General features: G+C 42.8%; 1 protein-coding gene and 1 pseudogene across 1 annotated transcript; one reads left to right on the top strand and one right to left on the bottom strand.

The window, feature by feature from the left end:
- Window positions 1–39677: 39677 nt before the first annotated feature.
- LOC122014410 (ABC transporter G family member 5-like) lies at window positions 39678–42125 on the top strand. Its single transcript, XM_042570638.1, has one exon. It carries the CDS (start codon window positions 39735–39737, stop codon window positions 41973–41975), a length of 2241 nt encoding a protein of 746 aa, XP_042426572.1. The 5' UTR covers window positions 39678–39734; the 3' UTR covers window positions 41976–42125.
- Window positions 42126–59647: 17522 nt separating this feature from the next.
- LOC122013623 lies at window positions 59648–68460 on the bottom strand (annotated as a pseudogene).
- Window positions 68461–72089: the final 3629 nt, after the last annotated feature.

Below are 72089 nucleotides of genomic sequence, written 5' to 3'. Positions count from 1 at the left end.
GTATTCTCGACTTTTGAAAAAGTGATGAATGCCATTCACTCCCCCTCTAGCGTCTTTACAATCTAACACGACCAATCAGCTGTTTCTTATTAGCTGGAGACATTGACATGTCGAGAGTTAAATGTGGATGCTAGTTATGGTAACTAGTTCATTGAAGTGACTTTATGTAAGACTTCATATAGTTCTCTACATATATGGATATGTTTGTGAAGTTCTTATAATGCAGTTTGAGTGCAAGTTTCCTTCAACTTGAGATATATAAGTCATTTTGGTCATGAAGACTTATACTTTGATATTTTAAGCAAACATCTCTTGGAGCCGTGGGCTCGAGATGATTGAGTATAAGTTGAAGTGTTCGAAGGTGTTTGATAGCCCACAGAGAATTCACCGTTCCTTGTAAGGAGAGATTACCTTATGACCACTCATTAGGATTATTACTCAAAGTCTTTTGCCAAAGCATCATATGTTAAGAGTATAGGACTCTTGTACACGTGTATGAGTAATTTGAATCCGCAGAATGAAGAAGTATTACTTGGGCTAGGTGTGACGTAGTCAGCCTAGTGGGGGTAGACACAGACCATGCCCTAAACCAAGTGGCTATAAGACGAGTGAAAAGAATCAGGCAGGACTCACTGTAGCAGCTGAAGGGTTCAGAATTAATTCTAAGATCAATTGTGATTTTTTTATTAATTGGGGATTATAACATACTATTAGGTGTCACTCATGATTGTTCCATAATTAAGTAGTTAATTATGGACGACTAAGATAAATTGGGAACCTATTGGGTCGCACACACTATGAGTCTCTAAAAGACGTAAAACAAGTTAGAGGATAAGATTCTCAGATTAAGGGATAAATGTTTGGTTAGACCATACATAAGACAAATATGAAAATATTTATCGAAACGGAAACACAAATGGACCATGTCTCTTATGAAAGAGTTGGACCCTATTTGATTTAGTCATGAACCAAAATGGTTTAGCCATGAACCAACTTGATTTAGTTGTGAACCAAATCAAGGGTTAATAGACTAATTTTTGGTTAAGATATAATGGATTGGATTTGGGCTTTCTAATTCAACTCATTGAAGAGGACTATATATTGATATGGTTAAGAGAGAATTAACACATAATTCATCATTTGGCTTGATTAGATTTTGGAAACCTAAACTCAATACCTCTCTCTCCCTCTCCCTCTCGCTTACCATCGACCACAACAAGAGGGTCTCCTCTTGTTGCCGTGAGCCACCCAAAGGAAGAAGATCTTCCTTTTGCTTCTTCTTCTTCTTTTTGTTCCTTCTCCTTCGCTTGTGGTTAGTATCTTCTGAAGGCGAAGTCTATTCTCATGGAGTTGTCTTAAAGAGCTCAGCGTGGATACGAATAGAGGCGAGGTTTGATAACGTCGCAAAAGACTGATGCTCTTCTCGTTATAGTCATTCGTAAGATATATATAGAATAATTGTTATTCAATTTCATTTTATTTTATGATCTTATCTGCGTGATTGTATCTTGCATGCTTGTGGTGTGTGATATAATAAATTAGTTTATTTATTGTTAAATCTTCTGCTGTGCATGTTTACGAAATATATTTTTAGCATACACCACATCAGACATATCCCAACAGAAGTGACATCCTAAGTGGATGATCATTTTTAAAATGTCTAGATAGATGTGCATGATGCCTTTGTTTAGGGCAAAACTAATATCTACATCTCACAAGGATCAAAAGTTGACTTGTATGTATTTTGAGATATATTAAATACAAGTGAGATATTAGGAGAATGAACAAAATTCTAAGTGTTGATTTAGTGCATCTTTTTGAGTTTAAGTTTTATTTTAACAACAGATTATGAGAAGTCCAATCATTGGGAAAGCTATTATACAAATCATGTGCATTTAGCCCAAGGAACATGCTTGAAAATTATGTCTTGAAAAGTATTTCAAAATTATTTTGGAAAATCTTGTTGAAGTCTATCTTTTAATAGGAATCATCATTGATTAATTGGATACAAAGTATAGTGAAACATTGAAATTTTTTAATAGTTTTTAATTTTATGTCAATCTTTAAAAATGAGGGTTATTTTCATAGAAAACTGATTTTCCATAATAGCATATGATGTAAATAATATTTACATAAAATTTCATTGTTTTTCGATAATCTTAGAATTGTTTAGGGATTTCTAAAGTTTGGTCTTAAATTCATTTCAGAAAATCAAAAACTCAATCGATTAGTCAATCGATTGGGACTACTCAATTGATACAATGATCGATTGAAGTGGGTTTTCCGTGAGCACACAAGCTCATGGAATCCATCAAGTGATCGATTAAACCCTCAGAATCAATTAGATGATCGATTAAGGTGGCTTCAATCAATTGGAACTCAATTTCGATCGATTGAAAAGGCTGATTATGGTTGAAATGGTCCAATTTCAATTCATTAAGCCTCGTTTAATTGTGTTAACTATCTCTAACCATAAGAAATGTATTTATAAGTGTTAAAGGGTAGATTTCTTGATGATAACAAGAAAGAAATGATTAAAGAAAACTAACTTGGAGTTTAGAAAGAGGTTTAGTTTTAAAGTTGAATTTTGAATATCAAAACTTTAAATTTTGGGTTTCTTAAAGGTTTATGAATTCTAAGTCATTATTGGTGCAATGATAGAAGTTTGGGACATCTATTGAGAGAGAGTTTCTCCTTAAAAGACATGATTTAAATCTCTTTTTTAGATAAGGAAATAATGGAAGGTTGAGAACCTTCATTGTTATAAGTGCTCAAGGATAAGCATTGGAAACAATGGAAGATTGAAAATCTTCATTGTAGATGTATGAGTGCTCTAGGGTGAGCATGCAATATATGATCAAGGGTGTACATAAGATACAATGAAATGTATGAGACTTTCATTACATTCCTTTAACAAAATTGACTATTAAGGGAAAGAATTTTTGATGTGTGTTAAAGGGGGAGAATATGTGAGTTTAAGTTAGAAATCTATACTCATGCTTCGAGCATGCGATGAAGTTGAAGTTGGGCTAATATGGGCTATCCTAAGTTAAACATATTGTCAAACATCAAAAAGGGAGAGATTGTTGGTGCAATCATCCCCGGGTTAAAATTGACCAATTTGACTAAGCTCGAGAGAAGTCAAGCTTGAGTTTTGATGTTTAGACACTATGTTATGGACAATATATTTGGATAATATGCTGTTGGATAATATGTGAGAAAGCTCAAATAGGTCAAGGAGGATTGGTACTTGACTTAATTGATAAAGTCCTAACCGGAGGTAGGTATATGGAAAGTTCTGATTACTGAAGCTAGACAGATGAAAAGTCCAGGTGAGTAAAGCTAGGAAAATGGAAAGTCCTAATGAGTGAAACTAGGTAGATGAAAAGTCTTGGTGAGTGAAACTAGACAGTGAGGAAAGCTTGGTGAGTGAAGCCAAGTGCGAAAAATCCTAGTGAGTGAAGTCAGGTATTGAAAAATCCATGTGGGTCAAACGTTGATCAAACACTTGGTGTTTAGAAGTTCAAGTGGGTCATAGAGGACCTGACACTTGGCACGAGAAGAGAAGTCCAAGTGGGTCATAGATGACCGGACACTTGGCACGAGAAGAGAAGTCCAAGTGAGTTATGAAGGATCAGACACTTAGCATGAGGAGAGAAGTACAAGTGTATCATGGAGGACTGACACTTGGCATGAGAAGAAAAATCCAAGTGAGTCGAAGGATTGACCTGATACTTGGTAGAGATGTCCCAATAGGTCATGGTTGATTGGAGGTTGGGCAAGGGAACCCTAGACTCAATTGAGTGAGTTAGAGTTAGAGCAATCGATTGGGTAATTGATTGACTTAGTAATGGATCGATTGGGAATGCTATTGCGAAAGAGGGGCGGTGAATTGATCGAGTAATCGATTCATCCGGAGCCCAATCGATCAAGTGATCGATTGGGAGATTATCTAGAATAAATAGAAGGGTTCCCAATCAATCAAGTGATAGATTGGGTTGCACCAATCGATCAGTTGATTGATTGGGAGGAGAAAATTATGACAAACAGGAGCTTCTTGATCGATTGGATGATTGATCAAGAGGAGTTTTTCACGAAGCACAGTAGCTTCCTTGTGAGAGCACAGAGGTGATCCGGATCAATTGGGTGATCGATCCAGAAGCGCGTAATCGATCAGGTGATCGATTGGGAGAAAGAAAAAAAGAGCCATTGTGAGGCTTGGATGGTTTGATGCACTCAAATCTGACGTGACAATTGATTGGGAACCATAGATTGCAAGGTATAAAGGCGTTTGTGAAGATTCTGTAAGTACCTCGTCTTGGTTTTGATGTGGTCAACCAAGTTAAGTTAGATTCTACATGTTTGATACCTTGCATCTGAGTGTGCATGGACTTAGGAATATAAGAAGTCAAGTGGAAGACACGACGAACGAGAAGGATGACATGGGAATCAAGTTGACAAGCTCGGTGCATCTGAGGGATGAGAAGCTGTGAAAGAGTACGCTGGTGGAGTGAAAAGGATGCATGCAGCATTTTCGAGGGACGAGAAGCCGGAGTGGAAGACTGGTCAAGGAGAAGGCTAGAGTTGGGTTTGGGTGAGCTTAATTTTGGATGGCTGGAGGATCACCCGTTTAATCGGAGAAGAAGTCAGACTATCTAGTCGCTCAGGCGGTGATAAAGTTTTATCATTGCACTGTTACGAAGCTGTTGCAAGCAGATAAAGCGCATAGCTGGGGGCGCCCGGAGCGGGTCAAGGCGCCCGGAGTCGCCACGTTAGAAAATGGCTATTTACGACCAGTGGGCTGTAAATATTGCCCTGGTCCTCTTCATTCCAAAAACACTTGAATTGTACTTGAATACTTTCCTATTTTTTATTGTTCATGAGCTGTCAATGTCTTGTACAAGATTTCTCTGCCTCTAACTTGTGTCAAAGAAGGAGTTGACTTAAAGAGCTTTATTTGCCTTAGATTAACAACCTCCCTGGTTGCAAACCATGTAACCTTTTTGTCTCATATTTCTTTCAGTTATTGTATTTATTTTTTATTGTCGTAGTTAACATCAAAAGAAAGAGAAAGGTAGATTCATCGTAATTACAGGGCTATTCACCTCCCTCTATTTGGCTGCCAAGGGACCAACAATTGGCATCAGAGCAAGGGAGCTTTAGAAGGACTAACTACCGATCAAATCAAAGAAGAAGATGGTCGGAGCTAGCATTCACCCGCCTAAGTTCGAGGGGGACTTCGCTCACTAGAAGAGAAAAATGGTGGTATTTTTAAAAACTGACTTTGATATATTGCTAACAATAAAGTATGATTTTCTAGCACCTCGCGATAACAACGATGATGCAAAAGAAGAAGATCAATGGACTAAGAGGGAACAAGTAGAATTTGTGGCCAACAGAAAAGTAAAGTTTCACTTGCTAAGTGTTCTGCCACTTCAAGAGGTCAATTGCATCGGAAGTCACACATCAGCCAAAGAACTCTGGGAGAAATTCTTATAGTTCCATGAAGGCACATCCAAAGTGAAGCTTACATGGCGGGACATCCTTCAGAGTCAATTAACAAACCTTCGTTTGGAAAAAGGTGTGACAGTGGCTCAACTACACGCGAAGATCAAGGAGCTAATCATTGGACTGATCAATCTCGACGAAGCGATAACCGATCAGGACTCGGTCTGCTATGCACTCAATGCCTTTCCCAAAACTCCAGAGTGGACCTTGATCAAAGACGCGTATTATATATCAAAAGATCTAGAGATAACTACGCTAGAAGATTGTTTTTCAATATTAGAATTACATGAATCTAGATATGCAGACACAAGAAAAGAGTAAAGTCAAAACTTGGCACCAAGAGCCAACAATAAGTACGAACTTGAATTAGACTCAGATCTTGATGCAGACCACACTACAAGAAAATTGGGATTCTATAACACTAAAACGACAATGCTTTTTATAAAAAGCGTTGTCTATTTTTTTTAACAACGCTTTTAGTGAAAAGCGTTGTCTATTTCATTATTTCCTTATTAATAGACATCGCTTTTCTAAAAATCATTGTCTATTAGTGATTTTTACGGGTCAAAGACAACGCTTTGTAAAAAGCGTTGTCTATTAGACTGATTTTTAGTGTCTACGACAACATTTTATAAAAAGTGTTGTCTATGTTTAAAATCTCATCTAAATCTTGATTAATACAAACCGTTGGATCTAAATCTTGATTAGTAGAAAACCCGAACCCTTCTCCCAACTTCTATCTTTCGATCGTTTTTGATCCCGAACCCTTCTCCCAACTCCTCATCTCACGCGGCCTTCTCCATCCAACTCCTCTCCGGCAAACCCCTCTTCGCAAACCACTCCTCCGAACTCCTCTCCGTTAAGACCACACCTTCGTCAAGCGGCAGATCTCGGTGCTGAGGCGATCGACCACGACAAATCGACCTATCTCTTCGCCTCCTTCGCCCCTGTAGCAAATCCCATTATCTTCTGGTATGCTACTGTAACCCCAATGATTCCTTGTCCTAGTACCTTTTAAGTTGTTCCTCCAAGCCTTGAAACTCCTTGTGAGAGTGATTTCATCTGGTATGCTACTGTAACCCCAATGACGCTGAGGCGGTGTGCTTTCGGTGGCTTCCTTGTGAGAATTTGAGACCTTTTGTGAAATTTTGAGATCTTTCTCAAGCTCCCTTCTTTGGTCTTGTTTCTTTTTCCTTGTTGTTGTCCTTTGTCTTGCCATTCCATTCGAGTCCCAAATCAGCATTCAGTAGCCTCCAAGAAGTCAAAATACCAATTGTAATTTCACCCAAAAAACAAAATCATTCTCTTTCATTAAATCCAACTTCTAATCCATGCTAATCATATAATAATTGCATCCAAGAAGTCAAACTTCATTCTCTAGCTGTTTAGATTTTCATCACAAGTGAAAAACTTAATTTTCCCTTATGTTTACAAAATATTAACCATCTACTTCTGTTGGGAGATATAAATATCTCCACTGCATTAGCAAACTTATGCCTAGAAAACATAATTCATAAATATTTGCTGTTGTTTGTTGTTTTCTTTTGTTGTTGATATTCTAAAATATTTGTAATTAATATCTGTTGTTATTTTTATTTTTGTTTTTTGTTATCTACCTTTCCTTTGTTATCTATTGTTTTAAAACTTGTGTTTGTGTTAATATTTTGTATATTATTTACAACTATTTTGAAGGTGTTAGCTCATTGTTGGTTATTTAGTTGTTACAAGAATAGACAAAGAATGAATGTCAAAGGATAGACTATCACGTGAATATGAGTTTGGAGTAGAGTCTTTCTTGCAATTTGCAATGACAAATGCTAATGATCGTAACACAATACCTTGCCCATGTGTAAAATGTGGTAATTTAAAGAAGAGAAATGCACAAACTATCAGAGCACATATGTATTGTAATGGTATAGATTTAACATATCATACATGGATATGGCACGGTGAAAGAGCTACGATAGGGAACTCAAAGAATGATAGTGATCAAGTAGGGCTAGATGAACAAAAATATGTTGTTGAGGACCCAATAGATATGGTACATGCTGCATTTGATAGTTATGCCGAGAATCCAACCCAATTCAATAAGCTACTTGAAGATGCCGAGAAACCTTTATATCCTGGATGCACTAAATTTACAATGTTATCTGTAGTTGTGAAATTATTCAACTTGAAGGCCAAATATAGTTGGAGTGATAAAAGTTTCACTGACTTACTTAGTTTGTTAGGAGAAATCCTTCCAGATGACAATGAATTGCCTTTATCTTTTTATGATGCAAAGAAAAGCTTATGTGCATTAGGGATGGATTATGTGAAAATTCATGCTTGCCCTAATGATTGTATCTTATATCGGAAGGAGTATGAGGATTTTATCAATTTCCCTACTTGCGGGATGTCAAGGTGGAAGTTGGGCCAAACAAATACGATAAAGGAAGGAGTTCCTGCAAAGGTTCTATGGTACTTCCCCCCTATTCCAAGATTTCAAAGAATGTTTCGAAATAAGGAGATATCCAAGGAGTTGACTTGGCATGCTGATAAAAGACTTCGTGATGGATACTTACGTCATCCAGCTGATGTACCATCTTGGAAAATAGTTGATTACAAGTGGCCAGATTTTGCTACTGAGGTAAGAAATCTTAGATTGACCATATCAGTTGACGGGATGAATCCCCATGGTTCGATGAGTTCTGCATATAGTTGTTGGCCAATTTTAATGATCACTTATAATCTTCCTCCATGGTTGTGTATGAAGAGAAAATTTATGATGCTCACATTGTTGATATCTGGTCCCAAACAACCGGGAAATGATATTGATGTTTACTTAGCACCTCTAATTGATGACTTAAAATGCTTATGGGATATAGGCGTTGAAACATATGATGCATATCGACAAGAAAATTTCTCGCTTAGAGCTGTCTTACTATGGACTATTAATGACTTCCCTACATATGAGAACATGTCAGGATGTATTGTAAAAGGATATCATGCATGCCTTATTTGTGGTGAAGAAACCTATTCACAAAGGTTGAAGCATAATAGGAAAATGTCATATACAGGCCATAGAAGGTTTCTACCTACAACTCATCCTTATCGAAGGCAAAGGAAGGCATTTAATGGAAACCAAGAGTTTACCCCTACACCAAAACCATTGAGTGGCGATGAAGTTTTTGAAAGAGTTGAAAGTATTAATTGTCATTGGGGAAAAATCAGTGGGAATATTCAATCGAAGAAGGATGATGTAAAATCATGCTGGAAAAAGAAATCAATATTCTTTGAACTTCAGTATTGGAAACATCTACACATTCGACATGTTCTTAATGTGATGCATATTGAAAAGAACGTCTGTGAAAGTCTCATCGGTATGTTACTTGATATTCCAGGAAAAACAAAGGATGGAGTAGCATCGAGATTAGACCTTTTGGAAATGAATGTGAGGATAGATTTGGCACCAAGGATGGGGGAGAAGAGAACGTTTTTGCCAGCAGCCTGCTATACACTTAGTAAGGATGAGAAAAGAAAGATTTTGAAATCTTTGTTTGGAATACAACTTCCGACATGTTACTCATCCAATTTTAAAAATCTTGTGTCGATGAAAGATTTGAAACTTATTGGCCTTAAGTCACATGACTACCACACTTTAATACAACAATTGCTTCCAGTGGCCATCCATGGTGTCTTTCCCAAACATGTCAGACACACTATCACTCGCTTGTGTTTCTTCTTCAATGGGTTATGCAATAAAGTGATAGATGTCTCAAAGTTGGATGATATGCAAAGAGAGATTGTGACGATATTATGTTTACTTGAAAAGTATTTTCCTTCATCATTTTTTGATATAATGATTCATCTAACTGTTCATCTTGTACGAGAGGTGAAATTATGTGGACCAGTTTGGTATAGGTATATGTACCTGATCCGGCGGTAAGAATGGGGGACCCACTTCCTGAAGGGTCCCAGCCTGAGGACATATGGAGGGCTGACTAAGCGGGTAATAGCCACGCCCAGCAGTTGAGCAGGTCTGAGCGGAGCCAGAGATAACCCAGCCATGAGCTTGGGTTTCCGACGCCAAGGCGGGAAGACTGAATGGCCGAGCGGGTGTCTGCCCGGCTGGGACCGAAGGGCCGAGCGGGGGTGGTCCGCTCGGCCAGGATAAGGGCGAGGATACAAAGATTAGCCGAGCGGCCTATTCGTTCGGCTCGGGATAGGGGATGTCAGTAAAGGCATGTCTGATGATTATACCGTACACAAGATTGCACGATGGAGGATCTCGCCGTCACATCATGGAGAGGTTGATACAGTAGCGGTATGGCCTTATGGATGTCCTTCTGACAAACCCATACCTGGGCATGGTCGAAAGCAGGTGATTGCTTTGATTGGCGCGCCCAGGCTCCTTCGAGAGGTCTATATAAGGCCTCTATTTCTTCACCGGAGGTACGCTGTTTTGGAATCTCGGAAGCCACCTCTTTGTTATTCCTCGCCTGACTTGAGCGTCGGAGGGCCGTCGCCGGGACACCCCTCCCAGCTCAGTTTTGTTGCAGGTTCGCCGGAGCACTCGAGGATCCAGCAGGGAGCGCCACGTCCCCAGCGTCCTTTGACTTCTGATTCGGACAGGATCAGCGAGGTTTAGCTCGATAAATTAATATGCCCGATAAGTTGAGAAATGATATTACTTATAGTGTGTGTTGTTGATTATAAAAGGAATCTGTATCCTAGTTATCTAGGTTGAGAATGTCCCCAAGAGGAGCTCATAAGGATTGTCATGTTAAACCCTGCACGTGGACTTAGTCCGACATGACAATGAAGTTGAGTGGTACTACTCTTGGAGCTAGATATTAATTAAGTGAGTTGTCAATAACTTACTTAATTAGTGGATATTTGTTATCTTAAACACAGGGAGACTAACACACTCATGATAAGAAGGAGCCCATAATGTAATTTGGGATTGGTGCGGTAGTGCGATAATAACTCTCTAGTGGAATGGGTTATTATCGATGAACTTGAGTTGTGTGTTCGGGGCGAACACGGGATACTCAAGCTCATCGGAAAGCCAAAACCAATTTCTCCTCTAGGTCCCTGTCGTAGCCTCATTAAAGCCTCAAGTCCATCCAAATATAAGTCCATCTTGGTGTCTAAGAAGGGGGCCGGTCCAATGCTTGGTGACCAAGCAAAGGCCGGCAACATCCTCTACTATGGGGGTCGGCCCTATTGTTTGGTGACCAAACAAGTAGGGGCCGACCACATTAATTAAACAAGGAGGGCTGTTTTGAATTTTTAAAATCTTCTCTTTGTAGAAAACTATAAGTTTTAAAAGAGAGTTTTTAATTTTAAAAACTTTTCTTATTTGAATTAGACCACATGTTTTAAAAGAAAGTTTAAAAGATTTTAAAACTTTCCTTTTTTAACCATCCTCATGGTTTAGAAAAAAAAAGGAAGAGGAGTTTTAAAATTTAAATTTTCTATCACCATGTTAAAAAAGGAAATTTTATAAGAGAAGTTTTATAAGAAGATTTCTTCTTGTAAACTTTTTTAAAAAATATATATTTCCTTATCCTTGATGAGGTGGCTGGCCACCTTGCTTGGAGCCCAAGCAAGGGGCCGGCCAATCATAATAAAAATAAATCATCATCCAAATTAATTTGGTGATTGATTCAATCAAGAGGAAAGAAAAGGAAAATAAAAAGGAAAAAGGAAAAACTAGAGGAAGATTTTAATTTTTGTAAAAATTCTTCCCTTATTTACCTTGGGCAAGTATTATAAAAGAATGGGTGAGGAGGCTTCATGAGACACAACTCTTAATCTCTTGCTTGGAAGATCTCTTGGTGGCCGACCCTCTCTCTTCTCCCTTTTCCTTTGCTCTCTTCTCCTTGATGGTGGTGGTGGTCGGATTTTAGAGGAAGAGGAAGAAAGCTTTTGGGTGGTGTTCATCTTGGAGGATCGTCGCCCACACGACGTCCAAGGCGAGGCGAGGAATACGGCAGAAGATCTCGAGGTCATTAGCATACAAAGAGAAGGTATAATTAGCAATTGTTTTTCGCATCATGCTAGTTATTTCTTTTTGTAAGAATTCCAAACACAAGAGGCATTAGATCTAGTTTTTCAAATTAGTTTTTCGAGTTTGTGTTTTCTTCTTTTTCGAATTTGTGATTCGATTGTTCTTTTTGGTTAACCTAGAGTTATTTAAGGAAATTAAATATTAGCTTTCCTTAAAAGGCTTTGTCTAGACGGTGGTGGTTGCTCCCATATCCAAGAAGGTCATGTGCCTCGCCATGCAATCCTGGAAGCCAATTTTGGAAATTAATATTTAATGGAATTAATAACATAGGTGAATTTGAATAAATAGTGTTAAGTTCCGCTTGCGATTCAAATCTAAACCATTAAGAACAGATAAGTTAAATTTGGAATCAATGATGTTAAGTTCTGTCTGCAATTCCTAATTTAACTTCTAAAGAACACAATAGATTATTTAAGGAAAGGTTCGACACTTGTACAAAAAATTTTGTACAGTGGAACCGGTACATTTTCCTAGGACTAACCAACACTGACGTGGCCTCGAAGGTTATCCGCAGTGATGGGGCACCTATTTGGCACCAAAGTGGTTTGGGTGCCCAGGCGTTTGGGCGCCTGGACTTGGTCAAGGCGCCCAGGCGTTTGGGCGCCTGGACCAAGTCCAGGCGCCCAAGCGTTTGGGCGCTTGAACCAAGTCCAGACGCTCGGATGACTCAGCTTTGTGCTAACTCGCCCGGCTTCTTCTCTGGTTGGGTGATCCTCTAGCCATCCAGAGTTAAAGTCACCTGAAACTCCGACCTTCCCCTCAAGCAGTCTTCCACTTTGACTTCTCGTCTCTCAGAAGCACCGCGTGTGTCATTCTCGCTCTACAGGTGTACTTTTCCGTAGCTTCTCATCTCTCGGATGCACCAAGTTCATCGACTCGATTCTCATGCCTTCATTCTCGTCTTCTGCTCAACTTCTTACGTTTCTAAGTTTCTGCACGCTCAGACACAAGACATTAAATACGCAGAATCTTATTTAACTTGGTTGACCACATCAAAACCAACACGGGGTAACTTACAATCTCCTCTATTTTGATGTGAATCAACCCAAATTAAGCTAGGGTTAAACCAAAATATCAAACTAAATGAACATTCAATTTAGTACATTTAATTTAAACTTTAAAACAATTGATCTAAAAAAATTATATCTCCCCCTAGACTTAATCTTATTTCTCCCCCTTTGATCACATTAAAAATAGGGTTAATCACTGAAAAAAAATCTAAAACAATTCTAAGGGTTACTAAAATAGTTATCAATTTTTAGAAGATTTGTGAAAATTATTTTTCAAAAATATGAATTTTTAGAATTTAAAAACTAGTTTTTATTAAAATAATTTTTAAATTGTTTTTTATTTTTAAAAAATTATGAAATTTTTTATCACTATTAAAAATAATAATCTAGAATAGTGTTAAAATTTTCATGAATAAATAAAATTAATATAATCAATAATAATTTATTTTATATAGATAGATATATTTTTTTAAAAAAATATTTAAAATATATTTTGAGCTAAAAAAATTGGAACTTTTTTTTGAATATTTAAAATAGAAATTTTATCTATAAAAAAATAAATTTTTTAGAATTTTTAATATTAAAAATTATTATTTTGACAAACAATTAGTAGAAAATTCATTATCGGTCAAAAAAAAAAAATTACCTATAGTAGATTTTACTATGTTATCCCTGTAAAAATTTTGAACAAGAAATTCTATCAGAAACTTTACACCAAAAATATTTTTCTAAGTAAAACAATTCTTGTCTAACAAATTAATTAAATTTAAAGAAAAATTTAAACTAGACATGATTTTGGAATGATTCCTACCTACTGGATTAACAAAATATTTTTTAAGAATGTAATTTTATGATACTTTTATAATTTGACTCTTATGATATTTGAAATACCAATTTAGTTCCTGAAAATTTCTAAATTTATTGATCCGGCGGATAGAACAGGGGGCCCCCGTTTTGAGAGGTCGATACCACGTGGAAGTCAAAAGACCAGGTGGACCGGGCAGCTGACCAGATAAGGATGGGCCGGCCGGATAGGAGTCGGGATTCCGGCGCTCAATTGAACAGTAATGAGGGGCCGAGCGGAAGTCATGCTTGGCCGAAGATATAAGGTAACATAGTGCTAACAGTCCCTACATAGCACCCTACCGAAAATCTCCTCAGCATATTGATACAAACGGCAGGCCGGACGTGATGGGAGTGTCGTCCGGCCGGCGCGTAAGATGAGGGCCGTTCGGACGGCACTCCCCGTCCAGCCGGCCGGACGAACGCCCCGGCCTGTGGTAGGTAGAGAAAGACAAGAACATCTTATGACAACTGTCAAGTACTAGGGTTAGGTCATACTCCAAGTCTGACAGCGAGGTGTTCTCTTGTCCCATCGAAGACGTGCTTGGACTGTAGCAGTATGACGTCAGGTAAGCTTTCTGACAGACACATACCGAGGTATGGGCTGCGGACACGTATGCGCCTCGGTGGACGTGCAGAAGCTCTTTCACCGCTCTATATAAAGAGCCTCTTACTTCGCCAGAGGTACGCGTTCTATAAGCTTTGGAGCCACTTTTTCCACCACTCGCTTACCTGACTTGAGCGTCGGAGGGTCGCCGCCGGGAACCCCTTCCCGGCCCGACTTCGCGTGTTCACGGAGCTTGAGACTAGCGGAGATCGACGCAACCCGAGAGCGCCACGTGCCCGCTGGTTCAGAGGAGATCATTGCCGTCGAGTGGGAACGCTCCTGCATCCGATCGGAAACAATGGACGAGGCGGACGACAACACATGGTGACGCTTTCGAACGAGGAACTCGACGCTCTGGATAAGGGCCGCCAAGCTCGTGGAGCAAAACCAGAAAGCCACAGCCGAGCGGCCGAAGCAACATGGCCGAGCGGAAGCACCACCGACCACCGCTGCATTTCATCGAGCCCTATTCCGCACTCCCGAAGAGATAGGGGATCTTCTTCGAATGAAATGCCAAGACGAGATGATAGAAAGGGGAAAGCCCCCCGAGCGGACGCATCACCCGAGAGGATTAATCGCCAATTTTCAGAGGCTATTCTGCGAGATCCTCTGCCGAAGCACTACGTGCCTCCGACGATCGGCGAGTATAATGGGACAACCGACCCAGATGATCATCTGGGTAAGTTCGATAACACAGCTACTCTCCATCAATACACAGATGGAGTAAAGTGCCGAGTTTTTCTTACCACTCTCTCGGGATCGACTCAACGGTGGTTTCGGAGGTTGCCGGACGGATCCATCACAAGCTTCAAGGACTTCCGAACAGCCTTCCTCCACCATTTTGCGAGCAGCCGACGCTACCAGAAAACGAGCGTGAGCCTGTTCGCCATCAAGCAAGAAGCCCGTGAATCGCTCCGAGCTTACGTCCAGCGGTTCAACAAAGTGGCGATGGATATTCCAATGGCCACTTCGGAAACCATGATGAATGCCTTCACACAAGGCCTAGTGGATGGGGATTTTTTTCCGATCACTCATCCGAAAGCCGCCCCGAGATTACGATCACATGCTACACCGGGCTAACGAATACATCAACGTGGAAGAAGCGCAGGCGGCCAGGAAAAATGAAACTCCAACCGAGCGGGCTCCTCCTGCCGAGCGGAAACAGCACGCCGCTCATCAGCCGCCTAGAGGACCAAGGGCCGAGGCAATCTGATCCCCCCACGCCAGGTCCCATGTGCAAGAGGTAGCTGCCTGCCGGCCCAAGCCAAAGAAGAGATGGACCCCGATGTTCTGCTCCTTCCACCGGACGGATACGCACAACACAAGGGATTGTCGAAGTCTTCCCTTCGTGGCTCATCCTGTGCCCCAGAATGCCGGACGACGGTCTCCCTCAGTCGATAGGCGACAAAGAACTCATGAAGCCGATCGGACGCGAGCTGATAGGCCACAGCAACAGATTCCCGATCGGCATCGTCCTCCAAGGCAGGGGAATCGCCAAGCGTCCAGAGAACGGTCTCGACCGTTCGCTCGGGAAGAGGAAAATAGAAGCAATACTTCCCGAGGCGAGATCAACGTTATTGCTGGCGGGCCAACCGGAGGAGACTCCAACCGAGCTAGAAAGGCGAGCGTCCGACAGCTACAGATTCATGCAATCTGTAGCCGAAACGAAGTGAGGGACCAAATTAATTTCGCCCGGGACTTGGAAGGAGTTGAAGTACCACGATGATGCTCGCTCATCAAAGCGAATAGCCAATTACACTATTCACCGTATTTATTGTTGATACAGTCAGTCAACATCATATTCAAGAAGGCGTTCGATCAATCGCAAATTGATCGAGCGAGCTACTCATGACAAATCCGCTCTATGGTTTTACTTGGAACGTTCACGGTCACGACAGATCCTACTGGCTACCTCACGAGAAGAGCCAGAGGACAAGGACAACAAACTTCGTGGTAGTCGACTCTCCTCGTCCTACAATGTCATTTTAGACGCCACCCAATGACTCCGAGCGGTCGCCTCAACCTTCTATCAAGATTAAGTTCCCGTGGAGGACAAAGTGGGAGAAGTACGGGAGATCATTAGCAGCTCAGCGATGCTACATCGAGATGGTCCGAGAAGAGGCCAATTCCGCTTGGAAGGCGCCGGATTGAGGTAACGCCATCACCGAAAATCCACCCTCTTTAATTTATGAAGAAAAGAGGAAGTGCAGATTCACCCAACCCGATCGGAGGCCACGACTTTTATTGCATCCGATCCGGAGGAGAAGCGAAGAGGAGCTGATCCAATGCCTCAAGAAATCATGATGTCTTCATCCGTGGTCGACGATGAGCTGCCTCGAATTTCGCCTAGCATAGCGCAGCATGAGCTACATGTCCGGACGCACGGCCAGTGAAGCAAAGAAAAGGGACTTCAGCGCAAATTCCATCATCCGAGCGGAGGTGGAAAACCTGGAGGTCGGCCATATACGCGAGGTGCAGCTCCGCTGGTTGGCTAACGAGTATTAGTCTCCAAGCCGTGCAACAAGTGGAGAGTGTATAGATTTTCGGATCTCAACAAGGCTTGCCCGAAAGATTTTATCCTCCGCCTTGATAGATCACCGGACTCTACGCTACTAATTAATCAGATGCTGTGACGCCTCACTGTATATCACCAAGTGCCGCCGCGTGAAGATCAAGAAAAGTCGCCGTGACGGCCGGCCGACGGCACTTATTGCTATAATGTGATGCCGTTCGGATAAATGCGGGGGCCACATATCAGCGCTTGATGAATAAAGTATTCAGAGCGCATCGAGCGGAATCTAGAAGTTTATGTGACGACATTCATTAAGTCCGTCCGAGCGGCCGATCTCTTCAAGGACATGGAAGAAACCTTCCAACGCTACGCAAATATGGAGTAAAGCTTAATCCCCAAAAGTGCCTGCGGAGTAAAAGGAGGGCATTTGGGTACATAGTGATCGAGCGGGCATCAAGCAAATCCCAGCAAGGTGAAAGCTACAAGATATGCCACCTCCAAGAAATACAAGGGAAGTGCAGCGTTTGACCGGTCAGATAACCGCTCTATCCAGATTCATCTCCAAAACCGTCGACCGGAGCCTTCCTTTTTTCAAGATCTTACGCAAGGCTACAAAATTTCACTGGGACGAAGAATGCGACCGGGCGTTCGAAGATTTAAAGGCATATCTGAATTCGCTCCCGGTATTAGCCAAGCCGACTATTGGTGAGCCACTTTGTATTTATCTATCCTCGACCGAGCAGGCAATCGGCTCGGCATTGGTGAGGGCGAGCGGAGAGGAGCCTGTGTATTTCCTTAGTCACATTTTAAAAGATACTGAATCTCGCTACACTGAGCTCGAAAAGCTAGCCTTCGCTCTGGTCCTCGCCGCTCGGCGCCTCCGTCCATATTTCCTGGCGCATACCATCATTGTCAAAACCAATAGTCCGCTCGGACGTGTTCTACTAAATCCAGAGGCATCTGGACGGCTCATCAAATGGATGACGGAGCTAAGTGAATTCGACATCCAATACCAGCCCCGCTCGGCGATCAAAGCGCAATCCTTGGCCGATTTTGTGACTGAGGTGCAAAGGCCGGAGCCGGAAGCTATGTGGAGAATATATGTGGATGGGTCGTCCACTCGTCTCGGAAGCGGGATTGGAATATTGCTGCTCTCCCCACAAGAAGAAAAGATGCACCTATCCGTCCGGCTGGATTATAAAGCTACCAACAATGAGACGGAGTATGAGGCCCTCATAGCCGGCTTGCAGGCAACACGGCATGTAGGAGCCGGTCGGGTAACGCTTCATTCAGATTCGCAGTTGGCCACTCAGCAGCTCGCTGGTACCTTCGAAATCAATAGTGTTCGGCTCAAGATCTACGCTGAAGCCTTCGAGAAGCTCAAAGACGATTTTAGAGAAGTTATTGTTCAGAAGATACCCAGAGCAGAAAATCAAGCGGCCGATGAGTTAGCCAAGCTCGCGAGCTCAATAACGCCGATCGCCATTCAGCAGCCAATTGAAAAAGTACTGTTGGTGGCCCACGTCGACCGGATGGATGGACTCGCGTTTCCAAGCGACTGGAGGACGCCCATCATAGAGTTCCTCCGCTAGGGAGCCACACCATCCAATGAGTATGAAGCCCAGCTGCTAAGGAGGAGAGCCGGTCGATTCACACTCATCGGCGATCATCTTTACAAGAAGGCTTTCTCTCGCCCGCTGTTGAAATGCGTGAGCTCGGAAGACTCGGCTTACATCCTCCAAGAGGTACATCAAGGATCGTGCGGAGGACATCCGAGCGGACGATCACTAGCTAAGAATATCCGTGCTAGCCGGATACTTTTGGCCGACCTTACAAGCAGACGCCGCTCGGACAGTGTCTACGTGCCTTTCGTGCCAGAAGTACCATAACTTCTCCCACCGACCGGCCGAGGAAATGAAGGCATCAACCGTTTCATGCCCGTTCGATCAATGGGGAATGGATATTGTTGGTCCATTTTCGATGGCGACCGGGCAGAGGAAATTTTTGCTAGTAGCGGTCGATTATTTTTCCAAGTGGGTGGAGGCCGAGCTGCTGGCAAAGATCACCGAACAGATGGTCAAAAAATTCATCTGGCAACACATCATCTGTCGGTTCGGCATCCCGCGCCGATTGGTTTCCAACAATGGGCGGCAATTCACAGGGAAGGTGCTAGAGGATTGGTGCAAAAGCTACGGCATCGAGCAACACTTCACGTCCGTGGCTTATCCCCAAAGCAACGGTCAAGCCGAAGTAGCCAATCGGGAAATTCTTCGTATTCTGCGCGCTCGGCTCGACCATTTGGGAGGAAGTTGGCCGGATGAAGTGCCGGGCGTCTAATGGGTCATCCGAACGACTCCGAAGGAAGGGATGGGCGTCACACCGTTCCATTTGGTGTATGGCGGCGAGGCGGTCATTCCGGTTGAAGTCGGCGTTGAGTCTGTCCAAATCCAGAGCTATGATGATGGCAATGCCGAACGGAGGAACATGGAGCTGGATTTGGTCGACGAGGTGCGAGCCAAGGCGTCCGTTCGGCTGATGGCGTACCGGCAGCGGATGAAGCAAAATTACAACGATTGATGTAACCTGCTGATCATTCCTGGAAGAAAGTCAAGTCGACGCTCGGCACCTTAGGCACCCACTTCATGGGTCTCCAAGCTCATTAGCATATCGGGGATGAAGGCGGCCGTGAAGTGCGAATCATCTCCAGCCTTATCGAGCGGGGTGAAAGGTGCACGAATGTAAATCATTTTTGTATATGTTAGTCGCCCATGTCCTTGTAATGCAGGAAGCAAAATTAATGCAAAGGATGGCCAATGGATTCGCCGATCGGCAGCGTCAAAATTAACTTGGAAAACCGTCGAGCTCCGACGTTAAATATCGAGAGACGAGCCGGCGTCTATAAACGTCCGAGCGGAAGACCGTCGAGCTCCGACGTTAAATATCGAGAGACGAGCCGGCGTCTATAAACGTCCGAGCGGAAGACCGTCGAGCTCCGACGTTAAATATCGAGAGACGAGCCGGCGTCTATAAACGTCCGAGCGAAGACCGCCGAGCTCGGCGTTAAATATCGAGACGAGCGGCGTCTATAAACGTCGAGCGGAAGACCGCCGAGCCCGACGTTAAATATCGAGACGAGCCGGCGTCTATAAACGCGTCCGAGCGGAAGACCGCCGAGCTCCGACGTTAAATAGAGACGAGCCGGCGTCTATAAACGTCCGGCGGAAGACCGTCGAGCTCAGGCGTTAAATATCGAGAGACGAGCGGCGTCTAAACGTCCAAGCGGAAGACCGCCGAGCTCCGGCGTTAAATATCGAGAGCGAGCGGCGTCTATAAACGCCGGCGGAAGACCGCCGAGCCCGACGCGTTAAATATCGAGAGACGACGTCTATAAGCGTCCGAAGCGGAAGACCGCGAGCTCCAGCGTTAAATATCGAGACGAGCCGACGTTATAAGCGTCCGGCGGAAGACCGCGAGCTCGGCGTTAAATATCGAAGACGAGCCGCTATAAACGTCCGAGCGGAAGACCGTCGAGCCGACGTTAAATATCGAGAGACGCGTCTATAAACGTCCGGGCGGAAGACCGTCGAGCTCCGGCGTTAAATATCGAGAGCGAGCCGGCGCCTATAAACGAAGGAAGACCGTCGAGTCGGCGCAATATCGAGAGACGAGCCGGCGTCTATAAACGTCCTAGCGGATAACCATCCACATGATACAATCAACGATAGCCTGGTCGTTAAGATCAACATACGGCTGAACGGCTCGCTTATAAAAAATATACGGAAATCCCCTTTGGGGTAAGGCACAAAGCAAAAGTTGGTCAGTAGAAGTTAGAGATATTAGCATGTAAACGCCGAGCGGCTTCGTTAGAACGCCGAGTGGCTGCTTAGTCGCATGATAAAAGACATTAAAGACGATCAAATTGAGCCTGACAGAAGCATGGTGCCGAGCGGAGTGGATATAAAGAACACTAGATATGACGAGGGAAAAATTTCTTGCCAAAACAAAAGTTGAAGGAACAGAAAAGATTATCTATTATGCACTGGGTGAACCAAAAAGGTTACTACAAAAATAAGTTGGGCTGAACGGCCGGAATACAAAAAAAAAAAAAAAAGGTTCATAAAAAGAAAAAACGCTTATCACGTGTCAAAGTCAAAAAGAGTGTCAGGGATAGCGCCCATCACGGTCGCGAGGTCCTCGGGGGGGATGGCCAGCTCGGCGGCCAGGTGGCCCTTGGTCTTCAGGTAATCCATCGCCGCCTTGATCGCTTCTTTGAAAGTGAGGGATATCTTGTGGGTAAACTTCTCTCTGAAATCTTCCGAGCGGAGATACGCCTTCCTCACTTCGTCAGAACGAGCCGACTCCCCCTCTTGATATTCTTTGAGCGCGGCGTGGGCAGCGTCGCTGGCGGCTTGGAGATCCTTCAAGTCTCCATCAAACCTTTGGAGATCGGCCGAGCGGCTCTCCTTCTCGGTGGTCAGCAGAGCATCCAGGTCCTTGATGCGTTGCTCCAGCCCCTGATCTCCACCTTCATTCGGTCCATATCATCGATGGCCTGGCGCTTCCGGGTGGTCGCCGTCTTGATCTCCTTATCTTGTTGTTTGATCATCGCTTCAAGCCGAACAACCTTGCTCGCCAGATCGGAAGCCCGTTTCCGTTCGGCTTCCAGTAATTTTTTGGCCTTCTCCAGAGCGGCCGTCGACTGTCGGCTGTCTCCCGCGGCCTTGAGTTTTTTCAACTCATCCTCCAGCTCGGCCAACTGATTGCTAACGGCAATCTGCTCCACCCAGTTCTACGAGCAAAAGTGAACAGGTTAAAAACTTAATTCAAATACACGAACAAAGAAAAAGAGCATACCCGTGGCTTTGTTGAAGGTTCTTGTCACGCCGAGCCGCCGGTCATCGCTTTATTCGGCGCGAGCCCTCCCAAGCTTTTGCATGAGGGCCCGTCAGGTGATCCTGCTCGGGGACCACCGGATCGATCAGCCCATATATTCCTCCTGAGGGAGGCGCAGGACGGTTTTAATTAAATTTGAGCCGCTGGCTCGCTCTGACTGTCGGCCTTCAGCACGCCCACCGATGGACGAGGAAGGCTCGCCCAAACGTCTGATACGGAGAGTTCTTGAAGGCGGGCGGCACATCAGAGCCTGCCCTCGGAGAGCCATGTGGGGTCGGGGTGCTCTCTAGGGAAACCGTCCCGGACAACACCAGAGCATCCGCACCCCGCTCGGGCGGTGGCTCATCAAGTGGAGTTGAGGCAGATGCAGATTCCGGTCGTCGGCGCTTCCGAGTGAGTAGCGGAACATCATCGGCCGAACGGCCCTCCACCTCGGCTTGGGTAGAAGGTTCTGTGCCGCCCGCTGCCTCCTCGTGAGAGGTAGCAGCTGCTAAGGCTTCAGGGGCATCCTGTGTCCCCTCGCCTAATTCGTTGGTCGGAGCAGCTGGATCAAGGCCCCGCTCGGCGACCTCCTTGTTCGTCACCGCCTCAATCTGAGCGGCTTTCAATTTGAGCTTCTCGGTCGCCTTAGCACGCCACATGACTTCAGCTGCGGAAGCAAGAAATAAATCAGTTAGAACAAAATAAAGGGGAAGATAAGGGAACTTACTCATGCTGCAGGGCAGATCGGCGGGGGTAGAAGACAAGCCGAATATGTGCATGACTCCCGGGAGGAGTAGCTTGTCAATATGATAGCGCTGACCAACTAGTCATTCGGCTGCATGAAGGTAGGCCGCGTCGCCTCTAAATTTGCCGAGCTCCGGTTGCGCCGGCATCGCCGTCTGCCACTTGGTACGAAAAGTTGGCCGCTCGGGAAAACGTATATAGAAAAAGTGCTCCTTCCAATGTTTGTTGGAGCTCGGCATGTTATCGAAGAGGACGAAACCTATCCTAGACTGGAAAACAAAGGTGCCCCACTCGGCTTGCTTGGGATAAAAAAAGTAGTGAAAAATCTTAGGGTCGAGGGGGATGTCGTTCAGTTTAAAGAGAACTATCACCCCGCTCAGCAGCCTAATGGAGTTGGGAACTATCTGGCCGAGCGGGATGCGGAAGTAATTGCAGACTTGCAAAATAAACTTGTGGGGTGGGAAGCGTAGCCCGGCCAAAAATTGGTCTCGGAAAAAAAGAACTGTGCCGGGCGGCGGTTCATGAGGCCGATCGGTCGGTGTGGCTAATACTAGTTGGTGGTCGGAAGGAAGGTCGTAAGTCAGAGCGAGACGCAATGCGTCTTCCTCATCAAAACGGCTCTCCATGGTCGTATACCATAGACCCGGAGCGCCGCCGGTCGACTGCGAGGTGCTAGTCATGGTCGAAAGACAAGAATGCGGGACCAAAAGGAAAGGTTCAAGCAAGGAATGGAGGAAAACCGACTGAAGGAAACGATTAACAGAAGGAAGAAAACGTTGGGAGCGAGAAAGAGGGTCTTACAAGCAAAGGAGATGATCGACGGGGGCCTGGGGGTTGCCAGAGAGTTGGGGGGCAAGGTTGCCGGAGAAGAAAATGAGCAGAGGGGTGCCGGAGGAGGATGAAGTAACAAGGCGGCGGAAACGAACTCGCGGGCTTTATAACGCCGCCCGGGAGCAACCTCCGCCGTCCGATCCAGGTCGTCGATATCAAGGTCGTCATCTAGCCGTTCATTTCAAACGGCGGTTGTCCCATCGGAAGTGACGCCACCGCCATACGCTGACAAACGCATGATCGCCACGTGTCAGCAGGATACTGGCCGCATTTAATGAACTCCCCTTACCGTGCGCAGCGCACGTGATGGGTAGTAGGGGAGAGCATCAGACATGGATTCCAAGAGAACACAAGGCATGGACAAGATACCGCCGAACGGATGAGCATCCTTACGCCTGGCCGAGCGGCCTAATGCAATGATCATTGCTCTGTCAGATCGGCAGTCCAGTCAATCGGACTTCGCCTCCTTCGACTAGACTCGAGGGGAAGGCAAGTGATCCGGTGGTAAGAACCTGGGACCCCATAACGAGGGGTCAACGCCACGTGGAGGTCAAAGGGCCAGGTGGTCCGTCGAAGAAGGGTGAGCCGACCGGACTCATGAGAAAAGGGCAGACCGATCGGTCTGCCAGTAAACATCTGATAGTAAAAAGGCACCTTGACAGGGATCGGGGTTCCGACGCTCAATGGAACAGTAAATAATGACCGAGCGGAAGGGCGCGCCGCCCGGCCGGCGCAGGGAATTAGGGCCGTCCGGACGGCGCTCTTCGTTTAGCCGGTCGGACGCGCTCTTCGTTTAGCCGGCCGGACGGACGTCCTGGCCGGTGGTGAGTAAATAGGGACAGGAACATCTGTTGACAGCCGTCAAGTCCTAGAGCTAGGCCATACTCCTAGTCTGACGACCAGGTGTTCTCTTGTCCCATCGAAGACATGCTTGGACTGTAGCAGTATGGTGTCAGGTAAGCTCTCTGACAGGTGCATACCGAGGTATGGGATGCGGACACGTATGCGCCTCGGTGGACGTGCATTAGTTCTTTCACCGCTCTATATAAAGAGCCTCTTACTTCGCCAGAGGTACGCGTTCTACAAGCTTTGGAGCCACTTTTTCCACCACTCGCTTACCTGACTTGAGAGTCGGAGGGTCGCCGCCGGGAACCCCTTCCCGACCCGACTTCTGTGCAGGTTCGCCGGAGCTTCGTGAGACTAGCCGGAGATCTGCATCAGCAACCCGGAGAGCGCCACGTGCCCAGCGTCCGTTGGTTCAGCATTCGGACAGGATCAACTTGCTTTCCTTGACTAGCCAAGATAAAAGAGTCGGATTTGAATCCAATTATCCACCCAATTACCATTATTATTCTCCACCCAATTACATTTGAACATTGGAATTTGAAATTTGGTGTAATCAACTACCCATATTTCTTCTATAACTCCATAAAAAACCATATCTGACACAATATGTTTTTTATCCTTTACACTAGCAATTTGCATTATCTTTGTGACTAAGCTGACTCCGGAGTTTTGTACAACTTGTATACCATCACGCTCTTTTGTAGCATAAGTAACCCCATCAATCAAATAACTAGAGTACTTTAAGATTTGCTTGTTAGGTCCACGCGTTATCCATTTCAATCTTTCTGATATTGATGAGTGGAAGGGTCTACACGTGCAACCTATATTTTTTATGTGATAAATTGTTAATTATGCGTAAATATGATAATAAATGTATGTCAATACGTAATACTAAAGGAACTTACACGATCATGTAACCAAGTAGCAAACGTTCGGTTATGCTCATCTTGTAACCACTTCTTGGACTTAGCCCTTTGACGAAATCTTGCATTCAAATATGCCATGTGTTCCCTAATAAAATTATTAGGAATAAATAAACCAATAGAATGTAAGCTAACCAAATGAAAGTATTAATAAGTTGGAGAAATTACTCAATATAGAAATCAATTTCCGCACCATTTGCCAATACGTAACGATGTGCTTGCTGCAACTCATCGTGACTAGTGGAGTGCACCACAACACCCGATAATGGCTTAGTAAGTTCTATTTGTCGATGACTTGATGGGATCCCAATTGTGTGCACACTACAAAGTTAATCTAAGCAAAATTCAATAGCCTCTTCAGCAATATAATATTCAGCTATACACCCTTCAGGCCGATTGCGATTTCGCACATAACCTTTCAAAATCTTCATGTATTTTTCAAATGGGTACTGATCCTGTCCGAATCAGAAGTCAAAGGACGCTGGGGACGTGGCGCTCCCTGTTGGATCCTCGAGTGCTCCGGCAAACCTGCAACAAAACCGAGCCGGGAGGGGTGTCCCGGCGACGGCCCTCCGACGCTCAAGTCAGGCGAGGAATAACAAAGAGGTGGCTTCCGAGATTCCAAAACAGCGTACCTCCGGTGAAGAAATGGAGGCCTTATATAGACCTCTCGAAGGAGCCTGGGCGCGCCAATCAAAGCAATCACCTGCTTTCGACCATGCCCAGGTATGGGTTTGTCAGAAGGACATCCATAAGGCCATACCGCTACTGTATCAACCTCTCCATGATGTGACGGCGAGATCCTCCATCGTGCAATCTTGTGTACGACATAATCATCAGACATGCCTTTACTGATATCCCCTATCTCGAGCCGAACGAATAGGCCGCTCGGCTAATCTTTGTATCCTCGCCCTTATCCTGGCCGAGCGGACCACCCCCGCTCGGCCCTTCGGTCCCAAATGCAGACACCCGCTTCGGCCATTCGGTCTTCCCATTGGCGTAAACCCAAGCTCATGGTCGTTATCTCAGCCCGCTCGGACCGCTCAAGCGCTTTGGTGCATTACCCGCTTAGTCACCTCCATCTGTCCTCAGCTGGGACCCTTCGAAGTGGGTCCCCATTCTTCACGGATCACGTGCCTTCCTTCAAGTCTAGTCGAAGGAGGCGGTGAGTCCGATCGATCGACTATGTGTCCGAGCGGCGCCTTGACGCTGTCGCTTATAATATCCCTTGCGCTGCTCGGCCCTATGCCAAATTCAGCCGCTCGGCTCTTCGTTTTGGATGTCTTGTCGCTCAACGTGGATGTTTGCTTGTCTAAATCTTCTCGAAAATCACGCATATCCTTTTCATTAAGTCGAAGCATGCGCGGTATGGGCGCATTAATTGCGCCTGGTGACAGAGCGCCACGTGGCTCTTCTTGCGTGGCGGTGATGATCCGTACGATGGGACGCCGATTACTTTGAAATGGACGGTTAGATGATGACCTCGTCTCTCGTGACCTGCATCCGACGGACGAGGCTGACCAGCCTCGTTCGCATAAAGCCTTCGTCTTCGCCTTTATACTGCATTCTCTGTTTCATTGCGCGTCCTCCGTCGAAGGTGTCCGCGTCATCATTCCACTGTCCTAGTCTTTGCCTCTTTGATTTCCGGCTTGGGTGTCCTTCTCTGTAGCTTTTCCTTCGTAGCTTCTCCCTTCTTTGCGAACTCGTCTCGCTCGTCTTTGAACTAGCTTCACGTTCACAGGCTCCTTCCTTATATCCTCTCGTTACCATGTCTCCAACAACCTCCATATTTGTTATATTCATTGAAACTACTCTTGTTCGTTATAACATATGTATCTTAAGTATTTGACCCGACTAATTTTGCAGATGATAGATGAATGAAATAGTATAGACAGAGAGTAAGAACCCATATTATTCATAAGGGCATTTTAATTTATAAAAAAATATTTAATCAATTGATCGATTAATAAATGAGCGGGGTGATCGTCCTCTTTAGGCTGCACAGATCCCACTCGACCCCAAATATTCCACTACTTCTTCTACCCCAAACAATCCGAGTTGGGTACTTTTATTTTCCAAAGTAGAATAGGCTTCAAATTTTTGAGAATATGCCGACCTCCAACAAGCACTGGAAGGAGTTCTTCTTCTATATACGACTTCGAGCGGCCAGCATTCAGAACCAAATGGCGGACCGCCGTTCCGACTGGCTCGCAAATTCAGAAGCAATCCCTACCTTCATGCGGCAAACTGGTTGTCCGGTCAGATAAAATCGACCATTTGCTTCTCAAGGGGTGTTGTACATTTTGGATTATCTCCCATTCGGGCATCTCCCCTACCGCATGGATAAAGACTCTTTACTCCCTTCGCTTTTTATCTAACGATTTTAATTTTTCCACCGCTGAAGTCATGTGGCGCCCAAGGCTACCGATCATCTGAAATTGAAGGGTGGAAATTGAGGCGGCTACCAAAAAGAACTCGCCGAGAGGGTCTCATCCCACCGCCTGATGCAGGGGGAGGGGGCGCGTCCGCCTCAAACAGAGGTTGCCCGTCCGCTTCAACGGAGGTTGAGGCGGATCCTGTTTCCTCTGCTCCAGCCGAGTCTCCAGTCCGGGGATTCACCTCTGGAAGTTCGGCGGAAACGTCGAAGAGGCTCCAGCCTTCCGCCAACCCAAGAGGGTGAACCACAGGCGTCGATCGAGATCGCTTCTCCAGATCGCACGCCGTCGCAGATCAGGACCCCCGTGGCCTCGCCCACCGCACAGCCCTCTGGCTCTCCTCCACGGACTCGTCGTCGCTTACGACGGTTGGGCGAAACTTCAACCATAGGGGAGTCCTCGGGCCAGGCGAGTGCGGCTGAAGAAGTACCGGCCGGCCACCCGACCATCAAGACTACCCTTCGATTCCCATCGGAGGAATATTTATTGTCTGCCGATCGGCCATCGAGCCCCGTTCACGAAATAACCTTGACGGGTCCGCTCGCCAAACTTTTCGAGGACGCCCAGATTCGGGTGGCCCTCATGACGCCCAAGCAGCTCGGCGATAATCATATGCAGCAAGCCACTCAGGTAGGTTCGTTTTTCTTCCTGTGCCATGCTACTGTTCAGTTCCTGATTTTGTTATTTCTCTTACAGCATTGGGCGGAGCAAATCGCCACTAGCCATCGGCTGGCCGAGCTGGAGGACCTCATGGAAAAACTCCAAGTCTCGGGGGGTCCATCGGCCGAGCGGGAGAGACAAGCCCGTGAGGCCGAACAGAAGAAGGCCGCCGACCTGGCTACAGAGGTGGCTCGACTTGAAGGCTTGGTGAAGAAGCGCGACGAAGACGTGAAGCGTGCCAGTAGCCGGAAGAAGCGGGTGATCGCTGACATGGACAAGATGAAAGTCGAAGTCCGAGCCCTAGATCAGCAATCTAAGGAGCTGGCAGCCCAACTGACTGCCGAACGGCATGGGCGTTCCGCTGAACGCACTAAAGCGGAGGTGGACCAGAAAGTTCTCCAAGACTCGCTAATTGCCTCCCGGGCAGCGCTCAGAAAATATAAGGAGGGAGAGCCGAGTCGCCTAGCAGCAGCGCGCCAGGAATACCTCCGCTCGGAGAGGTTCGGCGCAAAATTTGGTGGCAACATCTCCTCAACTTTCGCCGAGGCGGTCAAGGTCACCCTGGCGTACCTGAAGAAGGGAAGGCACCTTCCTGCTGACCTGAGCATTCCCTCTTCCGATCTGGCGGCTATGATTGACGATATCCCGGACGCCTTTTTTAATTTTGAGGACCTGGAGTGAGGCGAGTTCTTCCAAGTACTTTCTGTATTTCATCCGCTCTGCGGATGTAAAATTTTTGTACGCGTCGTTCGACATACTTTCCTTTAATGTAATTGTCTTTGCTTGCGTCTTCCTGATCATTATCCATCATATTCTTTTGTTTGCTTAACGTTTATGCTTAGAGTTAGTCATGCTCCAAGTGTTCTCCGTCACACGGCCGATCAGCTTAACTCATTAAACAAAGTCCGAGCGAGCCTAAATGTTTTAATACTTTGTGATTTCCGTGGTTTCTTATTCTCTGATACTCGTTCGCCCGCCCGGGGTATTTATAGTCGCCGGACCGATTCTCGATTTTTAACGACGGAGCTCGTCGGTCTTCTGCTCGGGGATTTATAGACGCCGGCTCGTCTCTCGATCTTTAACGTCGGAGCTCGACGGTCTTCCGCTCGGATATTTATAGCCGGTCGGCGCGGCTCTCGATCTTTAACGACGGAGCTCGTCGGCTCGGATATTTATAGCCGGTCGGCGCGCTCGATCTTTAACGGCGGAGCTCGTCGGTAGCGGATATTTATAGCCGGTCGCGACTCTCGATCTTTAACGGAGCTCGTCGGCGCGGATATTTATAGTCGGTCGGCGCGGCTCTCTTTAACGACGGAGCTCGTCGGCGGATATTTATAGCGGTCGGCGCGGCTCTCGATCTTTAACGGCGGAGCCGGTCGCGGATATTTATAGCCGGTCGGCGGCTCTCGATCTTTAACGACGGAGCTCGTCGGCTCGGATATTTATAGCCGGTCGGCGGTTCTCGATCTTTAACGACGAGCTCGTCGGTAGCGGATATTTATAGCCGGTCGGCGGCTCGATCTTTAACGACGGAACTCGTTGGCGCGGATATTTATAGACGCCGGCTCGTCTCTTGATCTTTAACGACGGAGCTCGTCGGCGCGGATATTTATAGCCGGTCGGCGCGGCTCTCGATCTTTAACGACGGAGCTCGTCGGCGCGGATATTTATAGCCGGTCGGCGCGGCTCTTGATCTTTAACGACGGAGCTCGTCGGCGCGGATATTTATAGCCGGTCGGCGCGGCTCTCGATCTTTAACGACGGAGCTCGTCGGTCTTTCGCTCGGATATTTATAGCCGGTCGGCGCGGCTCTCGATCTTTAACGACGGAGATCGTCGGTCTTCCGCTCGAACATTTATAGACGCCGGACCGTCTCCCGGTTTCCCGACCGGAGGGTTTATAGACGCCGGACCGTCTCCCGGTTTCCCGGTCGGAGGGTTTATAGACGCCGGACCGTCTCCTTTAACTAAGCTTGCATATATAAACCTCCCGGCTGAGCGGCTCGGGGGCCTTCGGATTACCAGCCGTTCAGCTATGAACATAGAATGCCTTGGGAATAATTTGTTTCCTGCGACAAAAGGAGTACAGCTATTTTGAATTTACACAAAGTAGAGCAACAGCGCACCTCTCACCCAGCTCTATATGGCTGAAGGTGATTTGCACTCCAGGGCCGGTCCAGCATCCGACCTTCCGCATCCTTGAGATAATAAGCACCCGAACGGAGCTTCTCGACCACTTCAAAGGGTCCTGCCCAGGGAGCTTCCAACTTGCCGACATCTCCGACCGGCTTAACTTTCTTCCAAACTAGGTCACCTACTTGAAAGGCTCTGGGGATCACGCGCCGGTTGTAGTTCTGTTTCATACGTTGCCGGTACGCCATCAGCCGTATGGACGCTTTAGTTCTTTCCTCTTCGACCAAGTCTAGCTCCATGCTCCTCCGTTCGGCGTTATCTTCATCATAGTTTTGCACCCGAACGGACTCCACCCCAACTTCAATCGGGATGACTGCTTCGCCTCCATATACCAAGTGAAATGGAGTGACGCCCGTTCCCTCTTTTGGTGTCGTGCGGAGAGCCCATAGGACGCCCGGTAGCTCGTCTACCCAGCTGCCTTCTTCATGGTCGAGCCGAGTCCGTAAAATTCTGAGAATCTCTCTGTTGGTTACCTCGGCTTGACCGTTACTCTGGGGGTATGCCACCGATGTGAACCCTTCGCACCATTCCCTGAGTTCTTGCCAACGAATTTCTCCTGTTGTCGAGACGAGTCGTCTTGGGATGCCAAAGCGGCAGATGATATTTTGTCATATGAACTTTTTAACCATCTGCTCGGATATCTTTGCAAGTGGCTCGGCTTCTACCCATTTGAAGAAGTAGTCGACCGCCACAAGTAGGAACTTCCGCTGACCTGTCGCCATTGGGAAGGGTCCCACGATGTCCATCCCCCATTGGTCGAACGGGCAGGCCACAGTTGATGCTTTCATCTCATCTGCCGGTCGGTGGGACATGCTGTGATACTTCTGACAGGATAGACAATTTGCCACGGTCCGGGCAGCATCCTTTTGAAGTGTTGGCCAAAAATACCCGGCTAGCAAAATCTTCCTGGTTAATGACCGTCCACCTGGATGTCCACCGCACGAACCTTGGTGCACTTCTCGAAGGATGTACTCGGCATCTTCCCAGCTGACGCATTTTAGGAGCGGACGGGAGAAGGCCTTCTTGTAGAGTTGATCTCCTACGAGGGTGAATCGACTAGCCCTTCTTTTCAGTAAATGAGCTTCTTCCCGGTCGGATGTGTTGGTGCAACCTTAGGTCAAGGTTGACCTGGTTGACCCGACTCGAGTTGACTTGACTCGAGTTGTATTTTGATGTTTGACTTGGGAAGATTGTCGGTGCAACCTTAGGTCAAGGTTGACCTAGTTGTGTTGCATGTTGATGTTTGACACTCGTGAGAGAGTTCTATTCTTGATATGGGACAAGAATAGATGTTTGGGAGATTATTGGTGCAACCGTAGGTCAAGGTTGACCTGGTTGACCTGATTCGGGAAAAAGTCCAAGTATGGAGACTTGGCAACGGAAAAGTCCAAGCAGGGAGCTTGGCACTGGAAAAGTCCAAGTATGGAGACTTGGCGCGGAAAAGTCCAAGCAGGAGAATGGAAAAGTCGTATGGATGTTGACAAGAATAGGAACTTGGGAGCGTGGGTCCAATGGTCAAGATGGACCTGGTTGAACCGACAGAGTTGAGCTGACGGAAAAGTCCAAGTATGGAGACTTGGCACGGAAAAGTCCAAGCGAGGAGCTTGGCACGGAAAAGTCCAAGTATGGAGACTTGGCACGGAAAAGTCCAAGTATGAAGACTTGGCACGGAGAAGTCCCGTGAGTGAAGCAGGCGGTGGAAAGTCCTAAGCTGGATGTTAGGCGGTTGGAAAGTCTGGTGAGTGAAGCCGAGGGGAAAGTCCTAACTGGGATGTTAGGCGGTTGGGAAGTCTGGTGAGTGAAGCTGCAAGGAAAGTCTGGTGAGTGAAGCCAGACAGAAGTGGTGAGTGAAGCCGGGCAGATTGGAAATCCTGTGAGTGAAGCCGGTGAAAATCTAGTGAGTGAAGCTAGGTGAATGAGAAAGTCCTAAGCGGGATGTTAGGCAGTAGGAAACTGAGTGAGGCGGTTGGAAAGTCTCGTGAGTGAAGCCGCAGGAAAATCCAGATGGATCAAGGGTGATCGGACATCCGGTGTTGAGAAGTCCAAGTGAGTGAAGCTTGGCATATGGAGTCGGAGAGGGCTCGGTGGCTCGTTCGAACTAGGTTAGAGAGGGCACTCTAAACCGAGGAGTTGGATCGGTGCGGTGGCCAGACCGATCAGATCTTCCCTCGATCGGTCCGGTGACCGATCGGGAGTGCTGGCTCATCGATTGCAATCTGATCGATCCGGAGACCGATCGAGGCAACGCAACCTTGCGAGAAGAAAACCGGATCGGTCTGCGACCGATCCACTGTATTCATCGGCCGACCGATCGAGAAGATATGGCGAGGACGAAGGCCGATCGGTCTATGGACCGATCAGGTTCCCTCGGTCCACAGACCGATCGGGGCTTGATCGCGACACCTGATCGATCCGGGACCGATCGGTGACAAAGTAAGCTTCACGCTTAGGGCCGATCGGTCGCAGATCGATGTTCTAGCTGCGATGCAGCGGCTAGTTTCTTCACTGCTTCTTCTTCGCAGTATAAAGGGGCTTCTACAGGGCTTCTTCTTCTTCTTTCGGGAAGTACTCTACGCTGAAGCTTTTCTTCTTTCTGCTGAGCTTTGTTGAGCTCGTTGGGTGCTAAAGCTTTGCGTGAGCTTCTTCCCGTTGCTGGTGTTCTAGCTGCTGGATCCGAGAAGCTGCTGCTTCATCAAGGTTCCAGTCGACAACAAGAGGCAAGCAAGTGTATTACAATTTCTATTGTTCTTGTTTGTTTTCTCCATTGTTGTACTCCTTTGTTTGCTGTTGCAAAAGAGTGTGGCGAGGTTTCTCCACCCATAAGGAGTTTATATTAGCCGGTTCTCCGGGGACTCATCCACCGACGGATTGACCGGACTCGTCCACCTTACGGACACGCCGAGGAGTAGGAGCCCTAATCTCCGAACCTCGTTACATCCATCGAGTTTGAGGTTTGATTTCTTTCTTTGTCGCTTCTATTGTTTTATTTCCGCTGCGCTAACTCGACATTGTAGAAAGAATCGAACGAATTGGGGTCGGCTATTCACACCCCCCTCTCTAGCCGTACGAAAGATCCTAACAGGATGGGGTAGCTCCCGAGCGCAAAAATTCCACAATAGTTGTCCTCCAGTCGCTCGGGTAGGTGATGCCCTCCATCCGATCGACATGTGCTACTAAAGATACTTGCTCGATCGGTTTCTGAGAGCCGACCGGGGATAGCGCGCTTGCCAGCTTGGCCAATTCATCCGCGACTTGATTCTCCGCCCGGGGGATCTTCTGAATAATCACCTCCCTAAAGTTGAGCTTAAGTTTTTCAATAGCCTCCACGTAGAGCTTGAGCCTTGTACTATTTATCTCGAAAATCCCTGAGATTTGCTGAGCAGCCAACTGGGAATCTGAATAGAGGATGACCCGGATGGCTCCAACGTGCCGAGCGGCCTGCAATCCAGCAACAAGGGCTTCATATTCTGCTTCATTGTTGGTCGCTCGGTAATCTAGCCGGACGGAGAGCTGCATCCGCTCTCCTTGTGGGGACAGCAAAACTATGCCAATTCCGCTCCCGTGTCTAGTGGATGATCCATCCACAAACACTTTCCACACAGCTTCGGGTTCCGGGTCCTGCACCTCTGTCACGAAATCGGCTAGGGCTTGTGCTTTGATAGCCGAACGGGATTGATATTGGATATCAAATTCGCTTAACTCGGTTGTCCATTTGATGAGCCGTCCGGAAGCTTCTGGATTTAAAAGCACTCGTCCCAACGGGCTATTGGTCTTGACGATAATCGTGTGCGCCAGAAAATAAGGACGAAGCCTCCGAGCGGCAAGGATCAAAGCAAAGGCCAACTTCTCGAGTCCGGTGTAGCGGGTTTCAGCATCTTTCAAGATATGACTAAGGAAATATACAGGTTGCTCCTCACCTCCCGACCGGACTAACGCCGATCCCACAGCATGCTCGGTTGAGGATAAATAAATGTGCAACGGTTCGCTGACAGCTGGCTTGGCCAGCACAGGTAGGGAATTTAAGTACGTCTTCAGTTCTTCAAAGGCCCGATCGCAGTCTTCATTCCATTGGAACTTTGTAGCTTTGCGGAGGATTTTGAAGAACTGAAGGCTCCGGTCGACAGTCTTGGAGATGAATCGTGATAGCGCTGTAATCCGACCGGTCAGCCTCTGTACTTCCCTCATGTTTCTGGGCGGTGGCATGTCCTGAAGAGCCTTCACCTTGCTAGGATTAGCTTCAATACCCCGCTCGGTCACAATATAGCCCAAGAAACGTCCTCCTTTGGCGCCGAATAGACACTTATGAGGATTTAGCTTGACCCCATATTTTCTGAGTGTACGGAAGGTTTCTTCCATATCTTTGCATAAAGTGGCTGCTCGGAAGGATTTGATGAGGATGTCATCCACATAGACCTCCAGGTTGTGTCCGATTTGCTCGCGGAAGACCCTATTCATCAATCTTTGATATGTTGCTCCGGCATTCTTCAGCCCGAACGGCATCACTGTATAGCAATACGTCCCGTCCGGTGTAACGAAGCTAACTTTTTCCTGATCCTCCGGGGCGAGCGGCACTTGATGATAGCCTTGGTAGGCGTCCAGCATACATATAAGCTCGCATCCGACTGTAGAATCTACGAGCTGGTCGATTCGGGGCAGAGGGTAGAAATCCTTCGGGCAAGCTTTGTTCAGATCTCTGAAGTCGATGCACACCCTCGATTTGTTGCCCGGCTTGGAGACGAGCACCACATTGGCTAACCAACTTGGGAATTGAACCTCCCGTATGTGGCCGGCCTCTAAGAGCCTTTCTACTTCAGCTCGAATGATAATATTCTGCTCGGCGCTGAAATCTCTTCTCCTTTGTTTTACTGGCCGAGCGTCCGGCCGGACGTGAAGCTTATGTTGGGTTATGCTGGGGGAGACACCAGGCAGCTCATGCGTCGACCAGGCGAAGACGTCATGATTCATCCAGAGGCATTTGACCACTTCTTCTTTCTGTTCGTCCTCCAGGTCGGCGGCAATAAAGGTTGTAGCCTCCGATCGGCTTGGATGGATCTGAACCTCCTCCTTTTCATCATAAATTAAAGCAGGAGGTTTCTCGGTTATGGCGTGTACCTCGATTCGTGGAGCCTTCCGCGCGGCGCTAGATTCGGCTCGGACCATTTCCACATAGCATTTCTGAGCGGCTAACTGATCTCCTCGTACTTCACCGATTTTGTCCTCGACCGGGAATTTGATCTTCTGATAGAACGCGGACACAACGGCTCGGAATTCACTTAACGCCGGTCGCCCCAGTATCACATTGTAAGATGAGGGGGAGTCGACCACCACAAAGTTTGTGGTCCTCGTTCTCCGGAGCGGTTCTTCCCCTAAAGAGATAGCCAATCTTACCTGTCCGACCGGCAGAACCTCATTGCCCGTAAACCCGTAGAGGGGGGTTGTCATGGGCAGCAGCTCGGCTTGATCGATTTGTAGTTGATCAAAGGCTTTTCTGAAGATGATGTTGACCGAGCTGCCAGTGTCAATGAAGATACGGTGGATGGTGTAGTTGGCTATCACCGCTTTGATGATAAGGGCATCATCATGCGGCACTTCAACTCCCTCAAGATCCTTGGGCCCGAAACTGATCTCGGGTCCGCTCGCCTTTTCTCGGCTGCAACCCACCTCATGGATTCTGAGCTGCCGGGCGCTGGCATTCCTCGCCCTGTGTGAATCTCCTCCGGTCGGCCCACCCGCAATAATATTGATTTCTCCCCGGGAGGTGTTATTTTTGTTCTCCTCTTCCCGATCGGACTGCCTAGGTCGCTCATTGGACTTTCGAGAGCGATTTTCATGCCTTGGAGGGAAACGCTGCTCGGGAGATCGTCTATATGCTCGTCGACCGAAATCTTGATGCCGCTGCCGGCGATCGGGTGAAGGCGATCGACGGGGGCCACCCCGTCTTACGGGATGGGTAATTGAAGGCAGGCCCCGACAGTCGCGGGTGTTGTGGGAGTCAGTGTTATGGAAAGAGCAAAACATTGGGGTCCATACCCTCTTTTTCTTCATTTTTGGCCGCTCGGCCGCTACCTCTTGGACCACCGGGGACTTCGCATGATGTGCCCGGGATGCCTCAACTCTCGGTCCTCTTGGTGGCTGATGGGCAGCGGGCTGCCGGACGTTCGGTCTGAGTTCCCTTCCGTCGGGCAGCCTCCGCCTCTTCCACATTTATATACTCATTCGCCCGGTGTAGCATGTGGTCGTAGTCTCTGGGCGGTTTGCGAATGAGCGCGCGGAAGAAGTCCCCTTCCACGAGGCCTTGCGTGAATGCGTTCACCATTGTCTCCGATGTGGCTGTGGGGATGTCCATCGCTACCTGATTAAATCGCTGTATATACGCCCGGAGGGATTCTCTTGGTTCCTGTTTGATGGTAAACAGGCTGACGCTTGTCCTTTGATAACGTCGGCTGCTCGCAAAGTGATGAAGAAACGCCGTTCGGAACTCCTGGAAACTAGTGATAGAGCCGTCCGGCAGTATCCGAAACCACCTATGTGCGGATTCCGACAGAGTGGTGAGAAATACCCGGCACTTTACGCCATCGGAGTACTGATGCAAGGTGGCGATGCTGTCGAACTTCCCCAAATGATCGTCGGGGTCGGTCGTCCCATTGTAAGCTCCGATCGGCGGTGGTGTATAGTATTTTGGTAATGGATCCCGATGTATGGCTTCAGAGAATTGTCGGTGAACCTGCTCGGGTGGTACGTCCGCTCGGGGAGCTTTGCCCTTCCTATGATCCCGAATGGGAGGCTCATCGGATGAAGATCCTTGCTCCCCGTGGGCGGGCGCGATTTCTGGGGGAGTACGGAAGAGAGCCCGAGGGAACCCTCCTGTTGAAACATACTCCGGGCGGTCTGCCTGCGCCGCCCGGCCTGCTGAAGCCGAGGTTGTTTGCTGTTGCGCTCGCTCAACTTGTGCTTTCTCCTTTTGCTGCACCACTATCTTGGCTGCCCTCGCCTCGACTATAACGTCCAACTCTTCTTGTGAGAGTGCCACGGTATGTAGTCTTCCAGCCTCGTTCATTGCTTCTGCTCGGATGCAGGTGCGTTCCCACAGACGGCGCCAAATTGATCCTGTCCGAATAAGAAGTCAAAGGACGCTGGGGACGTGGCGCTCCCTGCTGGATCCTCGAGTGCTCCGGCGAACCTGCAACAAAACCGAGCCGGGAGGGGTGTACCGGCGACGGCCCTCCGACGCTCAAGTCAGGCGAGGAATAACAAAGAGGTGGCTTCCGAGATTCCAAAACAGCGTACCTCCGGTGAAGAAATGGAGGCCTTATATAGACCTCTCGAAGGAGCCTGGGCGCGCCAATCAAAGCAATCACCTGCTTTCGACCATGCCCAGGTATGAGTTTGTCAGAAGGACATCCATAAGGCCATACCGCTACTGTATCAACCTCTCCATGATGTGACGGCGAGATCCTCCATCGTGCAATCTTGTGTACGGCATAATCATCAGACATGCCTTTACTGACATCCCCTATCCCGAGCTGAACGAATAGGCCGCTCGGCTAATCTTTGTATCCTCGCCCTTATCCTGGTCGAGCGGACCACCCCCGCTCGGCCCTTCGGTCCCAGCCGGGCAGACACCCGCTCGGCCATTCAGTCTTCCCGCCTTGGCGTCGGAAACCCAAGCTCATGGCTGGGTTATCTCTGGCTCCGCTCGGACCTGCTCAACTGCTCGGCGTGGCCATTACCCGCTTAGTCAGCCCTCCATCTGTCCTCAGGCTGGGACCCTTCAGGAAGTGGGTCCCCATTCTTACCGCCGGATCACTCGCCCTTTAATAAGTCAAAGAAATAAATATTAAATATATGTGTTTGTTATTATATTAGGATTAAGAGCACACACTTCCATAATAACTAAGGTCTAGTTCTTTTATAAAGTCAGTACAAAAATAACTTACCTAAAATGGTCCTACTCAATACACTTAGAGTGTACCAGTGTAATTTATTAATCAAGATAAACTAATACTTAATTACATTACGACTATTCCGATGGTTTGTTCCTTTTCATCTTAGTCGTGAGCAACTGTTTATAATTTATAAAGAACCGACAACATGATCTTCTGAGTGTGACACCACACACCATATTATCTACTTATATAAATTAATTGAACAATTACATTTAATAAATAAATGTAGATATTGACCAATGTGATTTTTTTATTTCAAAAATAAATATTTACAAAAGCTAGGCTTTTAATATACACTCCAACAGTCAGTAGCACTCCGGAAGCCTGAACTTGGTCCAGGGGCCCGGGCGGTGATAAAGTTTTATTATCGCACCGTTACGAAGCCATTGTGAGCAGATAAGGCTCACAGTTGGAGGCACCCAGAGCGGGTCCAAGTGCTCGGAGTCGCTATGTTAACAAAGAGCTATTTTTTTTACCAATGGGTTATAAATAGAGTTCTGGTCCTCTTCATTCTAACAACACTTGCTTGCACTCAAATACTTTCCTGTTCTTTATTGTTCACGAGCTATCAACGTCTTATACAAGGTTTTTCCGCCTCCGACTTGTGTCGAAGAAGAAGTCGACTTAAAGAGCTTCATTTGCCTTGGATTAGCAATCTTCCTAGTTGCAAACCAAGTAACCTTTTTACCTTGTATTTCTTTCCGTTATTGTATTTATTTTTTATTGTCGTAGTTAACGTAGAAAGAAAGAGAAAATTAAGATAGATTTGTCTTAATTGTAGGGCTATTTACCCCCCTTTAGTCGGTCGCCAAAGGACCAGCAGATTCAAACGACAACTCTTCTTCTCTACACTCTCAGCCGATTCTTGGAAGATTGAAGGTGAAGTGCTACTGCATTTCCAAGTCTACAAGAGATAATTCTAAACAACAAGAAAATACAAAAAGAAATATTCAAGTAACGTTGTGTATTCATTGTATCTGCTTTCATTTCTTGTTGTATTTGTGTGTTCTTGTGAGAACAGATGTACGAGACTTCTCCGCCTCTGGATTATTTTTTAGAAGGAGTAATTTCATAGTGGAGGAGACTATGAAGATGACGATGTATCACCTCCTCATGAGGATCCTGATGAGATTGAAAAGGATTCGAATGAGGGTTGTGATAAGCCTCAATATCCTATCATTCTTGAGGAGGATGTAAATGCTCATGAGGGGGGTCATATACAGAGCCGATGTCAACCTATCTTAGATCATTACCCTTACTGAGCTTAGAGAAATAAGGGTTGTGTTAGATACTACTACACTAGTATTAATCTTAGTGGAAGTAATGATAACCTATCTATCATCTTAGCATTGTTTAATGGATTTATATTACTATTATTATGTTTATATGCACTTAATTTGAACTATTTTATTGTCTTGAATATATGACTTATTTATGTGTTAATAACATGTTTAATTTAAATGATTTATTTATTTATTATAAAATTGGTAAGCTGTGTATATAATATGATTGAATAATATTGGTTAGATTTCATCGTTTGAATGATGCATGAAAATTATCCTGAGAATTCATATCTTCAAATTGTCATTTTAATAATTTAATAATATTAAAAAAAAAAAAATCACTTCTAGAGCAACGCAAACACTATAAAAACAGAGTTTTGTTCAGAGATTTGAGCAGAGCAATTCACTTCTTCTCTGTAACAGATCGCTGATATTCCAGCGGCCTCTTCCGTTATAAACCCACCATGTCCCGTTTTTTCGATAAAATATCTCCCCTCGACCGCCGCTCCTCCCCCTTGGAAGACGCCGACGACGCCTCCCGGCCTGGCGCCCTCCAACATCACAGCCCCCGTGCCGCCTCCTACTCAGCCTCAGACGCCTCCGTCTCCCTCGGCCACCTCTTCAGGCCCGTGGGCCACGCCCATAATGGCCACCACGTCGTCGTCCAGCTCGGGAAAGTCGCTAGCGACGGGAAGGGTACTGCTGAGGAAGGAGGCGATCGGGCCATCTCCGGCCCGCTTCCTTTTGTCCTCGCCTTCTCCAATCTCACGTACAGCGTCCGCCGGTCGCGGAAGGGGTGCTCTCTGTTCTGGCGCAGCGACGCCGGCGAGGAACAGGGGAGAAAGGTGCTGCTGAATGCCATCTCCGGGGAGGCCCGGGAAGGCGAGATCTTAGCGGTTCTGGGGGCAAGCGGGTCAGGGAAATCCACCCTGATCGACGCGCTCGCGAACCGGATCGTGCGCGAGAGCCTCGAGGGCTGCATCACCCTCAACGGCGAGAAGCTCGAGGGGCGGCTTCTCAAGGTGATCTCCGCCTACGTGATGCAAGACGACCTCCTCTACCCGATGCTCACCGTGGAGGAGACGCTCATGTTCTCCGCCGAGTTCCGCCTCCCGCGCTACCTCTCGGCCGCCAAGAAGATGAGCAGAGTGCAAGCTCTGATCGACCAGCTGGGCCTCCGCGCCGCCGCGGGAACTATCATCGGCGACGAGATCCACCGCGGCGTATCCGGCGGAGAGCGGCGCAGGGTATCGATCGGCATCGACATCATCCACGACCCGATCTTGCTGTTCCTCGACGAGCCGACCTCCGGCCTCGACTCCACCAGCGCGTACATGGTGGTGAAGGTGTTGCAAAGGATCGCCCACAGCGGGAGCGTTGTGATCACGTCGGTTCACCAGCCGAGCTACCGCATCCTCTGCCTCCTCGATCGGCTCCTCATCATCTCCCGGGGCAGCACAGTCTACGCCGGCCCGCCCACCGACCTCCACCCCTTCTTCTCCGACTTCGGCCAGCCCATCCCTGACAATGAGAGCCCCACCGAATTCGTCCTCGACCTCATCCGCGAGCTCGAGGCCACGCCGGAGGGCGCAAAGTCTCTCGTCGAGTTCAACCACGCACGCCAAGCAGTACCCGTCGTCTCCGCCGGCGGCGGAGAAAAAACGTTTTTTTCGTTGGAGGATGCCATCGGCGCCAGCATCTCGCGCGGGAAGCTGGTCTCCGGCGCGGAGGGAACCGCGACGACGGCGGCGGCGGTGCCTAAGCACGCGAACCCGTTCTGGATGGAGACGCTGGTGCTGACGAAGAGGTCCTTGGCGAACACGCGGCGGATGCCGGAGCTGTTCGTGATGCGACTCGGCTTGGTGCTCGTCACCGGGTTCATCTTCGCCACCATCTTCTGGCGCCTCGACGACACGCCCAAGGGCGTCCAAGAGCGTCTCGGCTTCTTCGCCATCGCCATGTCCACCATGTTCTACACCTGCGCCGACGCGCTCCCTATTTTCATCCAAGAGCGCAACATCTTCATGCGGGAGACGGCCTACAACGCCTACCGCCGCTCCTCCTACGTGCTCTCCCACTCCCTCGTCGGCTTCCCACCGCTGGTTCTCCTCTCGATAGCCTTCGCCCTGACAACATTCTTCGCAGTGGGGCTCGCCGGAGGGTTGCAGGGGTTCGTCTTCTTCGTCCTGATGGTGCTGGCCTCCTTCTGGACGGGGAGCGGGTTCGTGACGTTCCTGTCGGGGGTGGTTCCGCACGTAATGCTCGGCTACACGGTGGTGGTGGCGATCCTGGCCTACTTCCTTCTCTTCAGCGGTTTCTTCATCAACCGCGACCGGATCCACGACTACTGGATCTGGTTCCACTACCTGTCGCTGGTGAAGTACCCCTACGAGGCGGTGATGCAGAACGAGTTCGGGCGGGCGGGTAGGTGCTTCTCGAGGGGGGTGCAGATGTTCGCCAACACACCGGTGGAGGGTCTGACGGAGGCGGCGAAGGAGAGGGCGTTGGCGGCGATCAGCAGCGCACTGGGCATGAACATGACGTCGACCACCTGCATGACCACCGGCGCCGACGTGCTGCGTCAGCAGAGCATCACACAACTGGGGAAGTGGGGCTGCCTCGGGGTGACGGTGGCGTGGGGCTTCTTCTTCAGAGGCCTCTTCTACGTCACCCTCCTCCTCGGCAGCAAGAATAAGAGGCGATAGATTTGGGGCAAAAATAAAAAAGACGACCTTTTTAAAACGAATAATTTAGAGGAACGCCCTACATTTATTATAAAAACACATACCACCGCCTTGTATATTTAAATTGCTACCATTCGATACAGTTATTACTAATAATATACATATGTTACATTTGACACACATTCCTACCTAAATGTTGACTGAAGATTGTGTTATAGTTAGAGGTGATCATGGATCGAGTTGATTCAATTATTAGAGTAAAAAATTATTCAGCTTTACTAGATCAAATAATGTAAAATCGGGATCTACATCCGGCCTTATATCCGGCGGTTCTTATATTTCAGATATCCGACGGGTTGTCAATTATTTGAATATCCGACTCTATATTCAATGAAATATAAAATATAAATATAAATATAAATATAATAAAAAAAATAAATTTTTTTAAAATGATAATAGACATTACTCATTACACGTTATAGCAACTAATCGGAAATAACTATTACAACGTGTAGTATCTTATCGGCAGTAGTTGCTACAACGTGTAACAGCTTATCAACATTACTTGCTACAAGTAGGGGTGATCGGATCGGGTTGGTTTGGTTATTGGGATAAAAAATTATCCGACCCTACTAGATCAGATAATGCAATATTAGGACCCTACATCCGGCCCTATATCCAACGGATCATTTTTTTTCGGTTCAGTTCGGGTTGATATAAGCGAGTTTGTCGATTTGACGGATTGACTACTCACCCTTAGTTATAACTACTATTATAATTGTTATAGTTACGACTTCACATGCTACTATAACTATAATAGTTATAATTGTAATAATTATTAAGACATGAAAAAACACTTTAATAAAGAGTCTTTTGTAACCCTTGATTTAAAAAGAAAGTTTTTAAATTTAAGACATCAAAAAATAATTAATATGTATAGAGTCATCAATTTAGATTGAATATGTCTAATTAATTTATCCTCTTAAATAATTTTAAATGATTAAATTTAAATTTCATCAAATCAATTTAAAGGTGAATCTAAGTCAATCGATCTTCTAGGCTCGCAATCAGCATGAGTTGACTTACGACAGAGTTGAGTTGGCTTGCGAGGTTGAGAAAAAAAATCTCTAAAACTTAAAACTAAAGTAGAAAATTATGAACTCGTGAATTTTGTCCACTTAATATGTAACCTAAATTTAAATTTTGTAACTCGTGGATTGACCTGCTTAATTTGTAACCCATTTTCGATCAGATTGAATTGAGAATTTTTCAATCCGTCAAGATAATAAGTTAGCCTGTCCCATCTCGCCAAATGACCAACTTATCATGGGTCAGTCTGTCCTGCTATGGGTCGATCGGTCTAATAACTCTATCAATGTATGTATCTTTGAGTTCATTTATGATAAATTAATATGAAATCATGTCAAGATGTGTAACTTTGAGTTTAGTTCGGATAAACAAATAAAAAATTACTAAAAATGGTAAAAAAAATTAGGAGAAAAGAAGTTACTACTGATATGTAATTTTAAAGAAAATGAGATATCTTTTGATAATAAATTAACATAGGACGTAGTTCATTCCCTTAAAAGGGATGTCTGTTTTATTTTTTGCCCATAAATTTTTCATTATTTTTTTCCTAAAAAAACAAAGTTTTTCATCAATATAAGGAGATCAAATGTGTGATTTTATGACTAATAGTTATCAACAAATTTAGACTAAGGTATCCATCAATCGATAGATAATAAACTATATAAATGGTAAAAGAGTGGATAATTTCATCGTATTCTAAAGGAAATTCATTTGAACAGCTATCAATAATCAAAGTATTCAAACGACGCCCCGGTTAATAATAAATGATACAAGGATTAGGTCTTCCAATAAATAATAAAGAGATCCATGGAAACTTTAGTACCAAGATATATATAAAATCACATAGATTTCTCTCTCTTAATCATCCACAATCCTAAACACTTACACCAACTTATAATTCTTAAACACCGTAAATCATAGAAGAGTGAAATTCATTGAACTCGTGTCTTTTCAAAATAAGCACAGAATCTCAAAGTGTTCGAACATTGATCTTAAATCATAAATCAACTCTTAATTATAGCACCTATCAAATCAGTGGATTGCTTACCATACTTATGTAAACATGTTTTCCTCTGCCTTCAAATCAATCGACATCAAGTAACCGTCATCCATCAAATGCATGGAACGGGAGGGCAAGAAGAAAACCCTAGCCATTGGGTCATTCCTTAGAACACCTCGCGGGCAACGTTCGATGAGCCATGAGAAAAGAAAAAAGCATGCATTCAGCCAACCCACAGGAATATAAAACTGGCTCATTTCTTCTGCAGGAAGCTTTGCATTATTTCTTTGACTTAGCTTGTTGGTGATGGTGATGTGTGTGTCTGTAGGTCAATGGCTTGAGAGCTAGGGTTTTACTATGGTTTTGCTTGAGTGTCCAGCCAAACACTCACCAACTCCAACTACTGGATTTGATTATGGAAGAAGCTTACTTGGACTGTGTTTGTGTGCGAGTCACGAATTCACGGTTAGGCGGTTGGCGTTGTGAGCTTGTGGTTAGGGTTTAGGGCGTCGTCGTAAGCTTGTGAGAAGGCTGCAATTAGCTGGTTTGTGGTAGCAAAAGAGAGTGATGCACATGCTGACAGACCTAGTTACTCATATAGAGGGTGTCGGGTGGATCTAACAATGTCTATCTGACGCTCAAGTCAACTCTGACAATGACTAAGAAAAAGAACTACTTGTCCCAAGAGAAAACGAAGATCGAAGATGCCAACCAGAACAAAATCCACCTATTGTTATGAAGTTTACTTTCTATACACTACAAGAAAAATAGTGATTAGCAACCGAAATTTCAATTGCTAATCGATCCCTAAATGTATTTATCGATCGAAAACTTTGATCGCAAGTTTTTTGTATTGGAACTCCAAGGTTGTTTTGGTGTGATCAACAAGTTAAGTTAAGTCCTGCGTTGTTTCTAACCTTGTGTCTAAGTGTGCAGGATCTTAGGAGCACAGGTACTCGAGCGGAAGACGCAGCTAGCGAGAAGGACGGCACGCGGTGCGTCCGAGGGACGAGGTGCTGCGGAAGAGTACACCGGCGGACGAGAAGGAAGTGCGCGCGGTGGTTCCGAGGTACGAAAGCCAGAGCGGAAGATTGCTCGGGGAGCAAGAGACACAGCTAGCGCGAAGGTCGGCATGGGGTGCGACCGAGGGACGAAGTCTGCGGATGAGTACGCTGGTGGACGAGAAGGGACACGCGGCAATTCCGAGGGACGAGAAGCCGGAGGGAAGCACACTCGAGAAGACCGGAAGATGGGTTCGGGTGAGCCCTATTCCGGATGTCAGAGATCACCCAAGCAAGCGGAGCCGGAGCAAAAAGACCCGGACGAGAGGCGAGCTGAACCGGAGAAGAGAACACGGACCAAAAGTCAACTGGGTTGACTTTTGGCTCCGGGGCGCCCGGAGTTGTCTGGGGCGCCCGGAACCCTTCCGGGCGCCCGGAAGTGACTTTTTCACAGGATCAAGCTTTGACTCGATCCAACCGTTGGGGGATAAATTTTATCCCCCCCAGGGCGCCCGAAATTCTTCCAGGCGCCCCGACCAAGGCTATAAATATAGCCTTGGTCCAGAAGCTTTTCAATAATCACGATCATTCTATTTCCAAACACTTGTATGCTTTAGTTGTAGTTAAGCTTCTGTTTTCTGTGCCTAAACGCTGTAAGAGGCTTCTCCGCCTGAAGGAGTTTTTGAGCTTAATCTTCCTTGGATTAACAACCACATCGGTTGTAACCAAGTAAACATCTGGTGCCTCGTCTTTTCTTTTATGCTTTTATTTATCTGCTTAATTCATTTTACAAGTGTTAGCTTAATCGTTCGAGGAAGGGTTGTCTGTTTTTAATTAACAGGTTATTTACCAACCCTTCTAGCCGGCCCAACGGTCCTACAAGTGGTATCAGAGCCGAGACGCCTCAGAAGGACTAACCGCCGTCTGAAGCAACAAAACGATGGTCGGAGCTAGCGACTACCCACCAGCATTCAAGGGGGAGCTTGCTTCTTAGAAGCAACAAATGAAGGTATTTCTTAACTGTGATATTGGTATTTCCTTAATAATGAAATCTGGTTATGAAGCACCAAAGAAAGCAAACAGAGAAAAGATCGACATACGCCTCTGGAACGAGAAGCAACGCGACGAGTTTATGGCAAACGGTCGGGCAGAGTTTCACATTCTAAGCGCGATACCAAATAAAGATTTCGACAGAGTCGGAGAATATAAAAGCGCAAAAGAACTTTGGGAAAGGTTCTTAAAACTCTACGAAGAACCGGTTGAAGTCGTCCCCTCAATAGACATCGAGTCATCATCAGAAGAATCCGAGACGGAAGAAATTACTGAGACAACCCCAACAGTCGAAGTACATCCCGAAGCTACAAGCACATCCCAGATGAGCATCGATGAATGGGGAGAGACTTCGGAAGAAAGCAAATCGATAGGGGGAGAATCAACGGCCGACGAGGTAAGTAAGGTATGGACTCGAACCTCTGAACAACTTGTTCAATTAATCAAATTACCTGAAGATTTTTGCGAATCAAAAATTGAATCATCGAAAGAATTTTTCGAATTACAAAATATTTTGACGAAAGATTCTTGTGAATCACAAAGTAATTTTTTGAAAACTTTTTCCAGATCTAAAAATTTTTCCGAAGTACAAATTATCTCGTTGAAAGAGTTTTTCGAATCGCAAAATGATTTGACAAAAGAATCTTGCAAATTATGAAACATTTTTTCGAACAAAGTTTGCAAATTAGAGATATTATCGAAAGAGTTTTTTGGAGTAGTAAATCTATTATCCACAGATTGTTGCAAATTTACGTTGTCAAAATACTTTTGCAAATTACAAAATATTTTGTCGAACGAAGTTTGCAAATCAGAAGTATTATCGAAAAACTTTATCAAGTTTATATTATCGAAATATCTTTGCAAATTAGGAATTCAAAATGACATGTTACAATTTGCACAAATTTCTACATGCTCAAAATTTCTTGCTTCAAAGCTAAGAAATTATGATAAATTAAAATGAAAATTTAAAATTTTCTGATAAAAACATTAGAATATATAAATAAATAAATGCATAGAAAATTTCTTTTAATGTTATCAATTCTCTTAAATTTTCTTGCATAAATTTTTCGGCTTAGAAAGTTTTTAATTATTGATGACGAATACTTAGAAGTTTTTTTCCAAAAGTTATTCCTTGACTTGGAAATATTTTCCTTGAAAATCATTGATATATATTTTCATCATATTAACCTTTAGATCTTGCTTTGAACCCCATTTTTTTGTGATCAAAGGGGGAGAAGGAAAGTATAAGTCTAGGGGGAGGTACAAATTAAAAATTAAATTTTTTTTTTGAAATTTAATTTTTTCTATCTTGTTGCACATTATTGCAATAACTTGTTTTAATTCTATGTCTAGTTTTGACCCTAGCTTAACTTGGGTTGATCACACCAAAAAGGGAGAGATTGTTGGAACCCCAAGGTTGTTTTGGTGTGATCAACAAGTTAAGTTAGGTCCTGCGTTGTTTCTAACCTTGTGTCTAAGTGTGCAGGATCTTAGGAGCACAGGTACTCGAGCGGAAGACGCAGCTAGCGAGAAGGACGGCACGCGGTGCGTCCGAGGGACGAGGTGCTGCGGAAGAGTACACCGGTGGACGAGAAGGAAGTGCGCGCGGTGGTTCCAAGGTACGAAAGCCAGAGCGGAAGATTGCTCGGGGAGCAAGAGACGCAGCTAGCGCGAAGGTCGGCATGGGGTGCGACCGAGGGACGAAGTCTGCGGATGAGTACGCTGGTGGACGAGAAGGGACACGCGGCAATTCCAAGGGACGAGAAGCCGGAGGGAAGCACGCTCGAGAAGACCGGAAGATGGGTTCGGGTGAGCCCTATTCCGGATGTCAGAGATCACCTAAGCAAGCGGAGCCGGAGCAAAAAGACCCGGACCAGAGGCGAGCTGAACCGGAGAAGAGAGCACGGACCAAAACTGGGTTGACTTTTGGCTCCGGGGCGCCCGGAACAGTCCGGGGCGCCCGGAGCTGTCCGGGGCTCCCGGAACCCTTCCGGGCGCCCGGAAGTGACTTTTTCACAGGATCAAGCTTTGACTCGATCCAACTGTTGGGGGATAAATTTTATCCCCCCCAGGGCGCCCGAAATCCTTCCAGGCGCCCTGACCAAGGCTATAAATATAGCCTTGGTCCAGAAGCTTTTCAATAATCACGATCATTCTATTTCCAAACACTTGTATGCTTTAGTTGTAGTTAAGCTTTTGTTTTCTGTGCCTAAACGCTGTAAGAGGCTTCTCCGCCTGAAGGATTTTTTGAGCTTAATCTTCCTTGGATTAACAACCACACGGTTGTAACCAAGTAAACATCTGGTGCCTCGTCTTTTCTTTTATGCTTTTATTTATCTGCTTAATTTATTTTACAAGTGTTAGCTTAATTGTTCGAGGAAGGGTTGTCTGTTTTTAATTAACAGGTTATTTACCAACCCTTCTAGCCGGTCCAACGGTCCTATATTTTGATCATTGACAACATTTAGCGACGAAAATTTAATTTCATCATTAAATTTAGAGATGGACTTTTAATTCTGTCACTAAATTCATCATATTTATCCAAAAATCTATACAAAATTATAATATCATACTGATCAAAATAATATAATTAATTAGATATGATCTACACAGTTACAATACAATATCAACCCCAATTAATTTATTATTTAATGGCATCCAAATCATCAATTTCAAAATACAAAAATTTATCCAAAAATATAAATATTTATCAAATTGCATTAATATGTTCTTATATTTGGTTTAGGTTTTAACTAGCTCCTCCTTGATCAGTGCTAACCTAACAAAGTCTATTAGTTGATATTAAGTTTGATTTTGGTTAGGTTCTTTAGAATTAATGTTTTCATCAAATTTTATATTTATTGTTTCCTCAATCTTTAGTGTATTTTTATTATAAACTCTGGAAGCTCTATTATTAAGTGAATATCTTACAAAAATTTTATTTTAAACTTTCGAGGTAAATTTTCTTAAGTATTCTTTTGTATTTAATATATATACTAAACATCCAAATACTTTAAAATATTTAATGTTAGATATTTTATTATAATAATTTTCATGAGAGATTTTATTATATTTTTGTATTTATTGTTGTTCTATTTTGGATGTAGCAAGTTGTACTAACGGCTTCAGGCCAAAAAATACTTGGGTACATTGTTCTAGTAGCTTCTTGTAGGATTTTATTTTTCCTTTCCACTATACCATTTTATTAAGGTATTTTAAAACATGAAAAACTCGTGATGATAACCATTTTTCTAGTTAGAAATTATTAAACCTATGTTTTTAAACTTGCGACCATTATTACTCCTAAATCTTTTGATTTTTAAATCTTTTTCATTTTTGTTTGTTTATAAAAATTGCTAAAGATTTCAAATATTCTATCTTTATTTTTTTAAGAATTTTATCCAAGTGAATCTTAAATAATCATCAATGATTACTAAGCAGTATAAATTTCTATTTATTGATTGAATTCTATGGGAATCAAATTAGTTTAAGTGTAATAATTCAAGTATTGAGTTGGTTTGAGCTTGATTAGTTGATTGTTGAGTTGATTTTGTTTGTTTTTCTTGTTGACAGTGAAGCAATTCTATATCATGATATATATTGTTAGAAGCCTTTAAAAACTTACAATGATCTCCCGCAGATCTGCAATTGATGACGACAAGACTCACTGTCGGAAGAATGATCATAGGATCGGAAAGCTTTCCATAATTCCATGAACCAAATCCCACCGCCTCAGATGTTCTCCTTCTCACGTCTTCATTACACCACTTTTTCTCACCTCTCTTACCCCTTTAATGATCCTTAGACGCACCCTTTATAAAGGGAAATAACCCAGGGGTATAATGGACTTTTCCATTAAGAGTAGTGGGGAACATGGGCATATTCCCATGTTTCTACTTTCCCCATTTCCTACAGACAGACATTATAAATTGTTAGTTCTAAGTTAAACAATTTTAGTAATCCTTTAACTAAGTTATTTAATTGATGATATTTCTAAAGTGGGTGTAGCCTTTTGTGCCACAATCAAATTTCCTTTTTTTTTTATAAGTGACACTTAAGCGATGAGTTAATTAGGTTAATTGCATAAATATTACTTTGCCTAAAACCCTTAAGTTTTATGTTAGGGTTGTCTGTGTGTTTAATCAAGCATTCAGATGATAGAAACTTAATGTTATAATCATAATCATATAATTGACTAATACTAAGTTAAATTTAAATTTTTTTGACAAGTAATACTTTTCAACTAAAGAAATCAGATTCGAGTTAAATAAAAAAAAGTTAAATTAACTGTTTCTAAGCTTTTGAAATTTAATTTAGTAAATTCAGTGTGATCTCCAGTTATGTGTCTAGAGTATTCACTATCCAGTGTCTACTTAGATTCCTATAAAAAGTAGGAGATGTTATTGCATATTAATTAAGTTTTTAATTTAAGTCTTAATTATGTTTAATTAAATGTTAATTGAGGTTTTAATTTAATTTAATTTTAGTTTAATTTAATTAAAGTTTAATTAAGATTGCAATTTTAAGTTTTAATTGAGTTTAGTTTTTTAATTAAAGTTTAATTAAGAATTTAATTTGAGTTTAATTAAGTTTTTAATTTAAGTTTGAAATTAAAGCTTAATTAAGTTTTAAATTTAAGTTAATTTAAAACTTAAATTAACTTAAATTAAAGATTAATTAAAGATTTTAATTTACGTTTAACTAAAATTTAATTAAAGTTTAATTAAAACTTTAATTTAGGTTTGAAATTAATGTTTAATTATTTTTTAATTTAAGTTTAATTAAATATTTTAATTTATGTTTGATTGTGTTTAATTAAGTTTAATTAAATATTAATTTAAGCTTAGATTAGATTTAAACTTTAGTTAACTTATTTAGTTCACCTGGTCTAAGTTTTCAACCAAATAATCATATAGTTTTATGAGATGTTTACTTAATTCATTTTGAATTTTGCAGATTGTTTGATTTGGTATTAAATTCAAGTTTAACCACCAATCAATTAAATATACTTTTTTAAAAATTAGCTTCCAAGCGAAGCATAGGAGCCTTCTTGATATTGTAGTAATGACCACTTCTAGACAGAGCTCTTTTAAGAAATTGTAGTCCTCGAGGCTATGGTACCGCGGTAGGATATCCAGGTTATCACCCAGACACCCACGGTTCGATTCCCAACTATGACCTATTTGTAGAAATTTTTCCTCCAAATGGGGTGCACAACTAAAGGATGTTGGGTTTATGGGTTGGTTGCCTCGCGTAGGGATGAAAATGAACCAAACAGTTTGCGAGCTATTCAGAGCTCGATTCGATAAAAAGCTTGTTCGAGTTCGTTCGTTTAGTTTATCAAGCCAGGCTCGAGCTCGACAGTTTTATTGAGCCGAACTCGAGCTTCAGGATATTCGGCTCGTGAGCTCACGAACATGTTCGTTTATAGGCTCGTGAGCTCGGGCTCGAGTTCGGCTCGTTTAAAGGGCTCGAGAACATGTTCATTTATAGCTCATGAACTCAGGCTCGAGCTTGACTCGTTTAAAGGGCTCGAGAACATGATCATTTATAAGCTCATGAACTCGGGCTCGAGCTCAGCTCGATTAAAGGGCTCGCCAACATGTTCAATGGTGTGTTGAATTTGAAAGTTTAATGTAGTAGTTTGGGATGTTCAATGATGTGCTGAGTTTATATTATTTTAGTTGTTAGGTTTGTTAAATATTTATTCAAATGAGTTTTCGAGCTCGCTTAACAAGCCTACAAAATGAACCTTAAAATGAGCCCAAAAACGGGCTCTAAAACGAGCCCGAAAATGAGCTCGAGCTCACTTAACGAGTTAGACTCGTTAACTATGATAATTGAGCTAATCATGAGCCAAGCTCAAACTGTTCGTGAGCTTAGTAATTCCAAACAGAGCCGAGCTCGAGCCTTGTGATAAAAGTTCGATTCAAACTTGAGCTTGAATATAACTTAAATGAGCCAAGCTCAAGCTTAATATTGTTCGGCTCGGTTCGGCCCGTTTACATCCCTAGCCGCGCTCACTTCCCGATTTACCCTCATGGCTAATGGAAAATTTTTGTAGGACCGGGCCAGTCACCCCCATAGATAGTCAATGAGGCTAACTGGGTTTATCATTTTTTTTATTTTTAAGAATTTGTACATTTAAATTTCCTATTGAAAAATTTTGGTCTAACTAGTTTAGGATATGACGAGGTAGCTTCTGTTAGTTCCACTTAACTAAGTAGAACGAGTACGTCTTACCCTACTTGACTTCCTAGAGTAAGTTTTCCTAACGTACTATCATCTTACCATATCCTGATACTATGTTAGATAAGAATCAAATTATCTTTTTCCTATCTATCCCTAATTACCCAAGTGGGTAGATTATGTACTTAAGGTTCTAACTAATTTGGTATCTCCCTCTAAGTCATAGAATCTTTGTTTTATATTTATATAATGAAATTCATTTTTAGATATATAATATTGATTTTGTCTTACTTAGTTAGTTAGATAAACTTTCATGACTCATGCTTTAGTTTTTTTTTTTTTTTGCTTTGACTAACAAGTGAAATAAATATGTTATTAGTTGAGCTAGATTTATATCTGAGTTCAAATTTATTGTATATAGCTCTTTAGGATCCAAGTATCATATCTAAATATTTAGATTTGTGATGAATTTTTCTAGAAGTTTTCTAAACTTCTCAACTTCACATTTCAAGATGGAAATTTTTCCCTCAAGTATTGCATCATCTTTTGGAGCCTTGTACCTCGTCGTATGCTAAACCATTGATCAATGTCAATCTTCAAGTAAACCTCCATCCTCCTCTTCCAATATGGAAAGTCATCCACACTAAAGAGTGGAGGGTGAGTAGGGCTATATCCTTCAGTTTGGACCATTTAGATGAAAGAATCTAACAAAAATGAATAACAAAAAGGTAAAGTCCCAAGACTAAGTCTTAGATTAGTAGTGCTAGAGAAAAAGAATAAGATGAAAAAGATGACTCAAGCGGTATTGCACCAATTTTGAGCCATTAACAAAAAACTTAAAACTTTGTCAAAAGAGGTGATTGCATCAATTCAGATTTAAGTAGAAAAACTCAAAATCTAAAAGACAAAGAAAAAATGTGTAAGAAAAAGAAACTCCTGCTCGAATGGTGGTTGCACCGATTCAGAGCAAACTTAGTTCTAATACCACTTATAGGACCGATGCATATGAGAGGAGGGGGGTGAATCATGTGTATTTTAAAAAAAAACTTCCTTTTTCAATTTTCTTTTAAAACAAGTACACAATAGAAAAAACTAAGTGAGAATAAGCGAAAAAATAGCACATGGATATTTACTTGGTTCTGAGCCTTCGATGAGTCCTACTCCAAGACCCAGGCCCTTTTGACTCTTTTTAATGGGTAATCCACTAAAATTCTCTATTGGTAAAATTTCGCTAGAGTAATCGAATATAGAAAAGAAGGAAGTGTAACAAACCTATATTTCCTTATGCAATAATCGAATTAAATAAAATTTGTTACCCAACACGAAGATGAAGAATTTGATTGAATTCGTGTATTGGTGTTGGTCTATCTGCAGTAGTCGGGCATAGCAGCGTCACAACACAGTAGTAGCACGAAGATGGTAAGCAGAAATATCAAGGAACCTAGTAAAGAAGTTGTATCTTAGTTGTCAACCGAGACTGCCTTATATAGTTCATTGGAGGTGTCACCAATGACCTAAGATGCCTCCAATGGCGCTGATTTTATTTGCATTTGTCACGGCCTCTATTCACTTGAAGGTGCCTCCAATAGCTCAGAGGTGCCTCTATTAGCTCTGAGGTGCCTCTAATCACCTATGAGGTGCCTCCAATAGCCGAAATTTCATCTGTAAAGCTTATCTGCACGAAGGTGTCTCCATCCAATCCAGGGCACCTCTAGTACCTCGTTTGAGGTGCCTATAATCAGCTCCGAGGCGCTTCGAGCATTGTTCATTCGAGATTGACTTTTTACAATTCTCATACAAAAACAAGTTAGTCCAATAACAAAAATAACCTAAAAAATAGAGTTAGCACAATAAATAAAATAAGATTAAGAATTAGATCTTGTCTTACCAAAACTAGAATCTAGTCTTGGTCTCAACCTAGATTTCTAAGTTGGACCAGCGTCTATAGTCCCATGGGGACTCATACTCATTGGATCTCTCTTTTCTAGTACTTACCTCCACTTACCATTTGAAGACTTACTTGACTTTAATCTCTTAACCCATCAGGTCTTTCTGCCAAATGCCCCATCTGGACTTCAACTAGTTGTCAGATCCTATAGACCCCATTCGTAAATATTTATAAAACGGTTGTCTTCTATTCTACAACTCATAAGGGCTCTTATCTATTTTCTTTCAGGGTGCCTTATTTAAAAGGTAATTAGCTATTAACATAGCTTCCCCCCACATGAACTCTGGCGGTCCAAAGCTTAATAGAAGAGTATTCATCATCTCTTTTAGAGTTCGATTCTTTTGCTCAATAACTCCATTTTGCTGAGGAGTATAAGAAGTTGTTTCATGCTTGATCCCTTATTCAGCACACAAATAAGCGAACGATGATACATATTCACTGCCTCGGTCATTTCGAACCACTTTAATCTTTTTATTAAGTTGATTTTCAACCTCATTCTTATAGAGAGAAAATTATTCTATAGCTTCATCCTTACTTTTAAGAAGATACACAATAATATTTTGTATTATCATCTATAAAAGTGATGAAGTATTTATTCCCACCATGAATTGGTGTATCTTTGAGGTCACACACGTCGGTGTGAATTAGCCCAAGTGGTTCGTTGCTTCTCTCAACATGTTAAAATGATGACCTTGTCATTTTTTGCTTTAACATAAATCTCACACTTGTGTTTTGGGTGAAGGTGGAATATAGGTATGCTTTGATAGTTTATTAATTTATGTAACATATTGTAGTTAACATATCCTAGTCTACTATGTCACAAACATGAAGACTCGAGCATATAAGTAGAAGATCTTTCATCTTTATTTATCTTAGGCCTAATGACCATTACATAGAGCTTAAATAGTCTATCAGATACATAACTCATTCCTACAAACATTACATTATTTGATAGTACAACTCTATCTGACTCAAAAACAATATGAAAGTCATGCTTGCTTAACAGTGATTTAGACACTAGATCCTTCTAAATCTCCAGAACATACAACACATTGTTCAGAGTAAGGTCTTTGCCTGAGATCATCTTCAGCACTACTTTTTCTTAACTTATGATGTCTGAGGTTGCTGAGTTCCCCATGAACAGCTTTTCCCGACCTTTGACTTCTTCAAAGTAGTAGAGCAACTCCTTATTGTAGAAGACATGCCTAGTGGCTTCGATATCAATCCACCATTATCTTGGATTTAAACCGACTAGGTTCAATTCAGAGACAACAACACAGTGTTAGTACCCTAAGGTAGTTTTGATGTGATCAACTAAGTTAGGTTAGATCATATTGGTTTTTAACCCCTGTGTCTAAGTATGCATGAACTTAGGAGCACAGGAAGTCAAGCAAAAGATGCAGTTAGCAAGAAGGACAACACGGAAGAGAGCTGACAGGCTCAGTACGTCTGAGGGGCGAGGTGCTGCGGAAGAGTACGTGGGCGGACGAGAAGGAGGCACACGACGTTTTTGAGGGACGAGAAGCTGGAGCGGAAGATTGCTCGAATGCCAGAAGTTGGGTTCGGGTGAGCCCTATTCCAGATGGCCGAGATCACCCAAGCGAGCGGAACTGGAGCGGAAGACCCGAACCAAGGTGAGCGGAATCGAAGCGGATGACCAGGACCAAAAGTCAACAGGATGTTGACTTTCTTGGTCCGGGCACCCGGAACCCTTCCGAGCGCTCAGACCAGAATTTTTATCTAGAACGCGTCAAACGTGATCCATTACAACGGAAATAAAGTTTTATCCCCCTTCAGGCACCTAGAACCCTTCCAAGCGCCCCCAATAAGGGCTATAAATATAGTCTTGGTCCCAGAAAGCAAAATACAACACTTGTAATCGATCTCATTTGAGTTTAGCTTTCTAGTTGTGAGATTTAATTATTGTAAGAGACTTCTCCGCCTAGATGAGATTTTTATTGAGTTTTTCATCTTCCTTGGATTAACAATCTCCCCGGTTGTAACCAAGTAACTATTTCTGAGACTTTTTTTTTTCTTGTAATACTTTTTATGTAAGTGTTTATTTTGATAAAGCTATAAGTCGAGGAAGGTCTTTTTCATTTTATTGTGCAGGCTATTCACCCTCCCTCTAGCCGGTCGCCAAGCGACCAATGAGTGGTGTCAGAGCCCAATAGCTTCAGGAGGACTAACCGTCGAACGAAGCACTCGAGATGGTCAGACCGAGCATCTACCCATCAAAGTTCGAGGGGGAATTCATGAGTTGGAAGAAAAGGATGGATGCATTCTTTAAGACGGATTTTGATTTACTCTTAATAATGGAATTTGATTTTGTAGCACCCGAAGGCAAAGAAAACGCCAATGGACTAAGAAGAAGCAAGTCGACTTCGTGGTAAACGATAAAATAGAGTTCTATCTACTAAGCGTCTTACCACCACAAGAAGTCAATCGGATTAAAGCCTATGAGTCTGTCAAGGGGCTCTAGGAGAAATTCCTAGAATTACATGAAGGAACTTCAGAGGCGAAACTCGCGAGACGAGATTTGCTCAGAAACCAGATCAACAACATCAAACTAGAAGAAGATAAAACGGTTGCACACCTTCACTCAAGGATCAAGGAGCTCATCACTGGACTCACGAATCTCGAAGAAAAGGTAAGTAATCAAGATTCGCTAAGGTACACACTTAATGCATTCCCTAGAAATGCTAAAAGAGCATCATTTGTAGATGTCTATTATATATCTAAGGATCTAGAATCTAGTACTTTAGAAGAATTATTTTCAACTTTTGAAGTTCATGAAACAAGATGTGCAGATCTGAAGAAAGAGCCAAAGCACAACATTATCCTAAAAACAAAGATGGACGAACAAGATTTAGAATCTTCTCTCGATGATAATGAAACAACGCTGATGGTACGTAAATTTAAAAAGTTATTTAAAACTAAAAGATTTAATCAAGTGTAGGGTAGAAGAAGAAGAAGGATAAGATGCTACTACTGTGATGAAGAAGGATATGTGAAAGACAACTGCCCTAAATTGAAAGACAAGGACAAGAGCAAGAACAAGAAGTTGACCCAAATGAACAAGTATAAGAATTTAAAGGCGACCTGGGATGAAACGTTGTCCGAATTAGAAATTGGAGCCATCGCCAGACTTGCGTTAGTGGCAAGTCATCAAGAAGACGAAGACGAAGCAAACTCATCCAAAATGAGCATTAAGGGCATTGATGAAGGGGGAGCGACATCAGAAGAAAACAGTACTTCAAGGGGAGCTTCAGATTGCAAAATCAATAAGGTAAGTCAGGTACAGCCTCTTCCTCTTGACAAATTATTTCAGTTTGTTAAATTATTAACAAAGAATTGTTGTATGTTAGAAAAAGAAAATTAAAGAATTAAAATTATTCTTAGCTACTACTTGTCGATTAGAGGACTTCAATAAAATTAAAATTGAAAATGAAAAATTAAAAAAAGAAATAAAAATTTTGAAAAATCATGCATGCTCGAATATTTAATATATAAGAAAATACAATGGATTAAATTGGTACCTCAAATACTATAAGGGATAAATTAGGAAAATTTTACAGAAATACATTCCCTAAAAATTTTTAATTAACCCAGTAGGAAGGAACTTATATTGGGTTCCAAAATCATATTTGGATTGAATTTTTTTTAGGGCTTTCAGAGAGAAAATTAAATGTTTAGTTACTTTAATAGGATTTGTCTAGAAAGTGGTTGTTGCTCCAATAACCAAGAAGGTCTACTGCCTCGCCACAGTCTAAAAGACAATTATTGAAATGAATGTTTAATTAACAAATTGATAAGCATGTAATAATAATTAAATAACGCTTTCAATATTTGTCAAAAAACACTATTATAAATTTTCTAGGAATCAATTTTTTTTTGATAATTTCATCACTTAGAAATTATTTATCTCATTTAAAATTTTTAAAAGAGTTAGAATTTTTTTAAGTAAAAATTTTGATTTAACTTGTTTTCAACCTATTTTCTTAACTTAAAATTTTATTTTCCAAGCTTAAACTTTAAATTTTTTTTTACAATCTTCCTTGGACTTTTATTTTTTTACTAATTTTTTAAGTACCATCTTTTATATGATCAAAGGGGAGAAGGGAAAATTAAATCTAGCGAGAGGGTAAGTTATTTTTTTTGCAAATTATTAAATTTATTACCTTTTTATTCTTTATGTTTGTTTATCCTAACTTAACTTGGGTTTAATATTAAGTCAGGGGAAGGGTAATTTAAATTTTTTTACAAATTATTAAATTTATTACCTTCTTATTTCTTTATGTTTGTTTGCTTTAACTTAACTTGGGTTTGATTATATTAAAAAGGGAGAGATTGTTAGTACTCCAAGGTAGTTTTGATGTGATCAACCAAGTCAGGTTAGGTACTGTTAGCTTTTAACCCCTGTGTCTAAGTGTGCAGGAACTTAGGAGCACAGGAAGTCGAGCAAAAGACACAGTTAGCAAGAAAGATGACACGGAAGAGAGTCGACGGGCTCGGTGCATCTGAGGGATGAAGTGATGCGGAAGAGTACGTGGGTGGACGAGAAGGAGGCGCGCGACATTTCCGAGGGACAAGAAGCCAGAGCAGAAGATTGCTCGAAGACCGGAAGTTGGGTTCGGGTGAGCCCTATTCCGGATGGTCGAGATCACCCAAGCAAGCGGAGAGCTGGAGCGGAAGACCCGGACCAAGGTGAATGGAACCGGAGTGGAAGACCGGGATCAAAAGTCAACAAGATGTTGACTTTCTTGGTCCGGGCACTCGGACCCAGTCCGAGTGCTCGGAACTCTTCCGAGCGCCCGAACCAGGATTTTTATCCGGAACGCATCAAACGCGATCTGTTTCGATGGAGATAAAGTTTTATCCCCCTCCAGGCAGCTGGAACCCTTCCAAGCATCCCGACCATGACTATAAATATAGCTCTGGTCCCGAAAGCAAAACACAACACTTGTAATTGATCTCATTTGAGTTTAGCTTTCTAGTTGTGAGATTTAATTACTGTAAGAGGCTTCTCCGCCCAAAGGAGATTTTTACCGAGCTTTTCATCTTCCTTGGATTAACAACCTCCCCGGTTGTAACCAAGTAACTCTTTCCGAGCCTCTTCTTTTTTTGTCTTGTAATACTTTTTATGCAAGTGTTTATTTTGATAAAGCTATAAGTTGAGGAAGGTCTTTTTCATTTTATTGTGTAAGCTATTCACCCTCCCTCTAGTCGGTCGCCAAGGGACCAACACACAGAGGTCATCCATTTTTGGTCTCTCATTCAAGTTGGTCTCCTGCTTCTTTGGCTTTTTACATTCCGAAGATTTGTGACCGACTTGACCACAGTTGAAGCACTTCCTAGAGAATTTTTTAATGTCTCCTCTAGGTCTCATCTTGAAAGTCTTGGGGTTCTTCCGTTTCTAGTTTTGACCATACTTGACCACGTTGACTTTCATTGTAGCCCAAGAGAACAACTTTCTCTCTGAACTCTTGTTGCCTTCTTCGATGCAAAATATAACAATGAGTTCCTCCACATTCATCTCCTTCCACTTATGCTTTAAATAGTTCTTGAAGTCCTTCCAGCCTGGAGTAGTGCTCTGTAAACGAATTGAATCAAATTGAACTTTTAAAAAATTTTAGTATTTGAGTTCGAGCTCGAATTCAAATAGAGATATACGAAGCTAAATTCGAAGCTCGAACTATTCTTTTTTGAAGTTCAAGTTTGATTCAATAGAAAGCTCGAGTTCGAGATCAATTTGAAACATTCAAGATCTAGCTCGAGTTTTTTTTCAGGCCATTGATAGGTTATGGCTCAATAATGAAAAGGCTATGTTTAAAGCTCGGTTTAGCTAATAATAATAATAATAATAAATAAATAAATAAAAATTTGTGAGTGACTCGTGTACTTTCGAATAAAATAATTTGGGCTCGAGTTTGGCTCAAAAAATAGTTCGAACATGTTCAAGTTTGGCTCGGGTTCAAAAAATTTCAAATTCGAACCAAATATTTTTCGAGCTGGTTTGAAAAGTTCGCAAACTAGCTTGATTCATTTACAACCCTAGCCTAGAGGCAGCTTCTCAATGATAGCAGTCACTTGAAAAGTTTCACTCAGAATCATCCCTTCTGAGTGGATTTCATGCAAGATCACTTGAAGCTCCTGAATTTGGCTGATCACAGTCTTGAAGTCAATCATCTTGTAGTCAAAGAATCGACCCACAATGAATTTCTTGGCCCCCGCATCCTCCGTCTTGTACTTCTTGTCTAAAGACTCCCATAACTCCTTAGTTATTCTCTTCATACGATACACAACATACAACGAGTTGGCAAGGCAGTTGAGGATATAATTTCGACAAAGGAACTCAGAATGAGTTCATACCTCCACTGTATTGATGGTATGAACATCAGTATCCTCAACATACTTGGGAGGGTCTTCAGTCAAGAATCGAGCTAGATTAAGTGTAATCAAGTAGAATAGCATCTTCTGCTGCCACCTCTTGAAGTTCAATCCAGTGAACTTCTTTGGCCTTTCCCTGTGGTTGATTGCCACAGTTCCAATCAGAGCGGAGATACCTTCATGTGTTGAGTCTGTTGCACCTCAACACTTTATTGTGGTTATCTCAACAAAACAAACTCTATTTCAAGATTGTTGGGCAATCTATTGTCGGAGATATTGGAGAAAATTACTGCATTGAAATTACACAAAATCAATTCTAACTTATCTATTGAGATGACCTGAGTAGATAATCTCAGGCTGCCAGTGGGGCTGGTTCTGCCAAGCTTCTTGTGGTTTGAGTTACGAAGTTGATGCGGTGCGTAGTAGAATTGGGAGTCAATCACCAAGTCGGGAAGGGAATTCGCTGAGTAAGATACCGAGATTTGCACTCAACATAGTTTTCTTAAAACAGATTTGCCCCACCTCCGGCTGTGCTTCGAAGTTCTCTTGGGTAGTCTGTTTCTGAGGATACAATGGTAAAACTACGCATGCAACCAAGCACTGATTGCTTGTAACGAACTGAGAATGCACCTGAGTATTATCACGAGTAGTTCAGCTAAATAGATGCATGACTAAAAGAGGTTTTGTGAGAGAACATGGGTGGACAGAGGTTCACTTCCTGCTCTTCCTCTCGTTCTCTCTTTCGCTACTCTCTCCTTTGCTCAAGATCCAGCCCCCTTATATAGGAGCTTTTATCTTGCCTGCAATGAATGACCAAATTATAATAATTTAATGTTGGGTTTAATGTATCATTAATGTTGAGATATTATGAAATCATTATTAATGTATTTAATATCACCATTAATGTCAAGATGTTACAAAGTCACCATTAATGAATTTAATGGCGCAATTAATGTCGAGACGTTACGAAATTGTCATCAATTTCATATTAATGCTTCCGTTTCACTCTTAAGCAGATAGCAAAAAGATATTCAGGTGGAAAAATGTTGGTTCATTCTTTTGGGTAAATTTTATCTCGACCGATCTAGCATTCGACGCGTGCAAGTCTTACTTACACACGAGTCAACTTAGTTCAGTACAAATCCGAGTCTCTCCCCATACATATGTTTACAATATCAATGCATGCTCCATAATTTAAACCAACAATAGAGTATCTTCATTTGCACCTCTTTATTCCATTCATACTTCCAACAATTTCATGATTCGAACATGAATGTTTCTTAAACCTATTGATTCGGAAGAATATCAGGAAATGGATAAAAGAGAAATAAATGATATGGCCGAAAAATATTATTCATCAAAAAATAACTCTTATATCATCTAAAAATTTTTTTTAAGTAGACTCAAAATTCTAAAATGCAAAAGATGAAAATAATCATAACATAAAAAGATATTTTAATTAAAAAAAAAGAAAAAAAATCTTCAGATTTTCCTGTACCAGTCGTCCTGAGTTGAAAAGAATTCGTCTTTGAGTTTAGGATGATATCAAGTGGCAGCCCTTGAAGAAGATCCTCTAATATCAACTCGACAATTCTTAATTGTGGATAGATGCATGTTTCTTTGTGTTATAAGAGGGTATGCAGTCTCATATTTATCCCTAGCACGGCATATTAGACCAATACGATGGACATTCATGTCCATATCTCTAGCAATATCGTAATTAACAATTGACTTGATTGATTTTATGTCAAGTCCTTGGGCAGCAACATCATTTGCCACAAGAACATGATAAAAGAGATAAAGAGAATCACCAAAATTGACCAGATCAAATTACCAAATCAAATCAAATTAGTATTAGGATTATTCTAATAATTCTGTTATAATTATTAGAATAATTCTCAGAATAATTTTATTATTTATTAATTGGTCAATTGACCAAGTACTTCTTAAGCATTATATATTGTACTATCCTTAGGATAATTATCAATGAACAATAAGATTTATTATTGCTCTCATATTATTTCTTTCTCTCTTCCTACTCTTTCTCTCTAATATGGTATCAGAGCTTTTATTCTTCTTTTCATTGCGCCACCACCACCATCTCTTATTTCCTCTTATTATTATCCTTTTCCCTTTCTCAAGACAGAGTTTCTGTTTATTAATATGATTTTTTTTCTTTTTCTATCTCCACTTTCCCTTCTCACTGTTCTTATTAAACTTTCCTCTCTCTACTAATTTTTCCCGAAGCTAGGTTCGCCCCTCAACTCACTGCCCTTTCACACACAAGCAACATCTTCCCCTCCACCGCCACTTCCACTACCAAGGGATTTTCCAATATCAACCGAGAAGTGATTTTCTCCTTTCTCTGCTGTCGACGCCAACTTACTACGGGTGCATCTTCTTCTGTTGTCGAGCTACTGTTCCGGCCAAGTTGGGCACGACTCCAAGCCAAAGAGCCGACACCCAACAACAATTAGATTGCATCCCCTTCTCCTTCGCTCCCATTGCGGCTAGTGTGGCCTCATCTCCCAGCACTGGTTTCTCACCTCAACTTAGAGTTTTTACTCTTTTTCTTCTTCGTTGCACAACCACTAGAATCTCTGAAGAAGACTGTCACCAGTTTTTTTGAAGAAGCCACCCCTTTCTGAAGAATCTGACTCGAGCGGCCTGTTGCTGCTACCCTTTCTGAAGAAGTCGGCCCGTTGCCACTGCCAATTGTCTCTCCTTCTCTACTATCGACACGAACCAAAAAGGGGATTCGCTGCTGCTGCCTCTTTTCTGCCACTACTAGCCACAGGAGCATCTCCTTCGCAATCTACAGAAGCCAACATCATCTACAGGACAAGTTATTTTACTTTAGATGTCAAATACTCAACACCATCAAGGAGACCAAAAACAAAATTCAGACCGATGTTAGATTTGTCACATCGTTGGTCATATTAGAAATATATGCCCTAAAAGACTTGATTGGTATTGGGTAAAATGTCAAATTTGTCTCAAAAATGGATATTTTGGTATTCAATGTCCTAGTCAATTTGACTCAAATTTCATTAGTGGTCCTACAACCTCAAGACAACCGTCTATTTCATAAGTATATTCTAAAGTCCTCTCATCTATACCTACTTGTGGTAAAACCCCAGAGTTTTCATCTACCGATTGGTATATTGACACTGGAGTAACTTATCATGTCATATCATATTATAATATCCTTACAGACGTAATGTCATATTATGACTCAGATACGGTTCAAGTAGGCGATGATTCAAGTTTGCAAATTGCTAATCTAGGAAACACATATGTTCATTTATCTAATCAAATTTTTCGCATGCACAATATCTTTCATGTTCCATCTATCACTAAAAATTTACTTTCTACACGTTAGTTTTGCCTTGATAACAATGTCAATTTTGAGTTTCATCATAATCATTATCTTATAAAAGATAAAGGAACAATGGAGAATTAAAAGTGGTCTCTACTATCTTCAGAGTTCTTCAATCAAAGCTTTTGTTGGTGAACACACAAATAAACTAGCTTGACATGCTCGACTTGGTCATCCTTCCCTTCGTATTGTTCAGTCAATCATCAATAGGTATGGTTGACCTACTTCCATTACCTCCTCTCCATCTCATTCATGTAGGGCCTGCTTGGAATCTAAAAGTCATAAGCTATCTTTATTTTCATCCGATCATGTTTCTAATTTTCCACTTGAAATAATCCATTATGATATTTGGGGCCCTGCACCTATTTTATCTAATCAAGGTTTCCAATATTATGTTACTTTCATTGATCATTTTAGTAAATATACTTGGCTCTATCCTATGAGAAGAAAATATGATTTATTTGATATATTTTATAATTTTTAAATTCAAGTTGAATGATATTTTAATTATAAAATACTCCCTTTTCACTCTGATTGCGGAGGTGAATATCAAGCTCTCCATCGTTATCTTGTTTCTTGTGGAATTGTTCATCGAGTATCTTGTCTTCACACTCCAGAACAAAATAGCTCTGCTGAGAAAAAATATAGACATATAGTTGAAACTGCCTTAGCTCTTCTTTATCATGCATCGGTTCCGCGTAAATTTTGGGATGAAGCTATTAACACTGTCATATATCTCATAAATTGATTTCCTACTCCATTGCTCAATCTTAAGTGTCCTTTTGAAAAACTTTATAATCAAACTCCTGATTATACTTCCTTCAAATTTTTGGTTGAGCATGGTATCTATGATTACGCTCTTACTCTAAAAACAAACTTGACTCTCGTTCACTACAATGTGTTTTCCTTGGTTATAGCAATTCACACCACGGTTATTGTTGCTTGCATATACCAACGGGACGAATTTATATTTCACTATATGTGTTTTGATGAGTCTCTATTCCCTTTTTCAGTAGCTTCTTCGATCTCTCCTCTAGATACAAGTGGCACCTTCTTAATGCCATATAATATTGTCAGAAGTGATGGCATTCTAGGTCCTACTCTGGAGCTCTCTAATAACTCCCCTATACCATCAAAATCATCTTAGGTTGCTGCTCCAATCTTGGAAGCCTCGCCGGTCAAGATAATATGCTCTTTAGTTCTAGATCCTCAGATAATACAAGTCCGTCATCTACATCACCATGTCAGCCTACTTCCTCGTCGCCATCAACAATTGATTCAGATGATAATGCTCCTCGTCACATGCTTCCCGTTAGTGACATTTATGAACATTGCCCACCAAATGCAACTCGATATCTCCTTCCACGAGCTCTAGTGGTCTCCTCAAAATCTATTGAACCAACTTGTTTTACACAAGCAAGCAAGGATCCAAATTAGAGTAGAGCAATGGCTATATAATTTGATATACTTCTTCGCAAAGGCACATGGAGTCTAGTTCCATGCACTCCCTCAATGAATCTTATGGGCTCTAAATGGGTATTTTGTCTTAAGCATCGAGCTGATGGTTCTCTTGAACGACACAAAGCTTGACTTGTAGCCAAAGGATTCAGTCAACAACTAGGTATTGACTTTAATAACACTTTTAGCCCAGTCATCAAAATTATATCTGTCAAACTATTATTATCGATAGCTGTTAGTTATAATTGGCATATACGACAATTGAACATTTCAAATGCGTTTCTCCATGGTTATCTTGAGGAAACTGTATTTATGGAGCAACCACCTGGGTTCATTCATCCACAATTTCCATCTTATGTTTGCCAACTTAAGAAATCCTTATATGGTCTTCAATAAGTTCCTCGTGCATGGTTTTATCAACTATCTAATTGGTTACAAGCTCAAGGATTTTCTAGATCAAAGACTGACTCGTCTCTATTTCACAAATATAATGATAGATCTATGATATTTTTTTCTTATTTATGTGGACGATATTCTGATAACTGACAATGATCACAAGGGTATTACAACTTTATTAAGTCTTCTCAATCCAGAATTTCCTACTTGAGATTTGGATGTTGCTCATTTTTTTCTTGGTATTGAGCTTATTCCACATGAGGATGACTATCTTCTTTCTCAGAGCAAATACATTATTGAACTTTTTCAAAATGCCAAAATGGATGGAGCACGTCCAATCTCTACACCAATTGCTATAAACAACTCTCCAACTTCATCCTCTCCTGCTCTGTTTGATCCATAGATTTATCGAAGTATTATTAAAACCTTACAATATGTCACTATCACACGCTCTGATATTACTTTTGCAGTAAATTATGCTTGTCAATTCATGCATGCTCCAACTGAACAAAATTAGTATAATCTAAAAGAATACTTCGCTATCTCAAAGGTACTATTTTACATGGTCTTCTTTTATATCGCCAATCGTCTCAAGATTTACATACATATAGTGATGCGGATTGGGCAAGTTCTTCTAAAGATAGACACTCTACTAATGGATATGCAATATTTCTTGAACGAAATCTTATCTCATGGAATTCGAAAAAGCAACCTATAGTATCTCGTTTAAGCACTGAAGTAGAATATAAAGTTATGGCAAATACAACATCTAAAATTATTTGGCTTCAATCACTTCTCTCTGAACTTCATCTTGTATTAAATATTGCACCAACAATTTGATGTGATAATATTGGAGCAATATATCTCACAGCAAATCCAATCTTTAATGCTCATACAAAATATGTGGAAATTGATTTTCATTTTATTTGTGAACGTGTGACAACTCAAAAGTTATCCGTCTTTTATATTTCTGTTGAAGATTAAATCGCGTATATCTTTACTAAGTCATTATCCAGATAGCATTTCAACAAGTTAACAAGCAAATCCAACTTCAAAGATCTTCCGTTAAATTTGTTAGTTGAGGGAAAAGATAAAGAGAATTATCAAGATTGATCAAATTAAATTAATTAGTATTAAAATTATTCTAATAATTTTGTTATAATTATTAAAATAATTTTTAGAATAATTTTATTATTTATTAATTGATCAATACTACAACTATCAATAAACAATAACATTTATTATTATTCTCATATTAATTTTTTTTCTTTCTTCTGACACTTTCTTTTAACCCATTATATGTTCCTGATTTGAACTTCTGCAAAATGTCCATGCAAGACGCTTGATCCTGGTCCTCGGCGAAGAGCTGCAATTTTGAAATCTTTCTAAAGCAACTGACTTTCAATCTCATCCACTGTAGCCTTCTTTGAGGCAAATATATACAAGAACATCCCCGTAGTCAATCTATCCAGGTAGCTTATAAAGAAGTCAAGGCATCTTCTCAGCATCAGAAGGGATTACATTTGCAACCTGAGTAACGTCCTCATTTGCCAGTCCTATATCACCAACTATAACCTTAATTTAGAGGATCAGACAGAATTTCTCTTGCTAATCGCTCAACTTTGTATGGCATATTAGCTGAGAAAATTAAGTCTGTCGGTCAGGTCTAACTTGACCAACAATATAATATATAGATCTAATCTGTGGCTCAAAGCCAAGATCAAACATTCGATCGGCTTCATCTAGTACAAGATAAGTTGCCCTAGTCATTGTCAGAGCCTTCATCTTAAGCAAGTCAATAAGCCTTCTTGTTCCTGGAGTGGCAACAACTATTTCACAACCACCTGCCTTGAGTTCACTGAATTGATCTAATTTGGATACCCCACCGTACACAGCAGCAACACGAAGTCCATAAGGTTTTGAACATTTCTTAGCTTAATTCTAGATACATCTGATGTGTAAATTCCCTAGTTGGAGCACATGTCACACCTATTGGACCTTGTCCTTTATCAACGAACAATCATAGGGAAAACAAATGTAGAAGTTTTACCAGAACCTATTTTTACAATGCCAATATAATAATATCTCTACGAGAGGTTAACATTGTATCGTTGTTGGTTTCTCATGGGCCTGCTTTGCAATAGCACCCATTAGCGGAGAAGGAAACCCACAATCTTCAAAAAGTTGGATTGGCTTTGGGTATATCAACACCCGAGACACGGATAGCTAAAGTTTTCCAATACACAGAAACTTCATGATCGCTCATACCTGATATTGAAGAATTCTCTTCGTAGAAATCCTTAGCTTGTTAAACGGCTCGATCGTAGTCCATATATACTGCTATGATCTAATGCCGGAATGGGCTTTATCTTTCGTTTATCCATGACAATCTGGGTCATATTTTCTCGCCCTTGAGTCCCCCTACTTTGGCTGCAGCAGACACCTCCTCATCTGAATCATACCTAGCGTGAAGAGCCTCCCATGTGAGAGTCAATGGCATCCTTCTTCGATCATAAAAAGCTTTCCATAAAGTCATCCTCGTCCTCGTATTTTTCGCCCTTGTTCTTCGACATCATGGAAGCAGGAAGTGCTACCACTATCACCATCTATGGGATCTGAAGGCTTGGTAACGATTATCCTATAGGCGGTATTGATTTCATGATTTAAAAATATGAATGTCTAAAATAATTTTTTAAAATCTATTAATTTAGAAGAATAACATGAAGTAGAGAAAATTGAAACAAGCATTGTTTAAATAAACTCAAAACACTAAAAAGTAAAAGTAAAAGACAAAAATAATTTTAACAGACAAAAAGTAAAATTTAATAAAAAAAATAATCCTACACTCACGGCTATAAGGAACAATGATTCCAGATCATGGGGATATCTTCGAGTGTCTCTCCTGTAACTACTAAGGTGCACAAATCCTTTACTCTCTCTTAATTAATACCTCTGAATTCATTCTGTACATTCTTTCGATGTTTACTTGTTTTTTCACGATGCCTAGTAATTAAGCATTGGAGAAGCTTTGTCGGAGACTTACCTCTGACGCCCGCTGAATCAGGGGTGGATCCAAGAATTAGAGGTGAATTGGACTTTAAGTGTGGAAGAGGCGAGCTAAAAATCAAAACAATTTGGCATCAAACTTTAAAAAAAAAAAAAAATCAATACTCTTTGGTGTCAAATTATAGACTATAAAATAACCATGTAATTCTTGTTTTTTAGCTGGGCAAGAGTCTATAGAAGCCCTATCTTAGATCCGTCTCTGCCATATATTGATGTTTAATTCCCTTTGTGAGGGCATGTCGAATCATTCTTCTTACTCAATGCCACTAACTAATAGAAACTGAGAGTCAAACTATAAAGTCTTGTATTGGTTGTTTATTTATTTATTTATTTATTTGTTACTAAGGGAAGAACTCTTCCTCAAGGTTTGGAGTTTAGGATTATATTTACGTAGTTCTCATCTGGGGTCGTCTCAATCATTCATGAGACCCTAGGCAAAAAAAAAAATTAAAGTTTGATTTTTTTTAAAATAAATATTAAAAATATTATTAGAGATATTTATTTTTATTAGTAAATTTTAAAAGGATAATTTCATATATTGTCAATAATTATTTATACAATTGGAAGGAGTGACTAAGTAGGTCAAGTAGTAATAACTTTATCTTGTGTCAAACTTCACTTCTTTATTAATAAAATTTTAAAAATAAAAAATATTTTATGTTAACTAATTGTCAAAATTTTAAAAATAAAAATATTTTATGTTAACTAATTTGATAATGAGTAATAAATTATTGTAATACTATTAATATATATTTTAATTGTTATTTTTTAAAAATTTATCAATCAATTTTAACTTTGATGAAGGAAAGTCTTGACGCAATGGTAAAAATTATTATTGTGTGACTTAAATGTAATAGGTTCGAGTAGTAGATATAGACATTGTATATAATAGACCCTTCCCTAAGATCGTATATTGGCAGGACCTGTTGGTGCGGAAAGCATCAGACGATTGAACCTATGTTTTGATAATAGCAAAGGGTTCAAAGTTAATATTACTTATTGTCTAACAAGTTTGAATGAGCTTGCAGGAAAGTCCTAAGTGTTCTTAGGCAAAAGTTCTAGCTACGGTTAGGCAAGTGAAAACCCTAAAGGGTGAAAACCCTAAGTAGAAAGTTTTAGGGGGTCAAGCACTTTGAGCGAAACCCTAGAGTCAGGGACTCTAGGTGAAAATTCTAGTGGTCGCGAACCAGGTGGAAGACTGGACGGGTCGGGGATCAGACGTCCAGCAGAAAAGTCTTGAAGACTCGGACACTGAGCAAAAGTCCAATCGATTTGGAGGACCAGTCTGGCAAAAGGTAAACTCTCCTAAGAGGAGTAGGTGAGGACATGTTCCCCGACGAGGGAACAGTAAGCGTCGGTTCGACCTAGAGTTTTAACGAAACTCAAAATCAAAACCGGACAGTCCGGAGATTGTAAAAATAATTTATTATTTCATATTTTATTGTGCTAACTCTATTTTACAGGATGTGTTTGGTATTTTGGACTAACGTATCTTTTAGGGAGTGAAAAGGACTTAAAAGGCTCGGATGAACAGTGTCCGAGGCGCCTCCGAGACTATTGGAGGTGCCTCGGGTGCTTTAGGCGAAGGCTCCGCGTAAAAAGGCGCGAAAGCGCCTCGGGTGCTATTGGATGTTGGATGGAATGCACCTTCCATGAAGCTTGAAGGAGCCTTTGGATGGATAAACAGCGCAGGCAATGGAAGCTATTGACTCCGACGCGGAAGGGATAAATATGTCTGCTGGAGGCTGAAGGCGCCTTCAGCAGGCTATAGAAGGTTGTGTCGACCATATGCACAACAACAACATTCCAAGCAACTTTCCCTTCTTCACACTGTTGTGAAAACGCTTCCTCAACGCTCAAAAGTTGTCCCGACGACTACCGTGCTGAAGATCTTTATTTCTGAGTCATTGGTATTCTTTAAGTCTTATAATTACTTGTAATCAATCATTGTACTTGTACTTCTTTCGATTGATTAGTGATTGTTCATCGAAAGTACTCTCACGTGCGGACCTTGGAGTAGGAGTCACTACAGGTTCCGAACCAAGTAACTCTTGGTGTTTGCGATTGTTTTGTTGTGTCTTTATTCCGCTGCCTATCTCCGAGTTTAGTTTTAAAATGAGCGCTATTCCCCCCCCCCCCCCCCTCCTCCTCCTCCTCCTCTAGCGCAATGATCCTACAATTGGTATCAGAGCAAGGCCGCTCTGAATTTCATTTTTTCCCTCCGAAATTATTTTTGAAAATTTCGTTTTCATTTTTTCACTAGTGGCCCAGTGTTGATAAAATATTGCATTTAACAAAATTAATAATAATATTTTTTACTAATATTTTATTATTTTTTCTCGAAATTAGTGAATTATTACTTTTATTTTTCTCCCACACTACTAATCTAAGACCAAGTCTTGGAACATTGATTTTTGTTTTTTTGTGTGCCTGATTTCTTTTTAGCAATGACCCACTAAGAAGGTTATAGCACAACACGCCCGCCTCTTTTCTCCGACGAGGATTTCGGTTACTAGAAGGGGTGAATGGAGTACCACCTCAAGATGCAAGTCGAGATGTGGATGATCATTCAAACTGGCCTCACACTCCCACTCGATGACATTGGTAAACCAGTATCATGCGAGAACTAGGGCGCAAGCCTGATGAAGAAGATCGAAGCCGACGCTAAAGCAACATGCACTCTTCAATGTGGCTTAACCAAAGAATAATTGAACCGAGTCGGCCCATTCTCAAGCGCCAAAGATCTGTGGGAAAAGCTAATCGAGCTGCACGAAGGGACCTCCGATACTAAGGTAAGCAAAAGGGATTTAATTTTAAATAAACTATATAACATAAAAATGTAGGATGGAGAATCGGCAATCCAACTTCATGCTTGGATCCAGGACCTTCTCAATGGTCTCCACGCAATCAGTCAAAAGATAGAGAATCGTGACGTCATCAGGCATGCACTAAATGCATTTCTAAGGAACACTTTGTAGGCATCCATGGTAGATGCTTACAAAGTCTCCAAGAACCTTTCCTCAATTAAGCTTGATGAATTATTTTTAGAATTCGAATTACATGAATAGACTAATACACCCTCAGTCGAGAAAAGTATTACTTTTGTCACAGGTACAAACAAGACAAAGGAACCAAAAGTCAAGAATCGAACCGAACCTAAGCCCAAAGA

This window comes from Zingiber officinale, chromosome 8B, assembly GCF_018446385.1.
Source record: "Zingiber officinale cultivar Zhangliang chromosome 8B, Zo_v1.1, whole genome shotgun sequence".
NCBI lineage: Eukaryota > Viridiplantae > Streptophyta > Magnoliopsida > Zingiberales > Zingiberaceae > Zingiber > Zingiber officinale.
This window is presented reverse-complemented; position numbering and strand designations above follow the sequence as displayed.

Bases quoted from the DNA above. Each gene is read 5' to 3' on its own strand.
- LOC122014410 (XM_042570638.1), top strand. From the start codon at position 39,735: ATGTCCCGTTTTTTCGATAAAATATCTCCCCTCGACCGCCGCTCCTCC.